At 37.3% G+C, this 72089-nt stretch overlaps 2 protein-coding genes across 2 annotated transcripts; both read right to left on the bottom strand.

Annotated features, from left to right (window-relative positions):
* Positions 1-50242: 50242 nt before the first annotated feature.
* LOC139119642 (uncharacterized) lies at positions 50243-56939 on the bottom strand. The gene is made up of 5 exons (XM_070683474.1): positions 56147-56939; positions 54853-55046; positions 52869-52979; positions 52318-52482; positions 50243-51794 (listed from the first exon to the last, which is right to left on the bottom strand). The coding sequence occupies exons 2-5, from the start codon at positions 54913-54915 to the stop codon at positions 51567-51569; spliced, it is 567 nt and encodes a 188-aa protein (XP_070539575.1). The 5' UTR covers positions 54916-55046; positions 56147-56939; the 3' UTR covers positions 50243-51566.
* Positions 56940-61596: 4657 nt separating this feature from the next.
* On the bottom strand, positions 61597-69286 carry LOC139120392 (uncharacterized). Its single transcript, XM_070684774.1, has 5 exons — positions 69139-69286; positions 67067-67423; positions 63638-63718; positions 63114-63266; positions 61597-62589 (listed from the first exon to the last, which is right to left on the bottom strand). The coding sequence occupies exons 2-5, from the start codon at positions 67163-67165 to the stop codon at positions 62410-62412; spliced, it is 513 nt and encodes a 170-aa protein (XP_070540875.1). The 5' UTR covers positions 67166-67423; positions 69139-69286; the 3' UTR covers positions 61597-62409.
* Between the last annotated feature and the right edge of the window lie 2803 nt (positions 69287-72089).

The raw sequence follows: 72089 nt of genomic DNA, 5'->3' as shown, positions 1-72089 counted from the left end.
GTCCAATAATCGTTATCATTCAAGGTAAACTATGAAATTTACCAGGTCCAAGGAACATATAGATGATGACAAATTTAAAGGCAATGGGGCCATCTTGAACCACGAAATAGTGGTGGTACCAGGTGTCCGGAATGGGTAAGCGTACCCTGCCAGCTAGCCGCACCCGTCAAGATTGACCAAAAGCGACAAATTCATTGTTATTTGGTGAATTCACCAAATTACTTTTGTGAGTCAAAATTTGGTATGCTGTCACTCATCATTTGAGAAACAGACAGGTCATATTTGGATACAACATCTCCGTATCTACCGTAGAACTTCTTAAATGATTTCACTAATCTACTTTCTGAGAATCCTTGCCTCACTAACTTTTGAGCTAATAGGCTGTGTCTAACTCGAAAGTCTTCATATGAATGGCATGCTCTACTGTATCTGAGGAGTTGTGAAATATACACACCATAAGCTGGAGATGATGGTATATTGCTCGACAAAAAGGGAAAGTTTATGATTTCAAAATTGAAATCGTCTCTTTTGTCATACAGCTTAGTATATAGAGTATTATGTCTAATTTCAAACAATACATCTAGGTATGATGCCGAGTCCACACTTTCAGTTGTTTCTTTTATTTCTAAATCATCTGGGTAGATGTGGTGTAGATAATTGGATATACCAGGATTGTTTAAACTGATGAGATCATCAATATATCTGTGGGTGTTGTTAAATCGCTTGGCAATCCTTTTACACCCAGATTTCTGAAGTGATTGCATGAACTCTGCTTCATACGAATATAAAAATAAGTCTGCAAGAAGTGGGGCGCAGTTTGTGCCCATGGGAATGCCTATGGTTTGCCTGAATGTCATGCCAGCAAACTTGATAAATATGTTGTCAATTAGGAAATATAGCATTTGAATCACCTCAACATCACTGTATTTGAGTTTGGCATCACTGTTGTTGGTGAAATAGCCTAAGTTGCGCTTGATGGCAATGTATTCATACCTACGACTACCATTCTTGTAAAAGAAGGCTTTCTTCACGAGAGATGATAGCCTGTCTTTAAGTTTGTTATGTGGGATGGTTGTGTACAACGTTGAAAAATCAAATGTGTGGATTGAATTGTACATGTTTTTGTTATTTTGTAAAATATGTAACAATTCTTTGGAGTTCTTTAATATCCACATTTGATTGACCCCACTAGTTTCATAAATTTTGTCACAATACCGTACCAAACCAGATTTAATGGTTGATAAAATGATGGTTAAAAGTTGTTACAAGCGTTTTGTTGTACACTTACTGGAATCAGCTATGAAACGTTGTTTATAGGGATTCTTATGGATCTTAGGAATCCAATATAGATTAGGTAATACCTTGTCATCTTGTGCTAACTCGATGCCAACTCACTCAAAACTGTTGAATGGTTCTGCAATATTTCCTCTTCAGATAAGGTTGAAAGAGAGTATGTTGTGCTACTCTCATCATCTGAGTTAATCTGAAGTTCGTTCTTTAAACATTGAATGTAATATTGCTTGCAGACAAAAATGATGTTGTTTGATGCTTTGTCTGCAGGCACAACAACATATTTATCGTGTAAAGCATCTAGACATTCCCGTACAGAAGGGTCATCGAAGGCAGATGTAGTGTTGATGACAGTGTGTAAAGAACGAAGACGTGAAATGCGAGATTTTACCTTGTCACGGACTGTGCGAAGCCAGTCCGAAAGACATCCAACGTCTTCGTCTTCAAGGGCAGCCCACTTCTTAGCATAAGCCTCAGCAGCATCCATGATTCACTTAAAGTTAAAGTTCCAGTTTACTTTTGGTGGCTCGCGATATTTTGGGCCAGACTGGAACAGCTGCCGAAGCTTAGGATGTGGAACTATTTTCATGTCACCTGTTATTATATGACCGTGAGGTTTGTAACAAAAGGGAGATGACATACAATCACAAGTACCATCATGAACATTGTTCCTAATATCAATTTCTTTCAAGACCCTATTGTAATTAAACAATTTCCTACCTATGGTCTTAGAATAGGTATAGGACACTATAGGAGGGTCTTGAAATGTAAAATAAGGTGGTACTTTGTCCATAACGTCCTTGTTGTGTAAGATATTACTGATGTTAATCATGTCAATCCCTTTGTTAACAAACCTCAAGGGGGAAAACAATCTCTGCTGACTGTTGATGGACTTAAAAATCATGGACTTAGTTTTGTCAACGTTAAGGATTAATCTGTTTGTATCCATCCATTTACTAACTGATATAAAATCACTGAGTAACGAGTTTTGTATTTTTTGTAAGTCATCTGCTGCATAAAACAATGCGGTGTCATCAGCATATAAAACCACTTTGCATAATTTAGTTACAGATGGCAGGTCATTTACATGAAAAGAAAAGTGGCCCTAAAATCGAGCCTTGGGGCACTCCAATTTGGACAGGTGATGCTTCTGACAGAGACCATTAATATTCGTGCGTTGTGTGCGATCTGCTAGATAGTTTTTCATCCAATCAAGTTCAAGACCGTTCACGTCAAACTTTGACAGCTTTTCCAACAACAACACATGATTGACAGTGTCGAAAGCTTTTGATAGGTCAATATAAATAGCACCTGTCAGCATTCCACTGTCCATGTTGGAGAGAATATAATCGACAACATTTAAAAGGGAAGTTTCGGTAGAATGCGATGGCCTAAAACCTGATTGGTTGTCACATATGAGGCCATTCTCATTTAAATAACTATAAAGTTGAGAATGAACAGCACGTTCCAAAATCTTTGTAGCTATAGGTAACACCGATATTGGACGATAGTTGTTCATGTCAGATTTGCTACCCTTTTTAAAAATTGGTGTAACCTTGGCTTGATACAAATGCACTTGCTTCAAATAGGGTGTTTGAAAGTTAAGATGTGTGCAACAATTAAGATATTGGAACTTCACCTAAAAGTATTATTTCACATTTCATGGTTGTCTACAGGTAACTGTTAAATATTTTTCCTGACAAAACTTGCTATATCTCTAATATGTAAGTATTATGTGTTGTTCATTGCCCTCAGTAAGCTCGATTTAGACACTTTTTGGACCAATCCTGACGGGTGTAGCATGCTAGCAGGGTACGCTTACCCATTCCGGACACCTGGTACCACCACTAACTATCAGTGGTTCAGGATGGTCCTTCTTAAATTTGTAAATTACAATTGTCCCATGGGCCTGGTAATATATTACCCTGAATGGAAATGATTATTGGACCAGTTTAATGTCATATTACAAGAAGACAAGCTCCATAGTCAAGGCAAGATATTCACGTAACAGATAATTATACTTTTATTCAGATTTACAGTTGAATGACGTCAGAGAATGAAATCATGCAGCGAATCATTTCTATTTCCCAAAATATTTTTGAACACAGAAACTGCTTTTTGACGGAACGAATACTTATGAATATTAAGTCAAACTGCCTGCCTAGATTGAATACTTTGACAAGGGTTCCAAAACATTTTCACATGGTTATATTTATCTATAAGTGAATGTTCGTCATCATCGCAGACAGTGCATATACTTAACGTTACCCTTATGGTTATTTGGTGTAAAAAGACATAGGTCGTTCATAGATTGTGGTCACTTTCCCGAAATTCATCTTCGAATCCCTGTATATCAGCAAAGCATATTAACACGGACTTTAAGCACACTTGAATCAGGAACAGGTATTTGATATAATAATATCCTTTATTCATATCTATGACAGTAAAAATTGAAACGTTACTACCAAAAGGAGAAATCTATAGGTCACGATTATCAATAGATTGAAATTATTGCAACATGACTCATACAGTTTAACACCTTCTGAAACAAAATAATCAAAATAGCTGTGTCTTTGTCATTCACAGTTCTATGACTTAAAATAATAGGCGGTTTCAATGAACCATAGGGTTCTTCTTACGCGTTGAAAATGTTGTTGTGGTTCTGAATGGCTTATTATTGTGAAAAACTGTCAGCATGGCTTAAGGTAATCTTTATATTAAGACAAGATTTATGCATCAATGCTGTGTATATTTTGTGAAGATCACTGAAAGTATATATTAGGTATACTTATATCACATTGAGTTTATATCTAACAGTAAAAGGTTACATTGTCTTCTGTGTCGCCACCTTGTATTTCTGACTGTTCGTCGATGTTTATTGAAAATCTATAAGTAATGGGAATTTAGTGCAATTGATAAATAACGAGAGAACAATAATAATAGCCATACAGTATCAGACTTTTCTACTTTCACTACTATAAAAAATGAAAATCGATAAAATTTATGACTCTGACTATTATAAAATACTGAAGGGAAGGAAATAGTGCATTATGCACAATACATTTAAATGCTGCTAAGCATTAGTTATTGTCGTGGTCACAATCTTACGAACATTGCTTCATAAAATTGTCTTATATTTTAAATTGTGAAATCTACGCTCGAAGATGAATATCATCTCCTTAGAATCGTGAAATCTGGATCAGGCATGGTCGATACAACTGTCTTTTACGTGCAGTGGACACACAGTACATCGTACTCGCGGCCGAATGATGCTAAATACCATTGCAACTGCTGCAGAATGACACAGCCTCTGATGATGTCTTCGTCATCGGAGTACGTCTCGTCATCACCAATTCCGTCACCGCTACTATCTTGCGAGTCTTCAAATGAATCCTGAGGCTCGTCCGATGGCTCATCGACATCTATCCCGACGACATCACTCAACTAGTGGAGAAAATTGATTACATTTCATATAAGCTTATGTTTTAATATTCTCTTCCGTCACTTTTTGAATTGTATAAAAGTATCCATAAATAATGACTCACATACAGAAACAACAACTAAAACGAAACAAAAAATACCATTTAAATTAAAACTACCACGATATAACGAAGTAAGACTAAACTTTGAATATGACGATTGTACTGCCCTGATTTTAGAAGAATGATGGACAGAACTTGAACAATTTGTCCATGAGGGTGTTTGCATCTTAAATTTGCTGTTTCCCAGTTCCTAAAATTGCTCTCTTTGGTAGACAATTTCGTAATACTCATTTGAAAGTTAAATATAAGAAATTTTAAAACTTAATAAAGAATCAATTGATACACACATACACACACTTTAAAATATATCAAGTTGAGATAAAGGACGGACAACAATAGAAACACTGAAAATCGTACATTATAACCAACAATTTTGGCTGATGAATACTCATCCTCGATGATAATCCATTACTTGTCGATTTGAACAACGCTCTTTAATGCACTTTGTAAAGATAAATACAATTATTTAGGAAAGTTAACGTGCATGAAAAATTAACATAATTGAAGATACTGCTCTCTTTTATAACATTTTTTCGAAGAGTTACCTTGTAAGCCAGCGTACTCGCGACAAAAGTGAATAACTCAATGCTTATCGGTTGATACAATGTGTTCTGTGTCTCGCAGATTTTTGTCAATACGACTGAGGCTAAGGCGTTATACATTGACCTCAACTTATCTTCATGTACTTACCACGGCATCGACTGACACGATCAGCTGGATGATGTCATGCCGAACATCGGCAATGTCGTTTGAGTAGCCACGGCCCTTCAGCTGCAGTTGAATATCGTTAACTCGCTGCCTGTAAATGGTAAGGTCATTGGATACGATCACCAAATAATCAAGTAGAACTTGTTCCTGCCAAAAAGAGAAGAAATGAAACATCATGTAAAAGGATTAGCGAGAGAACTAGGAAAGAAGACGCACACGACAAACAAAGCTATACTCTCGCTTAGCTTATCGGTGATAGCATGCAATTCTGACCGTCCGCGTGAAAGCTCTTGAAAAAATGTTGGCCTTGGCGATAGTTATCGAAACTGTTTAAATCTTCTATGATACTTATCGTGTTTGCCACACCACGATTGCATTTTGTATTGTTGTTACGGAAAAATTAATCGACGTCGATAACAGAAAACGAGACATTACAAAAATACCGCTTTGTCTTAACAACAGAAGGATTATCGTTTTTTATTAACAAACGCGAAAACGTCTTAGGTGAAAAGGGAGTTTCCTTCAGGAAGAATGACGTCCCCATGATGTCAACGTGACGATAATCATCATGACAAAAGCGATTTTAGTAAACTCACCCTGTTCTTCAGTGGGACACGACGCATGCTCCGTATTGCCGGTGGGGTATGTAGTGCGGGCGCTAAGAGATCGTCAAGATTACACTGCTGGAATTCAAAAGACATAGACAATAATGGTGTTACCCGGACGTTCATTTCAAAATTATGACTTTTACTTTGTGACCATAGCATACCACGCACAAACAAATGAATTTCATCATAGAGTAGGGCAACAAAATATATGTAGATCTCTAGGAGCCACTCGTTCGCTAAGCAGCTCGATCTTCAACATAAGGTGATTCGCCCTCAATGATTTTTTCTGGCAAGCGAGGCTCACCGACCCGACCGCGCAAAGAGCGGCCTCGCCGGCTCGCTGAGCCTTGCTCCACACGGCCCAACTGCTGAGGGCGCTTGCAAGATCTGAGGCGTAACCGTCGAGGCGTTATGAGAGAGTCTAAATCTTGTTTTGAATAGCAATATCCTCTGATAAACATAAACACGATTGGAACTTATTTGGAATAATTGGATAGTGAAGTAATGTCTATATAATCTACAAATGTAAGCTCATCTGCCTGTCTTTTGAAGTTATACACTTGTTTTCATGAGAAATTTGTAATACTAGCAACATTCAGCTATAGGACATCCAATATTTTTGAGAAATTTGAAGAAAATGAAGATCCAATTATCCCAAATTAGTTTCAATTTTGTTCAAAAAAATTGAAATTATATAACAAGAAAGTTTTACGTCTAAATGAAGTATATAACTATATATACTCAATCGCAAAACACAGTAGATTCAAAGGAGAAGCGTGGAAATGATGCAGGGAAAATCGTCGGAAAAATTGTCGTAGTACAGAGTCCAAATGGAGATTGAAAATAATTGCATTTACATTGTTTACATTGTAATACTAAGTCTCGGTCATGGAGATTAAATGCTGCCATTGTAGATTAATGAAGAGTCTGTGGATTGGTATACTGTCATGTGGATTCAATTAAGTGTTCAATTAAGTTCACTCAGTGAACTCATATAGAATTCAGAATTGCAATTTTTATCGAGAGACTGGAGAGACATCACCTTGGTAAGTCGAGGATAAAAGTGAGAACTCACCAACTTGTCTTTGAGCTCGCTGACCTGTAGCTGGGTGACGTAGTTCCTTCTTAGCATTCTGTCGTACAATTCTTGAGCCGACAATTGATATCCGCGTGGTGACGCTGCAGGGAAGTGCCCGTGGTGTGATCTTCCGATGGGCAAGCCGTCGGTAGTGTGATGCAGACAAGACCACACGGCCATGGCAATGCCTGAAAAGACAGAAATCAACGGTAAGTATCAATTGTAAAACTGATAAAGTTGAGACTGACGAGAAAAGAAAAGGTATTAAAATCATCTAACAACATTATCATAACAGACTAATTGAAGATTGGACATTATCGATACTTTGCCCTTGAATGGGTGATCACTCTGTATTTCTTCACCATTTTGAAGTAATTCAAATGACTCCTAAGCGTTGACTCTAAGCGGTTTCATTTTATAGGATAAACGCACAAATATTTGCAGTTCGCTAGTTTGAGCATTTCGTTGCTATAGAGATATGCGACGTTGGAGAAATTCGTATTGTGACCGAACGCGGCCATTCGCGTTATAATTACAGTGGGCGATAATCAATCTAGACCTAATAGACGCTCAATGGACGACCAAACGTGACGAACATCTCTCTAATAGAAACAACTGTATCGCCATCTGGAAACACTGACTGAAAAAATATCGAACGGAGGCGAGGAGAGCACTTACAGAGCCAAAACATTAGAGGGAGCGAACTAATAGCTTTTGTACCGGCTACAATCATACTGGGGTGATCTGTTAATGTTCAGCTTTCAAGAAGTGTTGTCGAACGTGCTATTTACTTCACAGATCGCTTCTTTTTGAAGGTTTAAATGGAGAACTGGAGAACAACCTTTTATTTGTAGAGTCTTGGGGAAACCCTTGTCAAAATGTGTTATTTTTGTAACAAGCTCCGTTTTAAAAAAATGACTAGGGAATCAAGAAAGATTCTCTGTGCGTGTGTTGATTAATTAGTGACTGGCAATCGTCTTGTTCTGATCTACCTGAGATGACTGAATTGTTTTTACCGATTACTCACCAATAAAACACTCGAACTGCTAACATGTACACAATCATACCGCCTCACGTCCATTGGCTGCTTGTCATAAGCCTGTGGATTTTTTTTTCACATTAGAGCATGCGCTGTAGAAAGGGCAATTTTTCAACGCTTTTTCCTTTCAACGTGTCTTGTCCGCTTCATTGGCATAGAAGAAAAGAACAGAGAAGGTATGCATTTTTATTTCCTTCTAATCCCATATGAGAATCTGGAATATTCTATAAGGAAGAGAAATACCGTCATAGTATTGCCTAATTTCAGTGAGCAATTTGAGATACAAAGATCGCTATCATTGATGTTATGACAGGCGCTGAAATCCGCCGAATGAGAGGCAGGTAAAACCGTTCACAGTGATCTTATGATATAAGGATATGGATCTGGCAGCCCTAGAGTTTCACCATTGTAAAATGGGGGACGGAATAATACATAGAAACCCGAAAGTTCTCGATGACGATCATTATGCTATGCGTTTCGAATGTAATCAAAATACGTTACACATTGATTGGATCTTCAAGCTGAAAAAACTGGAAATTGATCGATGCTATCAACGCAAGTGAATATTATACCACTCATACGTTCCAAATCTTGACTAGGCGGTAGGACACTGATAACTTATGACTTTCGTCAGTACACAAACTACACCATTGCAAAGGATCACAACTGTAACGTCGCGTTCTTCAAGAGTGAATATTGATGAAAAGGTTAACGATCGGTTGTGTTATTGATATGATTTTGAGTTCAAAATATTATCATTCGGGGCCGAGTGAAGATAATATATTTAGCTAGAAAATCAGAAATAATACAACTATCATATATTAGAGTTCTGTCCACTGTCACAGAAAGTAAACCGAACGACTCCCCCGACTCCTCTAAAGAAACTAACATTTGATTTAGAATATTATTCTTATTGCTCTGGAACTGCGTTTCCTTCTTTCAAATATTAATTATAAACCCAAAATTTGATACACGACGGATAAACTGAGTCTTTGGTTGGTTGCAAAGATCGCTTGGCGCTTTGACAAACGTTGAGATAAAATGCAGCCAGGCCTTCTTTGACGAATGTAGCTTACGATTTTACATCTTAGATCCGATTGGTTCAGTAACTGGCATGTCAAGTGTACAGTAAATAAACAAAAAATTGCAAAAATAACATACTGTTAAGTGTGAGACTTATTCACAATTATTTAAAATATATACAAATATGATTACTGGTAAATGAAGAGAGAGATAGCTAGACTATTAGAATGTTCTCAATTCTCGATATATTTTTACTTTCCTATACATACAACAACGTGTTAATGCGTTTTTGGTATATGTATGTATCGTGCGCTAATCATTATTCTTATTATTACCCATACTTTCCAAAAAATTTTGAAAAGCAAACTCAATCGATCATACTTCCAATATTTCCCTCAAAGTCAAGATTCGGAATTAGATGTCTACATGGCATGCGTATTTCCATCAACATTAGGGAAGTTTCCACTGAAAATAATGAGATGCCATAATGACTCAACTTCAATACACCTCAAAGCTTTCTTGTTTTTCTTCCTCTGAGCATTTCCAAAGCCCATTTAAAAAGCCCATTAAAAAGACCATTTTCCATGTGTTAAGCTCATCCGGCCTTGCATTGTGTTTGTGCCCCGTTTTCCACAGCTTAGTCGGTGACATAGAACAGTGAGGTTTCGATGCTCTCATCGGTATGGTCGATTGTTTTCGCTCATTGCCGCTTTCAAGCTCACCCGCCAAGCCGTGATCATCTCAAAACGCCGTGGAATCGAAAGCGAAAGTGTCGCTTGTTTCATGTATACTTGGGATGTAGAAATTTAAAATCAAGATTCAGATAAGAATTCAGTGTCAAATATACAACATTCGTCTTTGTGTACTTTTTAAGACAAACGTATGCCATGATGAAGTGATGAGTGCGTGACATTCATGCAAAGAAATTGTAGCTTTTCTTGTGTCGTCCCTTTGAGGATACAACATATATTCATTGCATCTATGTGCACGTATTTAAAGGGGAAGTTCATCAAGGATGATTTTTACATATGTGGTAGCTCTGTGGTCATTTACCCGGGAAAAACTATTTTCACCATTTATAACTCGCAGGATTTTTTACAAAAAAAACGATAAAAAAGTACAGGAAGTTGCCCATGTAATTTGAATCATGGGAAAAAAGCTCCAAACTTGGAGCTTGCATAATGTGATATGGAAGGGACCATCTTCGGATGGGTATGGCCCCCACATTGTCCACTCACAGTAACACAGTAGTAAAAAGCAACACAAAATCTGACAGTGGAAAGTTTATTATAAGTGATTCATTGTTTATGCAAGGATACTCAGTATAAACAAAAATTATGTAAATACGCAGAGCCTGGTTTAAGCATGGGTGAGTGGACAATGCCATACCCATGGGAAAATGGTCCCTTCCATATCACATTATGCAAGCTCCAAGCTTGGCGCTTTTCCCCATGATTCAAATTGCATGGGCAACTTCCTGTACTATTTCTATCGTTTTTTGTAAAAAATCTTGCAAGTTATAAATGGCGAAAATAGTTTTTCCGGGGTAAGTGACCACAAAGCTAGCACATTTGTAAAAATCATCCTTGGTGAACTTCCCCTTTAATGCTTTGCTGTCTCTTGAAAAAGGCAGTGTTGGTGGGCAGTGTAGGTTCAAGCACTATTGCTATTGATAAACGATGCTGTAGTTTCCACTTCGTGTTGTTCATCAGTTTATCACATATAAAGACAGAGACATACAGACAAAGACTGATAGACACTGACATTACAGGCAGGCAGGCAGTCAGGCAGACACACAGATTGACAGACGGATAGACAGCACGATAGCCAGCTAGCTTGACAGATCGATAGATAGAGAAATGTTATAGATAGATAGATAGGTAGATAGGTAGGTAGGTCAACATCGGCAGACAGACAGACAGACGGATAGATAGATAGATAGATAGATAGATAGGTAGACAGACAGACAGACAGACAGACAGATAGATAGATAGATAGATAGATAGATAGATAGATAGATAGATAGATAGGATGGTAGGTAGGTAGGTAGGTGGGTAGGTGGGTTGGTGGGTAGGTAGGTAAAGACAGACAGAGAGAGATAGATAGATAGATAGATAGATAGATAGATAGATAGATAGATAGATAGATAGATAGATAGATAGATAGATAGATAGATAGATAGGTCTAGGTAGGCAGGCAAGCAGGTAGATAAGTACTTACGTGGATGTGATATGCACGAAGGTTAACATATGTTGTTATCTCCGTTAAGACCGACTGTCATAAATTTAAAATAATTACTTAAATTAGATGTCGAGGTAAGTAAATGTAATTGTCTCATTATCATATTCTTATAATAATTTTGACTGCTTACTCAATAGGATAATTTCATGTTCACGCTCAATTTACTTCTAAATTAAAATTGGCTGATTGTTGCTTTAAAAACTGCTACAGACGTTTAAATAGATAGGGTGTTTTAATTATACTATTCCAAAAAGCATTCTTTGACAACGAAGTAGGAACAAAACGTTTTCACACCAGACCATAAGCATCTTCGTATATTTTTGCACGCCCTAGGAAATAAGAATTTTATACATTAAAATGAAGATGTTGAAAACCTATCACATTTAATAAATAAACGGTCAGAATAACATACACCAAGTAAGGCAACAAACCCACATCAGGGGACACATCTACTTTACATGTATTTTTACACAAAAGAAACTAAGAAATTCTAATTTGGATCCAAAGTGAATATAAATTTACCTAAAAACTCAATTCAAAGTGTTAGTCCATTAGCATTTGTCCAGTACTCTTCTGTAATTGCAACGATGTTTTAACTGTTACTTACTTACTTACTTACTTACTTACTTACTTACTTACTTACTTACTTACTTACTTACTTACTTACTTTCTCGCTCGCCCTCTCGCTCGCTCTCTCACGCACTCACTCACTTACTCACATACATACATACATACATACATACATACATACATACATACATACATACATACATACATACATACATACGCATGCACGCACGCTCACGCACATACAGACAGATAGATAGACAGACAGACAGACAGACATAAGTTGATATTAGGAAAATATTGCTATAACATGCTTTCAACAAGTAATTCTGTCATGTACGGAAACGAATCATCACACTTCTTACTCTATCTTTTCTATACTCCCTCTATACCTGCATGTATGTTGACGACGCATAAATATTCTTCAGGAATCCTCCTTTGGCCAGTTAATTGAGTATGGACAGCCTTACACAGGGAGACATACACATGTCCTTGCCCGGAAACTTGTACATAACATGAATGAATCCATAGCAACTGAAACATATTGATAGCCAATAATGCAGAGAAAAGATTACAAATTCTGGCAAATATAATCCGCATAATCCAGGACTGATGATATATAACTGTAGAGGACGCTGTTGATCATTCATGGATCATTCTCAGGAAAAAAGGCACTTATTTGAATAACAATTGAAACTGAAGAGAATGTAGTTTCGCTTTCACATTGAAATACAGGGGCGCTATCATTATCACAATTTCATTAAATGACTGTATACTTGTTACGCTCGTACACACATACACGCATTACACATAAATACACCCATATATCTACATCTATAAATATGTACACGATATATAAGTACACACACACACACACACACACACACACACACACACACACACACATACAAACACACACACACATATATATATATATATATATATATATATATATATATATATATATATATATATATATATATATATATATATATATATATATATATATACACGTCTTGGTCACTTTTCATTCACCACTGTATTTCATATAAAAAATTCGTATGGTGAGTCATTTCAAATTTACCCTTCTCTGGCTTTGCATCATTCATAAGATTGATCCTCATTATCAATAACTCATTCCTAAGTTGGTGACTTGTGTGCGAGGCCCTGTAGAATCCCGCGGGATCCTTAGGTTGAAAGGTTAGGTGATGAATTTAGCTGTTTACTCACCATCCACGCACAACAGAATGAAAAGCCCCATCTAAGAGTCAGTACCGCCCACATTGGACCGACTGATCCATTAGCTCAGTTGGTAGAGCATCCGTAATGTCCACGGGGGGTGTGGGATTGAGTCCCGCATGGGTCACTTTTCATTCACCACTGTGTAATATATATATATATATATATATATATATATATATATATATATATATATATATATATATATATATATATATATATATGCTCTCATAAATGCACATATATTTCAAAAAACGCCTTCATATCCTGTCTCTGAGGGATTTATTTTTCAAATTTTAAGTTTTGTCCATTTTTCACCATTCATTCTCTTTAGTAATCTTAACACATATCGTAAAGCAACAATGACTGTAATTGTTGATAATATTTTCATTTATTATTTTGTCGTAAGAAACAAGTAAATTTTATTCCTTTTCTCCCAAAAAACTATGTTGAAGGACAAATACTGTCTTCCAACCAAGATGCATTGTATACAGTACAAGAATGAATAAAACACTTGCATTCTAGTCCGCATTAGAATTCAACAGTTGCTTTTGACAACATCGACAATTGCACACTTACAAGCTGTGTGTACATATTGAGCTGCAGACCTTTCGACCACCAGAATAAGAAATTCGATTTCACAACAGAGCAAAACTGGTAGGAAATACATCACAAGTCACATGTATGGTTTACGAGGCAGTGTTTTCCAACACTCATCGGCACCACGGGGAACACCCTGATGACTCAACTTCTGTGACACAATATTCAATTGGATGGCATGAATTTCTGTGTCAGCAGAAGCGATGTCACCGTATTGCATTGGAATGTTCCTCAACCCTCCGTTTGATAGTTTTTTTGCAAGTATGACAGAATTGGCCTTGAATCATTACTTCAGACAAGTGTACCATATCACTACTGTTGAAATACTATGGATACGAGGCGCCAAAGGTATAAAAAAACAATTTACACAATCACGCTTATTTTAGAGATAGAACTGCTGAAAAATGTATACAGAGAGGAATTTTCATTGTACATTGTATGTGATATATATATATATATATATATATATATATATATATATATATATATATATATATATATATGTATAGTCAAGAGTAGTCATACAGTTTAAATTCACTCGAACGGAAATAAGTACAGCAATGGTGTATAGTAACGTCATGCAAATGCAAAGAGTTGATCATTATGTGTCCTCTAAGATGGTGTTAGATAGATGAATGATGAAGATATGACATCAGTGGGATTAGTTTATAGCAATAATCGCAATCATACCAATCCATAATCCAATGACAGTAGGTCAGAATTCGCAAGACAACGTTATAGTTGTAAACATAGACACAAAACAGCACAGAACAGACAGTAAATAGACGGTACACAAACAAAGTAATATTAATGAAAGAAAGATATATGGACCTCTGGCCAGAAGACCAAGAAGTGATGTCAGGTGTTTCGAAAATAGTAAGCGCATCATAATTATCATGTAGCAAAGAATGAACATCATCAAAAGCTCCATATGTGTTCATCTGTTATTTACCAAGGCGACTGTTTCGGGGATTTGAAAATAATAAAGTCAACTGCCTTGGCTCCCCAAACAGTACTGATCAGCTACCACCACACCTTAAAGGCATGGTTCAGGCGTCAGATTGTCTTGCTAGGAAATTTACTGACTAGATTACAATTTCAATGGAAAACAAAAGGCTATGATACCTTCATAATCCTCTTACTGACTAGAACAAACCCGATCCCTGGGATGGTATCTTTGAGGTGTTGAATTGATTTTTTCAAAATGTAGAGGATATCTTGTCATAGCTTATATATATATATATATATATATATATATATATATATTATATATATATATTATATATATATATATATAGATAGATAGATATTGACAGGATAGGTCATGCATCACCAACTCCAAGACAGTGTTCTTCACTACAAACTAAATTTTATTTTCCGACGTTTCGTGGGCTTAATCCCACTTCATCAGGGTTAAAAACTGAAATAAACGGATAACAGACTATAAAAGCATGTAAAAGAAAATAAAGGAAGCTAAAAAATTGAAACGAACTTGAAAAGCGAAACTCTAAGAAAAGTACTTTTAGTAGTAACTAGACCTCGGACTCAACACGAGGATCTATACTACACAAAGAGTTGTAGAACAACGCAAGACTGTACTCACTTGTTGACTGTCAAGATGGAAATGACACTGAACCAACCAGAGCAGAGGTTGGAATGCAGTGAGTGATTGACACCTACAAGCTGATTTGCATATATTGAATGCGATGTACATCACGTGCAAACGTGATGTACATCACGCACGTGCACGTAAATTATATATATATATATATATATATATATATATATATATATAATACACACACATTGGCAACACATAAGTATGCATACATATGCATACACATTTACATACATGCGCACACATAGTGTATTCATTCATGCATGTGTAATACATAGGTATAAATGTACATCATGACATAAACACATACATACATACATACATACATACATACATACATACATACATACATACATACATACATACATAAATTTGATGTACATAGATTTGTTGGCGAGTATATAGACTTACCGACTAACAAACGTGGAACTTGTTTGAGGCAGAGAACATGGACACAGACCTGCTTTAATCCAAGATTCATAGACAAGACTGTAAAAAGAACACAAACTAATTATAAATTCAGAGTCACGACTATAAAGGTATGGACAGACTCGATTCCGATAAACACAGGCTTGGAAATTTTACATGTTCACTCGTTTTCGATACAGATTTGCAATGTTACATACAGACTCGTTCTGAGTATAGCTGGAAAAATTTACATACAGATCGTTGATATTTGGAAATGTTACATACAGACACGTTAGGGATACACCTTGGAAATTTTACATACAGACTCGTTTTGGATACAGAAGGAAAATTTTACATACAGACTCAGCTTGAATACAGCTGGAATTGTTTTATATACAGGCTCGTTTTTGATAAAGCTGGGAACTTTACATACCGCCTGGTTATGGATACAGCTGGAAAATTTTACGTATGGACACGGTTTGGATATAGCTTGAAAATTTTACATGCAGACTCAATTTGAATACAGCTGGAATCTCTTTGATATACAGAATCGTTTTGGATAAAGCTTGGAAATTTTACATGCAGACTCGTCTTGGATACAGCTCGAAAATTTTACATACAGACACGGTTTGGATACAGCTGGAAAATGTTATATACAGATCGTTGACATAGCTGGAAAATTTTACATACAAACTCATTTTAGATACAGCTGGAAATTATTTGCATACAGAGGGATACAGCTTGGAAATTTTACATACAGATTCGTTTTGGATACAGCAGGAAAATTGTATATACAGACTCAGTTTGAATGCAGCTGGAATTTTTTGTATACAGACTCGTTTTGGATACAGCTGGAAAATTTTACACACTGAAACGGTTTGAATACAGCTGGAAATCTTTCATTAATTTAAACCTTGCTAATAGCAAAACACTGGTGATTTTCAATTTTCAAACGGACCTTGTGTAAATAGTTTACGCCTTGCTCATATTAATATTAATACATGAAGTCTTCTTCCCAAACTCGATCAATTGGAAGACTTCATCATAAAGTGAAAATTTAAAATTTTGTGTGTCACCGAAACCCACCTTGATGACACAATATCAAATAATGAATTATCGATCGAAGAATTCGTTCTTTTTCATAAGGACCGCAATCGTCATGGTGGCGGAGTTGATATTTATATCCATAAATCATTATCTGTTCTGCCCAGACCGGACTTAGACATATTTGCTTTGGAATCACTATGGATTTAAATTTCCTTGCCTCATACAAAAAAATGATCGTTTCAGTAATCTATCGGCCATCTAATAGTGGCATTGAATTTTACCAGAACCTAGAAAAAGCCCTGAGTCTTACGGTTCAAATAATTGCGAAGTTTTCATTCTAGGGGATTCTAACATAGATATGTCTGGTTCCGCCTCAACCCCAAAGACAAATAGAAAACACAGACTGGCAACGCGGCAAGGCTTTTGTTCCATGGTCGTCTCGGTAGACTATGGCCTTTTCATATTAAAATGAGCTTCATCGGTGTTAGGGTTTTTTTGAGACTTTGTTCGTGGTTGATAATTGCACGAGATTATGCAAAAATACGACGAGATGGCATCGTGCTGCCAGTCGCGTAGCAACCATACTTACTTTGTGAGCTCTCAGGGCAGAAACACTGCTTCACGCCAATCAAAACATAACACGCCCGCAGTTTCATAAACACGTCCTTCAATGACCAACTTTTAATAGACGATATGACTGACCGTAAACCATTGAGTAAAACCAGAGAGTATCGATAGAAGATTTTCAAATTCGGTTGAAACACACTCATTATATATTCATAAAAATGTGAGAGGAATTTTTAAATGGTAAAACTCACTTTCCCGAAGCTAAAAACTTTCCCGTTTTCGCCAGCACGCCGATTCCGCCCAGCACCACATAACAACAACAACACAAACTTTGCCAAATAAGCTTATACTTTAGCTTAAAAATTGGTGAAAATCCGGAAACTACCGAAGGGTATATGGTCGGCACTCTTCGGAAAAGCGAGGCGAGAGCTACCTGAGGCGAGGCGAACATGGATGGGTTACGTAACCGCTTCACGCCTTGAACAATGCCCGTTGCAAGTCTGTGTCTATTTGTCTGTGCCTAAACCAAGCAGCATAAGCCGCTCGCCACTACGAAAACATACCAATTAACGCAAATTATTACCTCCACCATGAGGTCAACGAACACGTCAACAACTTGTATTGACCACATCTATGTCTCTGGCAATCACCGGATTGGTGATTCTGGCGTTATCACAGCTGGCTTTTCTGATCATGGTGCAAATTACCAGAAGGTGTACCAAAGCACTTAAAGATACGCAAATTCAAGAATTTCTATCACAGTTCATTTATACGAGCTCTTCAAGGTGTAACATGGAATTTAGTTTGCAGTTCTGGTGATGTTGCTATAGTTATTATTGAATGTTTGTGATAGACAGGCACCGACTATTAATTGACGTGTCAGGGGTTACAATATTCCATGGATCAACGATGAAATTAGAGCAACAATGTTGGAAAGAGATCACCTAAAACAAAAGGCCAAACAAACAAATAATTCATGTACCTGGGAAAATTATAAACGTTTACGTAACAATGTCACACAGTCAATGTCTCGGGCCAAAAGTGATTATTACAATGATTTGATTTCTATAAATTTGAACAATCCGTCAATACTTTGGTCAATCATCAAAATACTTGTTAAAAGTAAAGCCTTGTCACCAATAAACACTGTAAAGTTGGTTCCACTACAATAAAACGCATTGACATTGCAAACAGTTTTAATCGTTTTTTAACCTCCATTGGAAATTTACTGCCAAAGAAATTTAGTGTTTCAGAAAATTCACACATTCCTCATTTGTCATGTTATGACAACATACAAACTAGTTTCTTATTCGGGAACATCTCCGTTGAGTTTGTTCGAAATCAGTTGTGTAACCTTTAAACAAACAAATCATCAGGCTTGAATAACATTCATACTAGATTTTTAACAGTGGCTGCCAATGTGTTAGCTGAACCACTGGCTACGTTGTTCAATTTGTCTTTGTCAACGAATAAAATACCAACTGAGTGAAAAACTGCCAAAGTTACCCTGCCCCCTCCCTTTCAAGTCCGATGATACTACTGAACCCAACAATTATAGACCAGTACTTCCAGTCCTTCGCAAAATTTTCGAAAGGGTTATTCATGACCAGTTATAAAGTTATTTACGACATAAACCGTATTTTGAATAAAAACTAGTCTGGTTTTCGCTCAAAATATAATACGTCGACCACCTTGATCGATGTTACAAATCATATCTATACCAGTATTGACAATAGGAAACTTACAGGAATTGTTTTCCTCGATCTAAAAAAGGCTTTCGATACGGTTCATCACGACCTCTTACTCAGCAAATTGAAATGCAATGGTGACAACAATAAGGCATTAGATTTGTTTCAGAACTAGCTCTCAGACCGCTCTCAACGAGTCTTATTAAATGGTCAGCTTTCTGATAAGTAAGGGGTACCCAAAGATTCAATATTAGGCCTTTTGCTTTTCATTATTTATATAAACGTTCCAGCCACCATAACAAAGAGTAAACTTGCCGTGTATGCCGACGACACTACCTTTATGGCTTGTGGTGATTCAATTAGTGAGATCAATAACATTCTCTCTTTTGAACTAGGGAAAGTTGAAAAATGGCTAGATACGAATACATTGGCACTTGAAATTAAAAAACCGCAATGGATGCTTTTTGGTTCACATCATAACATAAAAAGCTGGATCACCTATGATAAAATGTATGATGAGATAATTGAAAGGGTTGACTGTTTCAAATATTTAGGGGTCTTTTTCGACGATTTTTTAACTGGAATGTACATCTGTTATGGTTGAACAAAAAGATATCAGCACGTCTCGGTGTATTACGTCGTATAAAACGAATACCGACACTAAAACTTGCACTTCGATGTACAACTCTTCACTTCAACATTTGTTTGATTATTGTGATATTATTTGGGACGTGGCTAACAAAACTGATATCGATATGTTACAGTCACTTCATCATAGAGCAGCCCGTATAATTCTGAATGACTTTACAAGAAATGGGCATCATTTTGTTAAAAGCTGGGCCACTGCTATTGGCTTCTTTGGGATGGAATACGATTGGGTCAAGACGTCGAGGCCATGTGTGTCAGATGATGTTCAAGTGTTTAAAATCTAATCAAGGGGATATTGTTCCGCCATATTTAGAAACCATATTCGATTGTTATAAACTAACACATCATTATCAGACTAGAAATTATTATAGATTTACGCTACCCTCTTTCAGAACAACCACAGCATGTAATTCCTTTATCTATTGTGCTACTAAATATTTCAAGAGTGTACCTGCTGTTTTTCGCGGTATAACCTCTAAAGATCCTCCTAAGAGAATTTGTGTAGTTTATTGATAGTGCTGTGTTTATTGTACATGTATCGATTTTTGTTTGCCATGTGATTTTAATCGTTCTGTCTTATTATGTTTTTTGCCTTTTATTCCCTTTCACTTTTTTGAATTTTATGTGTTGTAATATATTATTTTATTCTACACCGGTCCTCCCTTGAAATCAGTACATTTTTGACTGAGGGAGGTAGCCAGTATAAATATGAATAAATAGATAAAATAAATAAAAAGCTACCGGGCCTTGGGTTCGGAAAATGTAAAAAGTGAAAGGGAACCAAAATATTTTCAAGTCCCTATCTCTTATAACAGAGCAAAACTTTCAAGTCCCTCCCCCTATAATACGCCTCAGAATTTTCGAAACCCCCGAATTCCTCAAGCCCCTATCTATTTTCTGAACGCGGCCTAACAAGGCTTGTTTGTTTGGCAAGGATGACGTCAATGGACACGAAAAGGCGCCTATGCTTTGCAAGCGTATTTTAACTTTTGTAGTTTTCTACATACAGCAAGTGTTTTCTCAGCATACACATGAAGGGCATTTGCCACTACTGCCCCAGTGACACACATTTGGTATTGCGACCTCTGAGTCTAATATATATTAGAGTTGCAGTTTGCTTTACAAAGACGGTAGCTGAGACTCTGTCAAAGCCCCTCACTGGCTGCGCACTTGTATGGCCCAGCTAAGCATAAGCCGGCTAAGTTGGTGAAGCCCCGCGCTGCCGAAGTCAGCGTGGCAGGCTCTACCAGCTCACAGAGAACAAGGCTACACCAGTCACAATGCATAGCAGGCTAGGGGCCAGGCTGTGAGCGAGTCCAAACTCTATTGCTCTGGGTAACGTATTAGCTCAACATATCACCACCGCCTCAAGTAGACTCATGGGTTGGTGCAGTGCAGATTGTATCCCCTGCCGATCTAATCCCGGCTAAGCATGAGCGAAGCATGTATGCATGTATGTATGCATGCATGTACATACGCAAGGATGCATGCGAGTATGCATGCATGTATGAATGGTATCTATTGTATGTATGTATGTATGTATGTATGTATGTATGTATGTATGTATGTATGTGTATGTATGTATGTATGTATGTATGTATGTATGTATGTATGTATATATATATATATATATATATATATATATATATATATATATATATATATATATATATATATATATATATCAAAGTTTTGTTGATCGTATGAGCAAATTTATCCTGCAGAGCTCAAATTGAAATGTGAGCATAATAGGCAACATGTTGCCAGCCTATACAACAGGATGCTGTCTCAAGGAGGAGAACACCATAAAATCATCAGACAATTTTATAAAGCTATGTCATGATATCCTCTATTTTTTGAAAAAATTCAATACAGCACCTAAAGACATCACACATCACATCGGACTCCGGAGGTAACCTGATCAGTAGTACTTTGGGGGCCAAGGCAGTTCACTATTATTTTCAAATCCCCAAAACAGTCGCCTTGGTAAATAAATGATGAACACTTATGGAGCTTTTATTGATGTTCATTCTTTGCTACATGATAATTTTTATAAACTAAGGCTTCTGATGTCATATCTTCATCGTTCATCTGACACCATCTTAGAGAACACATAATGATCCACTCTTTGCATATGCATGACGTTACCATACACCATTGCTGTACTTATTTCCGTCCGAGTGAATTTCAACTTTATAACTACTACTGCTGACTATATATATATATATATATATATATATATATATATATATATATATATATATATATATATATATATATATATATATATATATTATATATGCAATAAAAATATGTCTCTGTTTACAGTTTCCTCAAGTGCTCTCTCTAAAATAAGCGTGATTGCGTAAATTAATTATTTTACATTTGGCCTTCATACTAAGTACCTTGATTTTTTAAAGTTTTTGCCTGCTTGTTTATATATTAAATTGTTGTTTCCCTTCAAACTAATTTATGAATGAAATGCAGGTAAATAACAAATTTACCGGTATTTAGAAAGTTAAATCGGCCGCAAAGTTCTGTATTGGTGATGTAAGAAAAAATTAAATAAAAGCTATCAAAATAAATGGTGAAATCTAAAATTCTTCATTTGCAATGTAAAGTTTTCAAACCTACGCTACGCTTGCAAATAGTTTCATGGGCTAAGTATCTGTTTTGGGGAATATCTACATGCTTAAATTTGTTGAAAGTCACAATACGATCATATTTGCACAACGCTGAAATGTATAATAAAGGGCGAGTAGCTGTAACGTTTGGTGATTTTTGTCACGAATTTTCTTTTTTAATGGCAACTACAGTTTTTTTGTTCTGCCCCCAAAAGCATTGTTCAGGTACACAGTATTCGGCTTGTCAACTCAGCCTGTATATGTGTAGACGGCATCGTTGTTGTTGACGAGTGAATTTTGACTTGATGTTTACGATGAATTGTAACAAAAGAAACCACACTCTGTAAAACAATTTTCACCAGAAAAGCCTTTGGCAAAGCTGCAATCTATTTTACCTGAGTAAACAAATTTCGGATATTTTGGTCCCTTCCCAGACTTATACGTGCGCCAAAAAGTGCCTTAGACTTCCTTGACATTGCCATGATGGGTGTAAAGTATTCCCGGACCGTTTAATCTTGTTAAATTAATATTTCTTGTCTCGCTATCGTCTGAGCTTGGTTTGTGCAAGGATGGGCCACATATACAGGCTGTGTTCCAGCAATGCTCACTGCCTTGACGGATTCAGTAGGAAAGATAAGGACCTATAAGAAACTGGACCTGGTTGGGGCAAGGCGCGAGCCGTATGACAGAAGCCCAATCCCCACCAACCAAGGGCTACAATTATTGCAGCTAACCAAAGTCTGGAGTTGAGAACAAAGCGATATTATAAATATCATTCCCACGGATTGTCTTCTTATGTTCTCATAAAATTAAATATGCTCACTCAGTAAAAACAACTAGAGTTACTCTTGTTGTTTTGTCCTAATGTCGTACGACCACTGTAATTATTAACTGTAGGTTATGTGGAGACAAGGTTGCACTGTAAGATTCAATCTCGTATGGGTCTCCTCCAGCTTAGAGTTGGAGTTGGCAGAGACTGATATACACGACTGAAACTTTCAGTCCGAAGTCGAAGTGAAAACCCTTTATTGAACATGATAGGTCTTTAATATACTATGTCTGTCTGTCTGTCTGTCTGTCTGTCTGTCTGTCTGTCTGTCTGTCTGTCTGCATGCATGCATGCATGCATGCATGCATGCATGCATGTATGTATGTATGTATGTATGTATGTATGTATGTATGTATGTATGTATGTATGTATGTATGTATGTAAGTGTGTTTACACCTTCAAACTTTATACACTAAGTACCTGCGTAGACACCACTAATCGAGGTCGTCAAGAAGTTTCTCCTTAGAAGAAGATTCTGAAGTGAAATGAGAAAAGGTTGGAACTCCATTAACAGATTGATGTTGCATATATACCGCTGCACTTTCTGCAAGCAAACTTGAAGACTTTGATAACTTTTGCATGAGGAACATTAGTACAGTAGAAAATGCTTTATAAGAGACACTTTTGATATCAATAAAGACACCGTATAAAATTATCAAGGTTCTGTAGAGCCTAGAAGTTTTCAGTTATGCTCTTCCGTGTTCCCATATGGAGATTACTTCGAAGACGTCATAAACACAGTAGTGTCATCAAGTATAGTTGATTGCAGCCTATTTACTATCAATCTGAATTTAAAGACAATTGACATTCATTGACGAAATTTTAAAAAGGTACAGCACTTTGTTATTAACACGATTCAGAATCCTTTAAAAACTAGCGTTTACAGAAGGCGCCCTTGCTCGTTTCACCGCTTCATCGGAAGTCGATTTCATGGAAATAACTGAATATTTGCATATCAGTTCGAGGAAGGCGAGGTCTATTTCACTTTCACATTTATAGGAATAAACCTATGCATTCTGTGATGCTTTCCGCTTGCTATTTCTCCCAATATTGTGCCTTATTAAATATTCAAGTGATAATATTGTTTATAAAACCACGATACGAAGTTCCCGCAAATATTCTGTTCAATATGTTTAGGGCGAATAATTTTGTAATGAGGTTGCGTTTTCCCGTCAATGTCATGGGTTTTACTTTTATCGGAGGTACGAGTATACCCCAGTGACTCAAAGGGATCTCAGTGACGTCATACTATACGACATTTGCCAGACGAAGTAATTTCGCTGGTTATTGAATCCACCATATTCAAGGCAAAATTCAAATGTGATGTGATGTGTACTTCTGATGAAATGACATGCACCACAACATTTTTGGATTAGATTTTTGTAGAATTTGGCCGTACTTTTGATCCAGTAAACTTGTAGTATACAATAAAGATTTTGGATTATCATGTGAGATGTTTAGAGAAAATTGAATAACCTTAAAATTAATTTGTATAAAGTTTCGCGCTTTACTTCCCATAAATTTATGGCGTATCATTGAATAATGTATGTTTTTGTTATGAAAATAGCGTTTCATGCAACCTTTGACGTTATATTAAACATGTTTCTGCGCTAAAGTCCAGACGCCTGTATAACGTATTTGTTTGAAATGCCGTCCTCGGGCGGATCGTATTTCACGCAAAGTGATGGAAAACAAAACTTTACATAGTGTTTATAGTACAACAAATAAAAAATAGCTTTTCTCTTTTCTTTAACTCAAGAAATACTTTCAAGTAGAAAATTAGTGTATGCATTTCCATTGCGTTTCATTTGTTTTCATACCTGGCTGGAAGGTAGCCGTTTGAGGAAAATTTCAGAACGGTAAACAAGAAATTTAGAAAGAGAAAAGCATTACCTGTCAGAAAGAACTAGTTCGATTCTTGTCAAAGCGAAAGCAATAGAGATTCACTCTTCCACGAACTGGTATGCAAATAACAAACCTGTTTCCAAGAATCAACTTCCAATAACACGTGTAACAGCGCCCTCTACGATGTGGTTTAGCTGCTTCTGGATCATATGAATAGTAAAGCACCGTTTTCCCCATTTCATGAATACAATCGTATTACGTTCAAATCGATACTATGTAAACTGCAGTCAAATATTGGTCTTGCAAAAACGCACGACTTATTTAATCAATAATATCTTACTCAAAAAAATGGTTAACGAGGTCAACCACGTCATCTGACCGGGAAACGGAGGTGCATATTGAAAAGCGGAGCTATAACCTTGACCCAATTTGTCGAGTGACACTATTAATGTGTGTTTGTGGTCAGACACTTATGCAATGCACATAAAATCACACTTATTGCAGTTATTGGAAGTCGACAATTAAAGCTATGTAAAATAATATCCTTGCTAAATTGCTGGAGGGCCAACATAGTCAAGCTATATCATTTGGCTTGGGTTTCTCTGGAAAGATATGTAATAATAATGTCAGCAGATTGTAGAATAGAATTTTTAAAAAGCTATGTGTGGTTCCATGTTCAAGGTTGGGTTCCTTCATTATGCTACATCGGTATCTTATTGTGATCAAAAACACATTGGAGTACTCTCTGACTGATTAAGTCTGCTCTTCATCAACTCCGGAACTCTGTACAGAAACGTACAGTATGACCGCGTTAACCGTTCTGATCTGATAGTTCTTTATTACAATATCTATGCTCGTCATAACTGAATAATGGTGATAATGGCGTTGGGTTCAACCTGACCCTGGGCCATTTTCACGACCACTTCATGACCTTACACAGAAAGAAGCAACATTCAGGGCTGGTAATGAACAAACTGTATTTTCTTCTATTATCAAAGTTTAAGGTCTTCGCAAACTTTGCAATAATAGGAGCATTCTGATTGAAAATAACAAAAGTGAATACTATTACTACGGCAAAATACTGCATGATTAATCAAGACATGACAAAAATATTAAAAGGAGGGAACAGTGGAGGGCACCAGGCCTTCTAGCTTGGTTAAAATTTATATATATATCTTTGCAAGGAGGCGCATGAGACATCGGAAGAGAGAATTCGTACACTCCTGCCGGACAAAGGGGAGCCATTGCAAGGCATTTGAAAAATACATCAGGGTCAATATGGATGCAGTGGAGAAGGCCATCAGAGCAGTGTAGCCAAGTATTATGACGTCAGCAAGGAAAATGGTTACAATTCCATTTAGATGAATTTCAGTGGGCTGATTCTGCTGACAGATATTGTGATGCTCTACCAGACACTCACACCACTTACTGTATGACCAGGTACTACGACATTATAGATGACGTAATGTCCATTACTGCCAGTCAATCTGCTCTTTCAGATTTGCTTATTAGACTTTGTTAAACACACGGAACATTTAAAAAGGAAAATGCAGTCACTTTAAAGATTTTCGAGAATGTTCTACTGTGGACAGTCGTTTTTTCCATGTTTACCGTGTGTTCCTAGTCGTAAGTTGTTAATGTTTGTGTTGAAGAAAAAAAAAGACTTTCATGCAGTAAAAATGAATAAAGTGTATCATCTTAGTTTTGTTTTTGTACGTGTATGTAGTGAGATGCCGGGGACTGATTACTTCATTTATTTGAAAAAGCAAATAAAATAAATACATGTACAGAAAGATAGTTTAATTTTAAACCAATAGTATTTTATAAGACCATTGGCAATCAAAACGTGAACAACAGTAAGATCTAACTGACATTTAAAACTAACGATTTGTGATTATTAGTTACAATAGTAGTGTTTGCAGTAGGGTACCCGATGATTTAAACCAAGAATGATATTTAGTTTGTAAACACTAGTTGTATGCAACCAGGTTTTAATAATAGATGCACATGCAGAGGAGAGAAGGGGGTCGGGCACGAGGGGGAAATCAATGTTCTCATTGCCTCCCTTGGACAAGGGGATCTTAACATTATAGAAGCTCCTTCATTTTTAGCAGTATCATCTCATCTCCTTCTCATTCGGATCCATTCTCACCAACATCTCAACTTGCCTCTCATACTTAAGGAACCAACATTACATATTTATACATTCATCAAACAAAAAGCCTAACGAAATATAACAAGTCAGTAACTGATTTGAATTTAAGCAATTCAGAGGTCAAGGTTTTTCCATTAACTTTGTCTACCGAAGGATATTTATTACATAATAAAAAGCAATAAAAGCATAAGTAAAACAACAACAACAACAACAACAACAATAATAATAATAATAATAATAATAATAATAATAATAATAATAATAATAATAGCGATATGTAGAAACCAATCTTCATTATGTAAAATATGACAGTGTCATGAAAGGTAACATTCAAAAATATCTAAACTGCTTTATCGTACAATATGACGTAACAACTAGATAGAAAAGAAATCAATCTAGAGAGATGAAATGTGAAATAATAACAGATTTTTATTGTGTACTGCCCATTGTGGGCTAACAATAGAGAGACCAAATTGATCGACTTTCATGAAACTTACATTTCACGTTAGGAAACATATTTTGATTCTGTGATTATGATGCATAATCGTATTAATTACACCCGTACAATAGAAAATTTCTTGGTGGAATTTCCGCCATGGTAGACTCTTAAAGTATCAAAAGTACAAAAGTGTTCGCAAATGTTCTTCTTGGATTTTTGTTTTTGTCAATTAAAGATACCAGCGCACCAAGACTTAAAGACTTGTGCTATCATGGCATAGAAATTAACAAGAAACCTTGCACGTATACGGATGCTACAGTATGTGAAAAATCGATGAGCTATTACTGTACATGGTGAAACGTACAATAGGAAAAACATATCAAGTATCGAGCGAAATTTTACATGTACAAAATTGCTAACCGAATGGCAAAATTTAAGCTACGAAAAGCATGTTCTAGTTAATTTATTTTGAAAGCATGTAAATACTATTAGAATATACCCGATATCACAATTTCATTTCTTGTACCTACTTGTAGTCAATTTTTTTAAAATATAACTTTCATAGCTCTAACCTTCAAACGGGTAAACATGGTCAACATATTAACACGTCACTGTAACTTGATTACATCAATATAGATATCTATTGATCGGCAGCTTTTAAGATAACATAACCTAACGCTTGGGCTGCAGACGGTAAGTACACGATCGTTAAATTATACAAAACGGCCAGCTGTCTGTTCGTGATTAATGTCGGGTTGCTTAGGGGTGCTATATCATTGTCATGGATACGATCAAAGACATCAAAATTCTCCGTCGTTAACAATGTCTGCGGCTCTCCGAGTCTGGAAATCTGTAAATGAATGTTAATGAGACACATGTTAGCAGTATTAAGCTAAATGATATTCACTAGTGTCTTGCGACCATGACTGCAGAGGATTTTTGTTGTCATACATGTAGGTCATTTCGATGACCCCGTAATGAATCGACATCTAGTATTCTTTGCATTGCATAGCACTTAATAATTTCTATGACTACACATTTTTGGTGTCAATGAATGCCACTGTGCACGCTTGATTGAAAATCTGCCACAGTGGCAAAACAGAACGGAAAGTGAATTATAGAGTCATCATTTATCGAAATGACAGACTTTTACGAATAAAAAATGCCAGGATGATGCATGGGTCATAAAAGGTCCCGAAATGACCTATATTGGTCTTAAGGCGAAGCAAATGTTTTTTTAGTTTATTCATGATGCCTCTCTCGAAATTGTCATCTTCTGAATCATCTGGCAAAAACAGCGTTAATGAAAAGAAGAAATTACAGTAATTATTTTTTAGCGAAAACTGATCGTGACTTCAAAGTCGTCATTTTCGATTAATTGAAAACTGGAATACCTACCACCCCACTGATATCACTGACAACAGTTTCCAACAGCGTACTCAGTTGTCTGAAATCTTGAAAAAAATAACGCTCAAGGCTTGGTGTGAACAGTTCTTCTTCCTTCATCATATCAACAAAGACTTTAAAAACTTGGAAATCTTCGTAAAGTTTCACTATTATCCGCTCGTCCTGTGTGGGGGAGACATAAAAACAGAAATGTCGATACTCAACGGTCAAACTGAGTCTTTGTAGTCGACATGCAGGAAAACACGGAACATATGACAGTAAGACGTCTTATGAATTGATTGTCTAACATGACAGAATCGATTATGGACTTTTTCCGGCCACCAGATTGCAAATTAACGCGTTTTGTCTCGCTGTGCATAAAATTATCACTTCAAAAATTGTCTAATGTGATCATATGGCTCATTATGCGTGTCGATTGATTTTCAGACACCTAGCTGTAATATTAATCGTGAATGCATGCTAAATTATTCATTTCTTACCGATGTTCTCAAGAAGCTTCTCGCTAAAAGACGACTTGGAAGTGACGTCAGAACAGGAAACGACTCCACGTACAAATCGATGTCCTCATCGTTATATCGTTTCGCCTTCTGCAAGCAAAAGACACAGCATTTGATTTTTCATTCACGCTAGTATGCACTTCGATAACTTTGGATCGGGAAGATTTTCACCTGACAGATAAGGGACTTGCCATACTCGATAAGTATTCGACTATTTGTTGGATTTTTTGGCGAAACGTACTTGTTCGAATGCTCTGCTGTTTTACCATACATATTGATGTAATGAAAAGACGGCACTTAAGAGTAGGAATACATTATCAAGAAGTATAAAATATAAACGTAGCGGGCGTTGTTGATCATGTCGCCTCATCGGTGGAATTATATTTCTGAGAAACAAATGCATATTCATGAGAAACACTTTGCAATCTATGGCTGAAGGTAACAGAAACTAACATCACATTTTGATACACAACATATTTGTTGTGTATTTGTTGTTGAGCTAAAACAGCTGGTACGAAAGGACCTTAATCAAGGTATCAATGGCCCTGCCTAGTGGATGCTAACGATCCTCCACCACATAAATTTTAATTTCTGTGTAGACCGGTCGGTCAAAAGTGGGCAAGGCCTCTTGGCATGATTTGCATACCACTTCAGGGAAAGCGAAACATTTTGCCTTTCCCATTTACACAATTCGCCATGACAATATCACTTTCACAATATATTTATATCTGCGTGTTTTGTCGTATCAAAATGATGTAAATGTGAATAGATAGATACATACAAAACACGTGCACTTATGAAAACACACACGCACGTGAATATTACCCAACTATTTATATGTGTATGTTGGAGTCATGTTTTCCTGTCAGAGTCCACATAAATATTTTTTGCTATACGAATATACCCTAATGACGCAAGTCAATATCGGTGACGTCATGATAGGTTGCATTTGCCAGCAGAAGTAATTTCACGTTATTTCATAAATAATAAAGATAGCACATTCGTAGTTTTTTGCTATCATCGGTTGGTACAATCCGTGTGTGTATATTTCATTAAAAAAATATACAATTCGAAGACGTTTATGATTTTGGAAAATCTATTATTTTTTTAATGATGTGAGCCAAGAAAATTGAATTCATGAATAAAAAAAGACTCCTTGCATCGCTTTTGATTAAGGAGTTATAACTGTCAAAAAAAATCAGTAGGTATTTGTACTTCACAAGATTATTGCAATTCTCGACTCTGAGCCCTATGTTCACTTTCCGGTAAAGAATTAAACATAAAAAGGTGGGGTACCGAAAATACATTTTTCCTGCAGTAGTTCCTATTTGACCTAAAAGCCTTACGCTATTAAAGTATTTTTAAGCTTTTTCAAGTCAGGGAATCTGTCCCGATGCATATAACGTCCACAAAAAGGTCGAAATAACATCGTCTTTGTCACACTCGATTGTGCATTTTTTGTGTTTTTCAATGACAATATTGTAGTTGATTTTCCATCGGCTGAAAATAAAAAGGAGTGTTTCTAATGTAAACTAGTCTTGAATGATTAATGAAACTTATACATGTGTATACTTACAAAAGTATCGTAGATTTCCTTCACTGTGGAGTGGAGAACATAAAACCTACACTGCAAAGTGGCAAATATTTCTTGTCTTTCAGTCATCTGTGCATCACCCTGACATGGAACAGGCTGACTTCTGCCAACGCTCGCTGCTTTGACGGATTTAAAGGCAAAGACGAGGAGCACACTGAAACGTACTGCATCTGCGGAGAACGAATGATAAGGTTATTTCATGGACTCTCCATTCAATGTGTTTAAAAAATTAACATGATCGCAGATACAAGCAAAGCGCAGTTTTTTTTTTATCCCATAGCTGTATGAACAGATGTACGCAAACAAAGCTTTAATAAGGTCTTTTTTCAATCTATAACTCCAAACTGTACGCTAACGACTTGTAACTGATAGTACAGACATTGCATTGTCTATGTCCATTCTTTGAGACATATTCGACGGTATTCAATGAAAGGGAAAAGGGAAATGCCGTACATGCTATGGGAAAGAGACAGAAATGTCCAATAGATACCTACCAATACTAACAGCATGCCATCAGGAAACCCGTCATTGTGCCACCACCATTAAGAAGATCTAGACACTTTTTATTTCGAGATGATCATAGACTCACAGATGGGATTATTGGGAACATGCAAGTAGTAACAAAGTCACATATTTAGCTTATCAAAAAGGGTATTTAAGAGTGTGTAAGAAGTTTCTTTCATCTTTTATCATTAGTAGATACATGCTCTCTTCCTGAAAAGTACCCCGTCGTACAAAGCTATTATTGACAAGTTGTTTCCCCTTCACAGCATGAGCGGTATTTGATGATAACCTTTTCCCCTGTTGTGCCAGTTGTTACAATACCCAGTGATTATTGCCTTTAGGAACACCAATTTTCATATATACATTCTAGTAAAAAGCAAATGTCGGAAAGAGTGGTGCTTATGAACGCGAATGGTGTGGCCCATAGTCAAGTCCGCTTTCGGGACAACAAGGATTTTTGTCGGTGATCACGAACTTGTCTGAATGTGTGTATCTGCCACACTTGTCCAAAATACGTACTCATCATGGTCGTGAGTTAAAATCGGTGTCTTTGATCAGTTTTCAAATGCAATGTGGTCAGCTTGGTCTTATTCGATTCTATCGTAAGTGCGGCGGTATGCTGAATTCCGATCTTTACTCTCCATCTCTATTTATTACGATAAAACGAGCGTAAATACCATACATACATGAAGCAAACCTATCTCGTGTGAGTCATAGCGGGTTTACCGGTGAGAAACATGGTACAGGTGTGTCAGCGAATTTACAACAAATATTAATATTGTATACTGAAAAAACCATCAAAATGTGCGATTTTGAAATATGATAAGAATGACACATGAATATTTCAGAAAAAAAACAGATTTAACATCACTTTTATTTGACATAAATTTCAAAATACATCTTTCGACTTTGCTGAAAGAAGGCCTGACCATTATTAACGGGGATAAAGGTCACTGTTGATTTGAATATTGCTGATCATATCATGCGTGTCTATGCAGAACAGGTGTCATATGCAATGGCACGGTTGCTAGATTCAAGAGAATACGCTCGATGTAACCATTACGAAATTCCTTTCATTTCGAACGTATAATGTATCGACAACCGTTACCTTTTGTCGTGAAGCAACGATGCTATTAGGCAGATCTGTACATCAGCGGTACTCGCCACTGGGCTCTGACCATGATAGCTGGCGTCTGCGCTCTTGCTCTCTTTCGCAATATGCACCATTTATGCTGGTAATGGGAAAGAACGCACCGAATATTGAGATCATCACTCCTACGTGAGTGCCATAGGCTGCCATAGACTGTAAGTACGATTCATCAGATCTTTGAGCATCGGTTTGATTTGTTTCAATTTGAATGAAGCAAGTTTACAGTTGAAGTTTGGAAGTCAATCACCGTAAATCTATCTAGTCTATGTCTCTCATCACGGTGGTGACATTAGTTGATTATAATGAAAGTGTAAAGGCATAACACTACATTCGGATGACGGTCATTTGTAAGCAATTAATGCTGTATAGGCCTATACATCAAGTGAAATACACGGGTGCGATATTTGCCATTTCACATGTAATTTGATCAGGTCTTATTATTTAAACGTCATAATAAGTAAAGGAAATAAATTAATTAATAAGAAACACTCATTTTACATCGGCATATTTCCATTTCTATACTCGAAAGGATAGCTACAAGAGCGAATATGTCAATACCGATATTAGGTCGTTCAGAGTTTGATCATATTGTCAGGGCACGTCTGCACATAATGAATTCCCTCCCGATGGATGGGTTGCCGAGATTATACATGGGTTGGTGAACCAATACAAATTATTACATATAAGATCGTGAGGGAGCACATATGGACCTATTAACTGATTAATGCCTTCTGCTCAACTTTCCAATCGACATCGTATGCGTAAACGTGGTTTTACTGCGCGGTCTTGCTCTTATCGCGGTGCTGAGGATATTTTCCCGTGCCTTTTTTGAATGTTTTCTGATTATTTAATTTGCTTTCTATTTTCCATATGGACCTAGAGAAGACAGTGCAACAATTGAAACTTATCTTTCTGTTGGCTTATTTTTAGGCAGAGAAAGTAGAGGGATACACTAGAATCATTTCTTCTCTCTAAACTTTGTACCAAATGTCAGTTTTGAGCTTCACCGATTAAAAAAACCTCGATAAGTATAAGCAGTTACTGTTTTAGGTGTCATATAGTAACCATTCTTGTTACAGAGCAGCTATGCTTGCAATTGCGACGATAATGACAGCTGTGGACATCATGAAACAGACATTTAAAACTGTGTAGAGAGCGTTATAAGGATGCAGTTGAGACGACCATCAGATCAGAAGCCGACATAACCGGGTTACCCTTCGGGATAATTCTATTTACATGAATTTCTACAGTTACTTGCTGATCTGTGCGCTGATTGTCCTTACAGATGCTGTGATGTTTGACCAGACACACATATCGCTTCCTGTATGATCTGGTACTGTGACATTACAGATGACGAAATGTCCACTGCTGCAAATCAATCTTTTCTTTAGGATTTGCTAATTAGACTTTGTTAAACTCATGGAACGTTTTAAAAAATTGTATAGACATTTTAGTAAAATGTCTATACAATTTTTAAAACTGTATTTCGAGAACCCTCTCCCGTCTGGTTTACCATATTGACCGTCTGTTCCTATTTGTTTCTGTATGTGTTGAAGAGAAAAAATTACTTTCTATGTAATAAAAAGAAATAAAAGTGCATCGTCTGCCTGCTGGTACTGGTCATTTCAAAGAAGCAAAGATATCTTGACTTGCAGACGATACATCAGTCTTCGTTCAAGATTTGACTTCAGTTGATTCTGTTCTCAGAGTAATGGAGAAGTTTCAGGGATGTAGGGGGTTAAAGTAATATAATAAAAAGAAAACACAGGCTTTTAAACTGGGTAATTTAAGAAAATGTTACGACCTAGAGGGCGATATTAGTTGGACTGACAATCCTGTGAAAACTTTAAGAGTTTACTTTTTGGGTATGATCATGCTCTGTGTAAGAAGTTAAACTGGGATGATAAGTTGAAATCATTAGGATAAGTATTGGAAGTGTGGAGAAGGCGGCAACTTACGATTTATGGCCATATTCTCATCACCAGGTCTCTCGCTGTTTCAAAAGGTATGTATATGTCATCAGTAATTGTTATTCCCAATGATATTCTCTGTAAAGTACAACGTCTTGTTGACAGTTTTGTAAAACGTAAAAGAAGAATTTCGAACAAAGTTCTTGAAAGTGGATATGTTCTGGGAGGAGTTAAACATATTAATGTGAAATGCCAAGTGGAAGCAATGATGGCCCTTTGGGTTAAAAGATTAATAATGTGTAAAGATGAGACATGGGCTGTTTTATCCTGATATATTTTCGTTTGGATAATTCTACCAATTTATTACATCAACATACAATTTGTCAAAAAGATTCCTGTTTTTTTCATTATCTGTACTCCCAGACTTCTATATAAATGTACTGAATGTCTGGTATGCGGTGAAACACAATGCCTATCACTTAGGTAACCGTACACTTCTTAACTGGTATTCTAAATTCAGGTGTTTCTATGCACCTCACTCTGTAGGTAATGACTATGATGTCATACTTAGCGATTCTAGGGCTTCTGTCTGCATATTAACTTGCAAGTTGTTGTACGCTCATCTTATACAAAGGCATTCATTACATGCAAGTGATAAACTCTTGAAATGGTTTGCTAGTTTAAATATTTTTCCCGTAAAGTCAGAGAGTGACTGTAACAAAATTTGGGTTGAGAGTGTTCAATCTTATAAAAGAAACTAAGTTAAGAGAGTTTCAGTGGAAACTTTTACAACGATTAATACCATGTAACAAGTATTTATACTTTTGGGAACTAAAGGATTCAATGTTCTGTCAACTTTGTCATCAGATTGACTCTTTGGAACATAGATTTATTTATTGTCATATCTCTGTGAGATGTTGGATTAATCTTAAATACGTCATCTCTAGATGTTTTGATTGATATATTGAAATAACACCATCAAACATTATATTTTCAGAGGCTTGTGAGAACATCAAACCTAAAGAAAAACGTTATGTCTTTCAACTTCTAATTCTCCTTGCTAAATGGAGCATCCATAAGTATTTGGTGACCTATGAAAATACACTGATTGAAGTTGTAATTAAAAATGGGTTTACTTTAAGGTACAACATAGAGAAGTAGCTGGGTGCAAAGGCTGATGTATTAGAGAGTTTTGAGAAGATAAAGAGTTTAATGTAAATTTAACCTCTTACGACATGTCCATTTTCCTTTGTTTTAACTGCCACTCGGATACTTGCGTATCCATGTCACTGTAATATTTATATATTTGATATGAAGGTTCAAATAAAAGTTTTAAAAAAGTGCATCGTCCTAGGTTTTTTGTGCTTTGTAAGTGTGTGAGTGACTGAATGAAGATGCTGGGGGCTAATGACTTCATTTTTTAGAAGAAAACACAACAATACATTTACAGAACTTCGTTTAATTTTAAACCAATAATTGTTTACATGACCAAACAGAACGTGAACAACATGAAATATATACATCTAACTGCAATATAAAACTAACAATTTGTGATAACTTTTGCAGTAAACACGATTGGAACTAATTTGGGATAATTGGATTTTCATATTTTTCAAATTTCTCAAAAGTGTTAGGTGCCGTATAGCTGAATGTTGCAATATTACAAATTACTCATAAAAACAAGTGTGTAATGTAAAAAGAAAAGCAGATGAGATTACATTTGTAGATTAAATAGGCATTACTTCACCATCCAATTATCCCAAATTAGTTCCAATCGTGTTAGTAGGGTACGCATGATGTAAACCAACAATGATATGTGGGGTATAAACGACTACTTGTATGACTGTTCTATTCAAACAGGAGTTACACAAAAATGCAGAGGAGAGAAGGGTCAGGCACCGGAGGGTATCGATTTCCTCATTGGTGCTTGGGACGTAACCTCTACAAATGTAATAATCTCCACAAATGTAATATCAACCACAATGTACATAAAATGCACCAATAAATGTAATATCACCCATAAATGTAACAAAAATCAACCATAAATGTAATAAAAACACCAACCACAATTGTAATAAATGGTAACCATAAATGTAATAAAAAATAACCCGTAAATGTAATACTTATCAACCATAAATGTAATAAATCTATTTTGTCGTTGCAATTGAGGGATTATCCCTTAAATATTTACCTATGTAATAAGGAAAGCAACTCCACACATTATTTATATCTTAATTGTTTGCGTTTAGTGTGTTTTTGTATATTTGAAAGTGTATTTTACGTTTCACTGTTTTGTGTATAGAACTGATTGGCCACGGCGAGACACAGCTGTAATGTGAATGTCAGTGCAGTCTCTACTCCAGAGTGGGGAAGACTGTATAACACTACGATCCTTTAACGCCGTTTTTTCGAAAATTGCCGTACTTTCTTAATCAATTGCCTCAAATTCGTCTTCAGTGGATAAATTGTGTGGAATAATCGATAGATTGTCTGTATTCCTATGTTGTCCCACTTGAAGTTTGTTCCTTCACTAGGGATGCCAGGATGTCTAATTTTGTTCTACTGTGTTCAAGGTAGTGTTCGTATTGTTTTTTACTAGATTGAAATATATGTTCTCGTCACCATGTTTTGTGTCGTAAGTTTCTGTTATAAGGTTTTATATTTCTCTGTTATTTGTTCTGAGTCATCTGTCATAAACTTTGTGTGGTATCACTGGTTGACGAGTTATTTTGACGCTTCCTTATAATGTAATTATCAGTGTCTAGAACTTCTCTTTCACTTCCATTATCTAACGCTTTGATCAGTACCTCGCCGTTTCTGATAGCGTTCTCAAAGTATTCTATTTGTGCTTCGGAAAGGAAACCTAGTTTCAGGAAAGTATGCAATAACATTACACATGTCTTATTAAAGTTATTATTTACTCAGGGCATTGATAAACAAATGATCACATATGTCAGTTCAAGTTTATTAATTTATGGTTGAGTTTTATTACATTTATGGTTAATTTGATTATTACATTTGTGGTTGCGGGTTGTTACATTTATGGTTGACTATTTATTACATTTGTGGTTGATTTTATTACAATTGTGGTGATATTACATTTGTTGAGATTATTACATTTGTGGAGATTGTAACCTCCACAAATGTAATAATCTCTATAAATGTAATATGAACCATAATTGTAATAAAGTGCACCCATATATGTAATATCATCCATAAATGTAACAAAAATCAATCATAAATGTAATAAAAACACCAACCACAATTGTAATAAATGGTAACCATAAATGTAATAAAAAAATCACTCATAAAAGTAATACTTGTCGACCATAAATATAATAAATCTATTTTGTCGTTGCAATTGAGGAATTAGCCCTTAAATATTCATCTTTGAAATAAGGAAAGCAGCTCCACACATTATTCATATCTTAATTGTTTTCGTTTAGTGTGTTGTGTACATTTGAAAGTGTATTTTACGTTCCCTGTTTTGGTACAAAACTGATTGGCCATGGCGAGACACAGCTGTAATCTGAACGTCAGTGCAGTCTCTACTCCAGAGTGGAGGAGACTGTATAACACTACGATCCTTCAACGCCTTTATCGAAATTTGCCGTACTCTCTTAATCAGTCGCCTAAATTCATCTTATGTGGATAAATTGTGTGCAATCATAAATCGATAGATTTTCTGTATTCCTATGTTGTCCCACTTGATGTTTGTTCCTTCACTGGGGATGTTAGGATGTCTAATTTTGTTCTACTGTGTTCAAGGTAGTGTTCGTATTGTTTTTACTAGATTTAAACATGGATACATGTTCTCGTCAACATGTTTTGTGTCGTAAGTTTCTGTCATAAGGTTGCATATTTCTCTGTTATTTGTTCTGAGTCATCTGTCATAAACTTTGTGTGGTATCACTGGTTGACGAGTTATTTTGACGCTTCCTTATTATGTAATTATCAGTGTCTAGAACTGCTGTTCCGCTTCCATTATCTAACGCTTTGATCGGTACCTCGCCGTTTTCTGATAGTATTCTCAAAGTATTCTATTCTGTGTTTCGGAAAGAAAACCTAGTTTCAGGAAAGTATGCAATAACATTACACAAGTCTTATTAAAGTTATTATTTACTCAGGGCATTGATAAACAAATGATCACATATGTAAGTTCAAGTTTATTACATTTATGGTTGAGTTTTATTACATTTATGGTTAATTTGTTTATTACATTTGTGGTTGCAGGTTGTTACATTAATGGTTGACAGTTTTATTACATTTGTGGTTGATTTTATTACAATTGTGGTTGATATTACATTTGTGGAGATTATTACATTTGTGGAGGTTGGACAGGTTACAGGGACAAGGGGGTCTTGACATTAGAACCTCCTACAATTTTGCTTATCTCCTTCTTATCCGGATCTATAGTCCTCAATACCTCGACTTGTCGCTCTCACATACGAAGCGACATTATCCATTAATACTCTCAGGTCAGCAAATCAAATGTTAACTAAATCGTATGTCAGTAACTGATCAGAAAGTAAGCAGTTCTGTGGTAAAGGGTTTTTTGTCATTTATCTTGTTTACCAAAGGAAGTTTATTACATACTAAAAGAAAATCTTACAGCAATACAAGTATAAGTTGAACAAAAACAATAACAACAACAATAACATAGTATTAATAATCATCATCATTATCATCATCATCATCATCATCATCATCATCATCATCATCATTATCATCATCATCATCATCATCATCATCATCATCATCATCATCATCATCATCACAGACATCATCTTACAGCAATACAAGCATAATTTAAACAATAACAATAACAATAAAAACAACAACAATAATAATAACATATTAATAATAATAATAATTATTATTATTATTTTACTGTTGTTGTTGTGTTGTTATTATTGTTATTATTGTTATAGCGAGGTGTCGAAACCAACTTCTACATAAAAGATGACAGCCTCAAGGAAGAAAATGTTAAAAAAATATTTAAACTACTTCATCATATAGTATATCGAAGTCGCAACAGGAAGGAAAACAATCTGGAGAGATAGAAGGTGAAATAATAGCAAATTTTTATTGTGTTCTACCCACTGTGGGCTAACAATAGAGAGACCAAATTGATCGACTTTCATAAAACTCAAATTTCGTATGAGAAAACATTTCTTGATTCTGTGATTATGATACACAATCGTAAATATTTACACCCACACAAAGGCAAGTTTCTTTGTGAAATTTCCGCCATGATAAGTTCCTTTAAATATTAAAAGTAAAAAAGGTGTGCTAAAATTTTTTTCTTGGCTTTTTGGTCTTATGTCAATTAAAGATACTGGCACACCAAGACTTCAAAAGTGTGTCCTATCATGACAAAGAAATCAACAAGAAACCTTGACCCGTATAAGGATGCTACAGTATGTGAAATATTCATATGCTAAAGTTATTGTACATGTAAATGAGGAAACATACAGTTCGAAAAAATATCAAGTAACTAGTGAAATTTCACACGTATAAAATTGCTTATGTTACGTAAAAGTATGACAAAATTTAAGCTACGAAAAAACAAGTTCTAGCTAAATTCATTTTAAAATGGCAAATAAATATTATTATTAAAATATGCCCTACATCATAATTTTATTACTTTACCTACTTGTACTCAAATTTGATAAAATATATAGTTTTTACAGCTCTGATTTAAACATTAAGGTTCCAATATGGTTCACAAATACAACAAATTACCGTAACTTGATTATATCGATATAGATATCTATTGATAAGCAGCTTTTAAGATAACATAACCTAAGGCTTGGGCTGCAGACGGTAAGTACACGACCGTTAAGTTATACAAGACGGCCAGCTGTCTGTCCTTGATTAATGTCGGGTTGCTTAGGGGTGCTATATCATTGTCATGGATACGATCAAAGACATCAAATTTCTCCGTCGTTGACAGTGTCTGCGGTTCTCCGAGTCTGGACATCTGTAAACGAATGGAAATGAGAGACATGTTTTACTCTGAACGACTTAACAACGTCTTATGAACATGGATTCAAAGGGTCCTTGTGGTTATAGCATTGCATGATATCCCTCTATTCTTTGCGGTGCCTAGAATTATTTAAACATTTTGATGTGAATAAATGCAACTGCTTGCTTGAAAACTGCCACTGTGGCAGAGCAGAACGGAAATATTCGGTGAATTATGGAGTCATCACTTATCAGAACTGACAGACTGATACAAAAAGAGCAAGGAGAAAGAGTAATCCAAGGTTCTGAAATGACCTATATAGGTCAGAAGGCGTGGCAAATGTTTGTTTAGGTTGTTTATGATGCTTTTCTCGAAATTGTCGTTTTCAGAATCCTCTGGCAAAGTAAACAAACAACCTTGATGAAAAGAAGAAATTACAGTCAGTATTTCGGCGAAAACTGATCCCGACTTCAAAGTCGTCATTTGAGATTGATTGAAAACTGGAATACTTACCACTTCACTGATATCAGTGACAACAGTTTCCAACAGCGTACTCAGTTGTCTGAAGTCTTGAAAGAAATAACGCTCAAGGCTTGGTGTGAACATTTCTTCTTCCTTCATCATATCAACAAAGACTTTGAAAACTTGGAAATCTTCGTAAAGTTTCATTATTATCCGCTCGTCCTGTGTGGGGGAGACATAGAAAAAGAAATGTCGATAATCAACCTTCAGATGAGAAGAAATGAGAAATCACGTCTACGTAGTCTACATGCAGTACGATGTCTAAAGAACCGATTGCCTAACATCACAGAATCAGTTATGAACGTTTCATACACTGAAAATGAACGCCTTTTATTGTTTGTTTCGTTGTGCATAAACTTACCACTTCAAAAATGATTGTCGAAAATCATTATGTTAGTCTGTATATCGATTTGATTGTCAGACACCAAGTTTTATTTTATATTTAACGTTTTTTGGGTTTACTTGAAGTTTACAGAAAGGCTGCAATTGTTAACCAATTGTTACAAGAGTGTATTTTACATGTCACATGGTTTTCTTGTGGTAATGCAGGTTATAATACAGGTCTTGTACTTGACACCAAGCTGTTTATATTCTGCCATTACCTGTTGTGAATGCATGTAGTAAATTATTCATTACTTACCGATGTTCTCAAGAAGTTCCTTCTCAATAGACGGCTCGGAAGTGACGTGAGAACAGGAAACGACTCAATATACAAATCGATGTCTTCATCGTTATATCGTTGCCCTTTCTGTAAGCAAAGACAGAATACGTGAGTTTTCATTTGTACTAACCACTTCAATAACTTTTGCATGGGTAACCTTTTCACAGTGAAGGGGCTTTGATAAAGGCAATGTTTGCCACACTCGACAAGCATTCGACCGTGACTATAATGTGTGTAAACAAGTCTGACAAATTATCACTTTGTGTCAGGGATTCTTGCGAAACGTTCTTGTCTCACGTGCTCTGCTGTTTTACCTCTGACTTCTAGTCAACTAAGGCATCAAAGACCCAATTAACTAATTTGATTATCAAGTATGGAATTCTGAAGTCGATATATAGGGGTATATTTGGGTATGATAATTAAGTGCAACCGGTTTCTACCTATACACGAAGAAGTATCAAAATATAACCGTAGAGGGCGTTGCTGGCCATGTTAGCACATCATCAGAAGCATACTAGTATTTCCTAGAAAAAATACATATTCATGAGAAACACCGACGGTAGAGTTCGACCGGAATCCAACATCATATTTTGTTGATACTCATCGTATTTGTTATGTATGGATTATCTAAGGAGGCATTACAGCTAGCTGGAGAGGACCTCAAGGTGTCATTGGCTCTGGATAATGGATGCCAACGATTCTCCACCACATAAATTTTCTGTACCGTCCGTCAAAATATAGACAGTAGAAGGGGAAGATGGTCAAAAGTGGGCGAGGTCTCTTGCAGCGATTTGCATAACAGTTCGGGGAAAGCTAAACACTTTGCCTTTCCCATTTACACAATTCGCCATAACAATATCACTTTCACAATATATATGTATGTACGTGTTTTAACGTACGTACAAATGTGAATAGATAGATATGTACAAAAAACGTGTACACATGAAAACACACGCTCGTAAGTGAATATTACCCAGGCGATTTTTGTGTATATGTTGAAGACATGTTTCCTGTCAAAGTCTACATAAATATTTATTTGAAGCACGTATATACCCCGATGACGCAAGTCAATCGGTGACGTCATGATAGGTTACATTTGCCAGCAGAAGTAATTTCATGATATTTCATAAATAATAAAGATAGTACTTTCGCAGTTTTCTGCTATCATGGGTTGGTACAATCCGTGTTTGATGTATATTTTATTGAAAAAATATACACCTCGAAGACGTGTTTGATTTTGAAAATGTTTTTAATTTTTTTCTTTATAGTGTGATCCAAGAAATTTGAATTTATGAGTAAGAACAGAAGGTCTCCGTGCATAGACTGCGATTGAGGGATTTATATTTAAAACAAAATTAGTACGTATTTGTACTTCACAGGCTGTTTCAATTCTCAAGCCCTATGTTCACTTTCCGCATTAAACATAAAACGGTGGGGCTACCGAAAATTCATTTTCCCTGCAATGTAGTTCTTATTTGACCTAAAAGCCTTACGCATATCAAAGTATTTTAAGTTTTACAAGTCAGAAAATCGCTTCCGATGCATATTTTGTCCTCAAAAAATTCGAAATAATATCGTCTTTGTGACATCCGAAAGTGACATTATTTTCAGTTGATTTTCCGTCGCACGGCTGAAATAACGAGAAATGTTCCTAATATAAGCTATTCTTGAAAGATAAATGAAACTTTTAAATGTTTATACTTACAAAAGTATCGTAGATTTCCTTCACTGTGGAGTGGAGAACATAAAATCTACACTGCAAAGTGGCAAATATTTCTTGTCTTTCAGTCATCTGTGCATCACCCTGACATGGGAACGGTCCATACACAGGCTGACTTCTGCCAACGCTCGCTGCTTTGACGGATCCAATGGCAAAGACGAGGAGCACACTGAAACGTACTGCATCTGCGGAGAACGAATGATAAGGTTATTTTATGGACTTTTTACTTCATGTGTTTAAAAAGTTCATGACTGCAGATACAGATAAAGCGCAGTTTTTTTATCCCATAGCTGTACGAACAGATGTAAGCAAACAAAGCTTCAACAAGGTATTTTTTAAATCTATAACTTCAAACTTTACGCTAACAAATTCTGACTGAGTACAGACATTGCGCTGTCTATGTCGATTCTTTGAAACATATTCAACGGTATTCAATGAAAGGGAAAAGGGAAATGCCGCACATGCTACGGGAAAGAAACAGAAATGTCCAATAGATACCTACCAATACTTCTAACAGCATGCCACCAGGAAACCCGTTATTGTGCCACCACCATTAAGAAGATCTAGACACCTTTTCCTTTGAAATGATCATAGATTCAAAAATGGGATTATTGGGAACATGCAAGGAATAACAAACATATTTTACATTTCAAAAGGGTGAAATTGCAAAGTCATATTTAACAGAGTGTAAAAAGTTTCTTTCGTCTTCTATCATCAGTAGATGCATGCTCTCTTCAAAAGTACCCCTTTGCACATAATTATCATTGACATTACTTTCCCCCTCCACAGCACGCGGGGTATTTGATGATAACCTTTTCCCATGAAGTGCCAAGGTGTCATAACAACAATGACTTTTACCGTTAGGAATACCGATTTCACATATACATGCTGGTAAAAAGCACATGTCGGGGGAGAGTGGTGCTTCTTAAGGTGAATGTTATGGCGTGCCCATATAGTCAAGTCTGCTTTCGGAACAGCTTAGGGTTTTTGTCTGTTATCACGAACTTGTCTGAATGTGTGTATCTACAACACTTGTCCAAAATACGTACTCGTCATGGTCGTGAGTTAAAATCGCTGTCTTTGATCAGTTTTCAAATGGAATGTGGTCCGCTGGGTCTTATTCGAGTCTATCTGAAGCACGGCGGTATGCAGAACTGAAGTCCGATCTCGAATCACTCTATTTATTTCGTTAAAACGAGCGTAAATACCATAAATACCTGAAGCAAAACCCATGTAGCGTGAGTCACGGCGGGTTTACCGATGGGACACATGTTACAGATGTGTCAGCAAAATAATATCAAATATTGATATTATAAACTGAAAAACCATCAAAATGTGTGGTTTTGAAACACGGTAAGAATAACACATGAATATTTCGGAAAAGCAGATTTAACATCAGGTTTTTCCTACATCTATCGACTTTGCTGAAAGAAAGCCTGGCCATTATTCACGGGGACAAAGGTCACTGTTGATTTTAATATCATTGATCATATTATGCGTGTTCGTGGAGAACAGGTGTCGTTGACAATGACACGTTGGATGGATTCAAGGGTGCACGCTCGATGTAACCATTACCAGTTTCTTTTCATTTTCACCGGAAATCTAACGTATAATGTATCTACAACCGTTACCGAAAGATTCTCGTGAAGCAACTATCAGAACTATGCTATGAGGCAGATCTGTACATCAGCGGTGCTCGCCACTGGGCTCTGACCATGATAGCTGGCGTCTGCGCTCTTGCTCTCTTTCCCAATACGCGCCATTTATGCTGGTAATGAGAAAAACGCACCGAATATTGATATCATCACTCCTACGTGAGTGCCATAGGCTGCCATAGACTGTAAGTACGATTCATCAGATCTTTGAGCCTCGGTTTCATTTGTTTCAAGTTGAATGAAGCAAGTTTACAGTTGAAGTTTGGATTTCAATCACCGTAAATCTATCTAGTCTATGTCTCTCATCACGGTGGTGACATTAGTTGAATATATTGAAAGTGTAAAGGCATAACACTACATTCGGATGACGGTCATTGGTAAATAAGCAAATGCGCTTGAAAAGCGGTATGACAACACCTGAAATTAATGGGTGCGATATTTGCCATTTCACATTATAATTTGATCAGGTTTTATTATTTAAACGTCACAATAAGTAAAGTAAATAAATAAACGAATAAGCAAAATTCACTTTTCACCGGCATATTTCCATTTCTATATTCGAAAGTATAGCTGCAAGTTGTATTAATTTAGAGCAAATAAGTCAATACTGATATTAGATATTAGACGATTTTGAATGTCGCTGGGCCGTGCATCAGTATCTCGTTTGGCTATATGAACTATTATTACCGCGAAGTTTATCGACGTCACGTTGGAGTATACATTCAACAATCATTCAACGTCTTCATTATCGACAACATTCTCTATATGGTTGGAATTTCTGTCGTTATGACAGATGATTTGGAGTACAATTTGTCGTCAGCGTTATTCGAAGACCGAAAATCACGTAATTATACTGTCATACCCTTCCCAACATCTAACTCTGAAAATGTTAATCCTGTTTGTAAATGTAAATGATGCAAACTTAATGCTCAGCATGAAAGCAAGTCATCTCTCTCTCTGTCTCATTCTCTCTCTCTCTCTCTCTCTCTCTCTCTCTCTCTCTCTCTCTCTCTCTCTCTCTCTCTCTCTCTCTCTCTCTCTCTCTCTCCTCAACATAACCGTGGCAAGTAAATGATGATGTGAAACATTTTTCCACTGGAAGCCGTCACTGTGGTTCACTTTTTGAAGGTCACTGAGATCAAGGTCAAGGTCAACCAACCGACAACAAAATTTGGAGACAGATTTTTACCATCCTCCGTGTATAAACACGATCACTAGGCTTTGTTTTTGCTTTAACATTTTCGTTTATGGATAATTGAGAGTTCATTCGCAAAACGAAAGTAAAAGCAGGGATATGCGTTCAGGCAATTGCTAGGGCAACCCTTTTCGTGTGAATCATCAGTCTTTGGTGTTAGTGTGAGTTGTGACGTAGGTCATATCACTGGGTTGAAAGCAATATCATGTTTCCTGTAGTCATCTGTACTAGCTTAATATGGGGAGTTGTGATTTTGTTCGGTAAATTGCCGCATTTTTTAATGATTCATAAAATCTCTTTTCCTATCGTAACTACAACAAAAGGATAGAATATACCACATACATAGAAACATAGAACATACCACAAAGGGGTTAACCCTTCCTATTGTCTTAGCGTGGCAGAGAGAAATTAAGTTGAGGCACATACTCTAGAACCATAATTTCTTCTTAAAAGGTGTTCCAAATGTCAGATTTAATGTAAACCGATTAAACATTTTCGATAACCTTGATATGTATACGCAGTTTTAGGTATCATGTAATAACCATGTCTTGCTAAAGAACAGGCATGCTTTGCAATTATGACGATAATGACAGCTGTGTACATCATGAAACAAGAGACATTTTGAATGTCGCTGGGCCGTGCATCAGTATCTCGTTTGGATATATGAACTATTTTTACCGCGAAGTTTATCGACGTCACGTTGGACTCGTATACATTCAACAATCATTCAACGTCTTCATTATCGACAACATCTACTATGGTTGGAATTTCTGTCGTTATGACAGATGATTTGGAGTACAATTTGTCGTCAGCGTTATTCGAAGACCGAAAATCACGTAATTATACTGTCATACCCTTCCCAACATCTAACTCTGAAAATGTTAATCCTGTTTGTAAATATAAATGATACAAAATTAATGCTCAGCATGAAAACAAGTCATCTCTCTCTCTCCCTCTCTCTCTCTCTCTCTCTCTCTCTCTCTCTCTCTCTCTCTCTCTCTCTCTCTCTCTCTCTCTCTCTCTCTCTCTCAACATAACCGTGGCAAGTAAATGATGATGTGAAACATTTTTCCACTGGAAGCCGTCACGGTGGTTCACTTTTTGAAGGTCACTGAGATCAAGGTCAAGGTCAACCAACCGACCATCCTCCGTGTATAAACACGATGACTAGGCCTTGTTTTTGCTTTAACATTTTCATTTATGGATAATTGAGAGTTCATTCGCAAAACGAAAGTAAAAGCAAGGGTATGCGTTCAGGCTATTGCTAGGGCAACCCCTTTCGTGTGAATCATCAGTCCTTGGTATTAGTGTGAGTTGTGACGTAGGTCATATCAATATCATGTTTTCTGTAGTCATCTGTACTAGCTTAATATGGGAAGTTGTGATTTTGTTTGGTAAAATTGCCACATTTTTTAATGATTCATAAAATCTCTTTTCCTATCGTAACTACAGCAAAAGGATAGAACATACCACAAAGGGGTTATACGAAGGTCTAAGGAATGATACGTCATGAATCAAAAAAAGTTTTAATTTGAAAGCTTACATTATTCCCACAATGGATATAATCGTGATTCCTCTGAGTGGCACGGACACTCACCGAATACAACCAAATAGTTAATAGAAAACTAGGGGCTTGCATTCACGGCAGTGCAGAAATAATCAACGTGGCAAACAGAACGTTCATTTGCATACCTAGAGGAAGTCGGAAGACGGGGAAAATGTGTTGATAAATTCCAGAAAAAGGAAATAAACATTGATGTTTTTGGTTTCAATTCTCTTCTTGAGTAAATGCCAAAAATACCACCTCATGTAAAAATGTAAACAGAAGTTTTTAAAATGTGTATTTGGAAATCGTATATGTTTGTGACGGCCAGACGAAGTTTTAGAGTCACAGACAGCTGATACGGAATGACATTTGAACCTCTCAAGTTATATCATATCCTTTGCATTCAAGGTCGAAATCATATTTAATTACATCGTATGATTGTTATTATATAATGTGCCAGCATGTGTGATCTTCCATGATTTCTGCATGTTCCTGAGGGGGCGAAAAATCGACGCAGATTTCAAAGATGATGATGATTTTTGTTGATTTTATGTCATATTGTGACGTCGTGAGTAGACAGTATACAGGCTGTAACCTGATTTTGCTACAGTGCAGTCAAATGAAACGAGACGAGGCAGTTAGCCCATTTAATCATTCATAGCATATTGCCGACCTCTCAAAAGATATATTTGCGTGGGTATATCTCCAGCGGTAGTAAATTTTTTCAACGGCGTTAGTCCATTCGCAAACAGCGTAGAGAGGTACGGGGTTACCCCTGATAGTAACGATAGTTAACGTTGTTCATAACGTAGACGGCGACTGATAGTGCAGAAGTATGAACGCCTACACGATAAACCGCACCAAACAGTATCATTACAGTGTCAATAACAGGTATCCTGATACGGCCTGGATATTCTGTAAATCCTGATAAAATATTATGTTCTGATAAGTACCGCTCAACTTCAGTAACAATATACTCTTACCTTTGAGCATAATTTCTAGTGGTTATTTTTACTTGTGTTTTAATGGATATTTCATGTGATTAAATCTTAATTTCTGCATTTGGTGTCAGTGCAGCAGTTTTTTCCTACTTTGCATGATAGTAAAAAGCGCCGATGAATTAAATAAATCTAATTACTAAATATAAAACGAAAAATTGTGATCTCATCATGACGTTATCCGTTAATATTTTAGCCCCTGCTGTATCTATATTGAAATATAAAGTACTTCCTCAACCGGAGAGGGGACTTTTGGTTGTGTACAGGCCATGGTGTCATCGGGTCGGAGGAGCTATAAATGCGTCAGGGATACCCAAACAACATCCGGTGACTCATGTGGTTACGGAATGTGTGTATTTATGGGATCTGTCTCCGTTTCAAGTCTGTGTAGCAATTGAAAGGAAAAAGCATCTTTGCAGAATTCATCAATGACCATCGGAGAGGAGTTGAATGCAAATTTACGGTAATAAATGCGCCACCGGGACTCTCAATTTTTTTTTACAATACTCTGGTTTAGCACTTAAGTGGGTTCATTGTGAAGCTCTTTGGGTAAATAAAGTTTGGATCGTCTTATTTTCTTGAGAATTGAAATTTTCCCCTATACAGTTAATACAGGAATGGGGGGGGGGCATTTTGAATTTTAAATATCGGTGAATGTTAAGTAATTTGTTTCTCTACTACCAAACTTTTCATGTCTACCACTGATTTTTTTTTGCTTGATTTGGTGAGAGAAGGGTTGAATGTTTCCTTGCTGTAAGTTTGAGCAAAACTTTTGAGTTTCGAGGTGCGCACTACGTAAAATACAAATGCCATCGACAATAGTTTCGTTTCTGCTGACCATCATGATATGAATATACCCCATATGTCATCATCATGTCCCAGAAGTGTAACACTCTGTGTCACGAATGATTAATTGATAAACACCAGAAAGCTATTTTTAAGTTATTTTGTTTACATTCATAAAGAGTCAAGTGACCATTTCGGAAGAGCAACAATAAAACATCAGTGGTTGTAACAGTAGATGATGACGATAATGATGACGATCATCATCGTCATCGTCAGCATCTAGGTGATAGTGATAACAACAATAGAAATAAAAGTTGTTTATATTTAAAAAGCTTTTATTTTTGTATAAATATGAATTATAAATATAAGACAACTGATACTTTAAGGAAACGCTTTAAATACAACAAGGTGGCAGTAGTTATTATAATATTGTATAAAAAAAAATCTGAGAGGTACAAAAATAGCAGCCATTCGTTAAACGAAATTTGAACTAAGCACAACACTATCGTGCTCAAATTTATTCTTTGAGGATCGGACAAACATGCAAGGGCGAACTACTTTCTGGAGACTTCCTAAAATAAATATCTTCAGAGTCTGCGGAAGGAGAGATCTACTGGTAACGTCTTTGAGAAGTAAAGGCTTTAACTTTGATTTTTCATTGCGTACAACATTACATCTTAAGTACATCTTAAGTACATCTTAAGTACAATAATTGCATTTGTGTTAAAAACAACACTACAATATTTTTTGCTGCCCACTTGAATCCATTGGATTTAAGCCAAAGCAGAACTTGGACTTGTAATGAAATATCAAAACCATTGACATGCGCGCTGTAATACACATGCATAAAATAACGTCAATGTATTTCATTGTATCGATAAGACACCTAAGTATTTAGGTATATGAAAAATTTCTTTTCAGAAAAATTTAAATGTATCATTACAATAGTATAAAATTGTCTCGAACTTGATTATTATGCTTGATTATTACGTTATAATGCTATATGAAATATTTCAGTAACTTATGAGTTATCTCCTTATTCGTTAATACTGGTGCAGAGAAAGTCAAGGCACAAAACGTACAAAATAATGTTTGTACCAAACAAATCATCCGTCTTTTTGTGTGCCTGTGTAAAACATCAACACTCCAAGTAATGATTAATACTGATGTGGTGATATTGTCTCTGCATCATCGTGCTCCTTTTTGAAGTACTCGTGATTTAAGTAGAATATGCCTCGGGTAAAGGTATTCGGACTCACAAACTTTTGTAATACTTTTTAGTCAACCACTTGTGGGGGCCAATTTTGCAGTTCAGGGAGTATCTAAATTTTTCACCTGCTCATTTTTGACAAACAAAATCACAAATTCAATTGTTTGCCAATGAAGTAAATATAGACGTGGCGGCCATTTTGAATTCAAAGATCGGTAAAGTAAGGCAATTTGTCCCTTTTATTATTATTGATCCCCAGATTGATTTGGAAGAGAGTGATTGAAAGGAGGAAAGGTTGTTCAAAAGTGTAAGTCTTTCAAATTCGAGGCACATACTACCTTTGTTTGATTCATTTGTCTCGACGTCGTCGCAAAATTGTCAGTATGTCAGCATTCGAACATCTCCGTCAGGTTCTTCCTTCAAGTTGGCTTCAGAAGCGATCAAAATATGATGTCACTTCTGGTGTCTCTGAAGTTCCTGCTGCCTAAAGTGAGACGGCTGAAGTCGGAAATGGCGCCTCCAGTACACGTGCAGTACAGGTACAGTCCCTCAAGCACTTTCAAAGCTCGCAGATATCTGAGTGACCGGTTGCTGAGCACGACAAATTCGTCATTACCAGCAATGGATTTAACATTCCATGCGTCCTCGACAAATCCTTCCTGATATAGCTGCAGCAATGACAAAAATAAAGAAAGTCTTCGATAAGAGATCAGCGAAGTGTACTTTATCAATGTAATTAAGTCATTTAAAGTTATTTATATTTTATTAAAAACAAACTGGGTCGAAAAAATCAACACGGATACTAAGGATACGGCGGGCACATGAACTCTAGCCAACATGGGGAAACCCGATCCATATAAACACATGGCAGTAATGTGACCCCGGCAAGGTTATAACAGTGGTACAGACACATTTCACTGACACTACTGAATAGAAAACATGTTGCCTTAAACGAATTTAATCTTCAGTAAACATAACTAATAGCAAAGTGTTAACAAGGCCAGTGTTAGTCGTGTGGAAGAGAATGTGTATAGTGGCAAACTACTTCCCTTGGGTCATTCGCTGTATTTTTCCATCTATATGTATGTGTTGTTATGACTTTTCGCTCTCTCTCTCTCTCTCTCTCTCTCTCTCTCTCTCTCTCTCTCTCTCTCTCTCTCTCCCATAACACAGAATACGACGTTTACTCACCACTGTATCAATTTTTTCGACAACCCTTGACAGACTCAAGTTCAAGTGGTCGTACTCGTCAAGGAAAGCTGCCTCGCTGTCAATAATCTCTTCGAGATACATAACGTCAATAAATCTCTTGAAAATTAGAAAGTTGTTCCTGTGAGAAACAAGTGTCTGGTTCACCTATAAAATAGAAATAGAGTGAGGAAAATTAAGTGACTGGTAAAATCAAAACCCGATATCACAGACGAAAAGAAGACCTCATGTTACATTTTAAAAAAGAAGAAACTTGAAAGTTATTATTTTAATCCATGTCATTTCCTTGGAAGAGGTAATATAACTGCTATTTACCATAAAATCACGCACGAATCAAACAAGGATACGAAATTGTCGTTTCGAAATTATTCATCACATGAGAAACGCCCCCACTCCTCTTCGAATATTAAAGGCCACACGCAGTTACTGTGACAACATGGGATATTAATAATCAGGAATTCAAAATGAGGGACAAAGATTTGTGTGTCGACATAAAATAAAAATGAAAGCAACGTTACGTTGAGTTTATATACCTTCATTCTGATCAGTTGGTGCAGAGGCTTCATCACTGCTTGGGGAATACCAGGTATTATAAAAATATCCGCTTCATTGTCAACATCTGGGTCACCGAACTTTTCTTCTTTCTGTAATGGTGCAAGAAATCCGAGTGATGACCTAGTTTACACACGATAAAAACATCCATCCGGTGTGTTTTCACAAAAAAGTAAAATGCGGGAACATCGATCGGTTATCCGAATGACGCCGGTGATTTCCTAGTCTGTTCTGTGGTATCATTGATATGATGACGTCATACAGACGTGTACACCAAATCGATGTGAGTACGCCACTTCCCTTGTGTGAGTTAGGGCCGCAATGCAAACTAGTGGAAAACAAGGGAGCTGTTTGTTTAAATTTCTCCAGTTCATTAAATTTGCCTAAAACGCCCTATATATTTCAGAATTATTGACTTTCGTCTGTCATTATTTTAAACAAATGTTAATGCGCTAAAATATTCTGAATATCTCTGGTCAAAACAGAAGAGAACATGTAATCAAACAGCTAAGAGTGATATTTTTAAGACATGGTTAATGGATCTCTGGAAAAGACATTAAAACTATCACGAAATATGTGATTGCCATTAAGGTAGTATGCGTCTCGAAAGTGAAAGACTTAAACCCTTGCTCAAATTTCCCTTAAGAAATCTTTCAACCAATCTCTTTCAAAATCAAGGATAAAAATCGGGGGACACAGTGTATATTTTGGTACAAGAGAAACAAATAACCAAAGATTAATATTTACCGATATTCAAAATTCAAAATGGCCGCCATGCCTGTGTTAACTCTATGGAGAAAAATAAAATTTTCGAATTTCGAAAAACTAAGCCGATAAAAAGTTTTCTTACACCAAGAGCTTTAAAATGAACCCCCACAAGTGGTATATAAGAAACGAATTGTAAAAGTTTGAGAGTCGGAATATCTGTCCCCGAGGTGCGATCTACCTTAATACTTGAAACTTTTGCCCAAACTTTCCGCAAGAAAGCTTTCAACCATTCCATTTTGAAATTAGAACAAAGATCAGGGGTCATCGTGCAAAATTTGTCACAAGAGAAGATAATTACCCACCGTCTCTGAGTTAACTTTATGGGAAAAATGAATTTTTGACTTTCAAGAAAACTAAGCTCGGAAAAGTCTGTTTACTCCATTGGCTTCACAAACTGAGCCCCTATTAGAGGTAGACCAAAATGTATCGTAAAAATTTTCAGAGTGCAAGTACCTGTCCAAGAGGCGCATTCTAAGTTAAAGGAACAACAGCCTTGATTTTTGATAGCATTTTCGTTATTTTCGGGGTTTTTTTCAAAAATGGCGTCTTGAGGGGTCGCGGCCGGAAAAGTGTAACAACTGAAAGCTCGGTTATTGAACCACTCACTTTTGAGAGAAGAGATTATTTGGCCGAATGGTTTTGTCTGTGGCTTCACCGCTAGGTGACTGGATGCCCTGCGTTGAGGGTTCGAACCCGAAGAGATTATTTGGCCGAGTGGTTTTGTCTATGGCTTCACCGCTAGGTGACTGGATACCCTGCCTTTCGGTTCGAACCCGATTGAAAACATCGTAATCATTCGTCCTCTCTCTAAAGTATGTTAAGACACGAAGTATAAGCCTTGCAAACATAATATGCAGTGCCGTTAATTGCAATTGCGTTCCACTTCCAGCACTATAATTGGACATCACTTACATAAAGCTGTGGTAACAAAGAAATAATAAGCTTTTCGACATGATTTGACGAGCGGAGCAGGAAATCTTAATTTTAAACGTAAATAGTGGAAAGCACATGAAAAGTTACTTAGTTGAGGCAGTTTTAAGTGACCACGACTAAATTCATCCGAATATTAAACATGGAGCTGGTCAAAATGAGGAATAAAGAGACAAATTCATATGGGCTAGGGTAAAGCGAGTTCAAATGCATTTCGGAGACATTATCCAGCAGTCCAAACCGAGGAAACGGTACTCTTAGACTCACCAGTCTATCGAATGTTTGTTTATTGACATCGATAAGGTTCGACGTCTCGAGTAGAAGTTCCATGTACGCCGACCGTATGCCAGTGCGTCTTGTCTGCAAGCTGGGTCGCTGAGTGTTGTTGTCTATCGATGGCAAAGCGGCGCCCTCTGCAAGGAAATCTCCAGCTCCACTGAATATAGAAATGGCTATCAGACCTGCAAAAAAAATGAGAAACCCGTCTCAAAAAAAGTTGCAAGGCAAATGGACCGTGACGTTCAACAACAATATAACGAGCAAGTGAAAAACGAATAATGGGGACCGAGAATTTACAACAATTGAAAGCATCCGCAATTAAAGACTCCCATGTAGAATAGAACTGTCTTAAGATTTAGTTGACCACCAATTATGACTTGTGACTTAATGCAAGGCGTGTGTGCGAAATGCCGGGAGGATGGTGAGAAGAATCGACTTTGGTAGATCAAGAGAAAGGAATAGTGCGAAGAGAACAACTACATACATAATATTTTTGAAATGCTGGCGAATGAGATGGTCGACACGGATTGAATGAGCGGCATCTTTTTAACAGTCGTGTTTCCAAATTAACCTCTTTCAAAGATGGGCAATAAGCAGTGAAGATTTGTTTGTAACTTTCTGAATATCACACAATCGGGTCGCAGCATCTTATAGGGCTCGGCGCGGCGGAAGCCACGGGATGACGGGGAGAACGGCCGAGTGTTTATTACTGGATATTACAGAGGGGGAATTTAGTTCTTCTAAGCTTCAACATCTTACCTATGAGAGGGATGCTTAAGTCTGTAATGTCGATTTTTTACAATTAGTCACTTGCCGCTAAAGTGTGTGAAGGTTGTGACGTAACGAAAAGTAAAAGTAAGTTAGCCGTCATCACGGGCATCCCGGTCACTGATGAATCATCAAAATCCACATCAAAGGACATAGGCCTGCACACTACACATATAATGGCAGCCATTCACTCTCAAAATAGTTAATTGCTCCCTCCCCTCTTCATGAAGTCCCTTTTAGCCATCATAAAAATTTAAGGAAGACAAAACCAGCGATTCCCTGTGCCTAGCAGTTTCATGACATACGTTTGTTACCGTATATAGTAGGTGTAAACCCGACGACGTCCAACAGTCTTCGGGACATAAAAGACTGAAGGGTATTCACAAATGGGACGTTAGATGTAATTTTGGTTAGTTATGTCAGGAGTATAAACCATGGAAACGCCAGTAAATTCAGGAAAAATGGATACTAAGGCATGCTACTAAAGTTACCAAGGTAGAAATAGAAATATTACCAGCTTTCCTTGGCTGAACACCATGGGATGACGAGTGCCTCTGAGGGCATCAAGTTGGCCTAGTCAGGGAATTACGAGGGAGCGACTTGTCAGCGTGGCGTCTCATTCCCACCAATGCATCGAGGTCAACTCTTTGCTCCATGGGGAACGTCAAGATTACAACGCACTGTACATTCATGAGGAATGCGGTGGAGGGACTCAGATTTACCTCCGGCACCTCCATTCGACATTACACTTATCCAGGGGCAGATCTCACCCCTCCCGTTTGCGCTCTGCGTTAGCTTTACGATTCCATCATCAGAGCATGAAAGAAAACATTCCCGGTTTGCGGGTATACGGGGTCACTATAAGAGTGAAATCGTTCGGCGACATCTACAGTATCTTTCCGAGACTGTATCCTACAACCTTTTCCCGTAATCCTTTGGTTCACTATTCCCAGCACAACAAAGGCATACGGTTAGCCCAATCCAAACACTAGCCTTTAGTTGATCAAATATAGATGTCTTTTAACAGAATGAAATGCACGGTTTTTAAACAACGATCCTTGGCAGTGTAAGCTCCCGAGTGATTTTCCTCTTCGTGGTCGACTGAACGCCGTAGCGGGCAAAGCCTCATCATCACCTACTCCGACGCACGAATACAGCGAACAGAGAACAAAGCGCCCACATCCTTTCGGTTCTGTTTCTACAATACGGATAGCTTTCGGAGAAATTAAGGAATACAAAATTCGTGCGAATTCCACTGAATGTAATCCAAAGCCGTTTAATGCAAACGAAACTTATGAGTTCTGGGAAACGATAGCCAGCCTTAGAGTTCATTTCAGGTCAGGCTCGCTGAGGGCGCTATTCAAACTTAGCTGTTGCACGATGTTGCCAGTCTCAGGGATCGTATTCTGAAACAACATCGCATAAAAGGGTTACCCATGTAATAAAAAAAATTAACAAATATCTCAAGCATGGGAATACTAGAAGTATTTCCTTTAAAGGCTGGGTATTAACTGCTAATATGAATGACTGCGTCAAATTTGTGCTATTCTGTATCTTATTATCACAGACTATAGCAGTGCATACCATGCATAGCAAACTTAAAATTGTGGAGTTTCATTCGGAGGGACCAACGTCAAATAACACGGTTTTCCTGTGAAAGATGTGAAGACTTTGGTAAAATAAGCTAACATCTTTCTTTCAATACTGATGAAAGGATTAAAAGGACGGGGTCTTATTTTGCGGTTTTTTGGGAGGTTTTGTTTTTGGGGGTTTTTTGTGTGACATCAAGAATGCGTGAAATACTGAACAAATACTTAAGTGTACAAAATGATGACTGTACACAACTTCAACAATGTTGAATAAAGAGTTGGTGTCCTATTCTATATGCGAAAGGCACCGCCAATCAAGATTTCGTTACAAAAGCTTGCTTGATGTCTGACACAAAACTTTATGTAACATTGTAATTTTCAGCGTGCATGGCTAGAGACCAGTAAATTTGTACACTGAACTTGACTTAACGGTTGAGACCCTAATATGTTTCACTGAATGTTTAATCTTGTCTGGCTGCAAGTAGAGTTCAGGTTGTGTGCAGTTGACTGGTCTGTCAGCATATCTCAAGTTAAACAACGCAAAAAACCTTTCATTTAAGAAAAAATATTTTTAAAAGCTCAATAAAGAGCCACTTCGTCCGTCTTAAAGTACTCACAGTTGTTGGCCAAATTACATGAGAAGTCCCCCAGACAAGGACACTTCAACCGGACTACTGAAGTATTTCATTGAAAAGTTTCACAATAAACTATCCAGTAACATCATTATCAACTTTCAATTTCAAAGTCAGAAACACACAGATCCTCATGGTGTATAGCAATGACCCGGATGTTGAATGACTGGAAGTCACCAGGACTCCCGAGAATGAATTTTCCAATATCTTAACAGGATCTTCTAAGTGAAGTTACGATGACATAAAAAAACGACGGAAACATCCTGTTCCGTGAAAACTAGGGCGGATGGGTGACAAATGACTGGCTGGGACAGGGGAAAATAATTATGGCAATTGGAGGGGAGAAAACACACACATACGAGAGAAAATTGCCTGAATAGTAATCAAAACAGCTGAATTCTACCCTAGGTACATGGAAACAGACCATTGGATTAATTGTTCATGACGGAAGTTACGATGTCCTTGCTTCAAAGAGGAAAACCAAAATTTAAAGCAAAACGCTGTCCCAAAAATAGATTGACCAGAAATGGCATAAAGTTAAAGTCAAATTGGCTAAAAGTAGACTGAAAAACTTACTCGTCATGGTACCGTCAACTACAAAATTCACAGCAAAAATAATGAGCAATATGGTGAATGGTGGAAGATATTTCAAATAAACCTTTTTTAAGTTACCAGAAAGCATGGCCAAAAAAATTAAATTTAAGTTCCTGGGTAATGTCATTTTTGTGGCCAGGATGAAAGTATAGAACACGCTTTATGTTGTTGCGGCTATGTTTTAGAATTTTGACAAAAATTTGTTTTTTTACTTTTGTTAGAAAACACAAAATTTTTTTATTAAAAAAACGTATGCATAAATTGACAATAACAATCATTAAATTGCAACGCATGAGACTGTCATTTATGGTATCACTTCCTTTGTAAAATGTACAGTAAGGAATAAAAGTATTCAACATTTGTTCTATTATGAGGTCATGACCCTTAAATCCTGATCAAGCCATTGTGAAATGCTATTTGTCTGCATGGATGACGTTGTAATTTATTTATGAGGTGCAGAATCAGATTGATAATAGCTCGGTAAGCCCTGAAGATGAAGCATGCGCCTTCATTTTCTTAAGCACTACTGTCTGTTTTCAGACCATTCCTTGGTACTCTCACCATTTACTTTTGTAGAGTGGACATCACTCTCTATATTAACGCAGGACATATCTGCTGTCAAAGTTTCATGCCGAAATTTTAACTTTTCAAAGAAAAGGTTGCTTCGAGAAGAGATAAGCGTCTGGCCCGATGTATCTTGGGAGACAAAACGGGATGCATTTCCTACTGTTTTATCATATCAAGCGGGAATTTGGACTGTCGGACCGTGAAATATTTCTTCCCCGGGAAAACTTGAGAGTCAACTCCGGATTTGAGTTTGTGAATATTACATGCACAAAGGGACCCTTAGTTAGTATGTTAGTGAGAAAACTTCCCGTATCGTTACCGGGAATCCAGCGCGCTCATGGACACACTGTATTCATTTCTGTAATACTACCGAACTGGGTGCAAAATTGTATGCTCTAAGTCTGTGGGTATATAAATATCAAAACACAATACATTCAGCAGACTGTCCCCTTAGTGGAAGGCCGTTGCGTAGATCATGGGGTGAACGCGATGGCCTACAGCCAGTAACTGTTGCCGAGAACTAAGTTATTGAAGATTTCAATAGAATTGTGTTTACACACTAGGTAGAAAAAAAAGACATTGATCTCGGAAGAAAGGAAAACTTTCGCACTTTTAAACGAGATCTCGTTGGTTTGAAAGCCTCTGAATGACGAAAGGTAACTGCTGTCGAGAAAAGCCAAGCGACTGGGGCCAGTCTAGATCATGTGTTACCTATGCTTCAGATGGCCACAAGCCAGACATAAATTTGGATATTTTCCCAAGTCATCCACAAATAAAACTATGCCATGTATTAGACGATATCATGATGATGTATGCTGAACTATACTGACTTGCTTTCATTTTAACTAAGGAAGTTTCCCAGGAATTTCAAGACGAAGTGATTCTCCGAGGTCACAGATGAATTTCGTTTACACAACCCTTGTCACAGCAGACATGTGTAAGACTGGATGCCCTGTCATTGACTGTTTGCTTGTTTATCTAAAGAAAGTTTCAAGACTTAGTCTATCTCTTGTAGGGGCTTATTTTGAAACTCTTAACGTACATTAAAACTTTAAGAGTCTTACTTTTGTGAAACACAAAATTTATGGGTTTTTCGCCATAAAGTAAATACAGGGATGGCAGCTATATCAAACTTCGAAAATCCGTAAATTTTATTGTAATTTGTACTTCTAGACCCCTGATTGTTATTCTTAATTTTGAAAGGGGTGGTTGAAAGTTTATTTTTGGTGAAATTTTAAACAAAAGTTTAAGTCTTTCACTTTCGAGGTGCGTGTATGTGAATACTGTCGGCGGATAACGTTAAAGTACACATTAGGAAGAACCACCCTCTTACTGATGACATTATCCCCACCTACAAAAGCGACAGTTGTCAAATGTGTTTGTGACTGAAGTTGAAAATATCTGTCTGTACGCTCTTCCGCACAAAAACAATCGGGTTTAACACGTTGATTTGTAAAATTTGTATTTGATATTTGAAACCTAATTTCTGTTAATAGTAATCACATTTGTATCAGTTGGTCATCTTAAAGTTTGCAATTTGTGCATATTAGAGGAGATTACGGGTATCTAAAGATTGAAAAATTCAATATAACATTTCACGTCGAAGAATAACATTAAAGCCCCGCTAGCTGTATCTTTGAGCATCATTTGATGATTTTACTTTCAAGGTAAAAGTTTGTGAGAATGTACTGATTTAGATGTGTGTACACTTATTATTAACTAGCCGCTGGGACTGTATATGCAATTTTGAACAAGATAAAGATAACACTGTGATTAAATGTTTGCCCATGATTAAATCGGAGCTCCATGTGGAAAAGTAAAAACCATTGATACTTTGCATATCTGCACTGCAATCTTCACACAAACTGCACAGAGTAGTCAATGTAATGCCTAGGGGTCAATGTCTTCAACTGTGATATTGTATGTTTTGTTTCCCTTGTAATGTTACCAATCATTTGAAAATGGCGGGAAATCAAAATGAACATTTAATTTCAAGTTGAATTTACTTGTCAAATGTTTCACAAAGGAATCATGGCAATGGTTTTCATAATGCCTTAAAGCCTCATATCCCTTCAGAGGGTAGAATTCAGAGAAAAGCAGTAGAGAATAGGAAGGTGTTTTGAGGTCAACAAATTCCAAGAGTTGCAGCTAGTGGGGCTTTAATATATCTAATCGATTTCTGATGAAACTAACATACCTGGAACACTAGTGGAAAATAGTAAAAACTCTACTGCTTGAGATCTGGTAAACAGTACATTGTAGATGGCATGTCTTCGGGATTTCAAAATTTAACGCTCAAGCTATTTAAGAATTGGAATATTTATGTCACAAATAGTTTTGGTGTTTGCTCCGCAAATTGTCATCTTAAACCACTCTGCACTTCTGCACTTTCCTTCTCTGAGGAACATTGTAATTCGTCTATGTCACTATGTCCTCTTTACATGTGTGTGTGTGTGTGTGTGTGTGTGTGTGTGTGTGTGTGTGTGTGTGTGTAAGAGAGAGAGAGAGAGAAACTGCCATGAGTTCTAAAGGTTTTGGGTGGGAATTATTGAGCATGCGAGTTGAAATAAAGATCATTACACTTTAATCTTTTAAAAAGGGTATTTAACTTTATTTCTTGTTTCTTCTATCATGAAAATCAGAGTTTTAAAGTCTGACTATATGAACGTTCCGTGGGCATAAACCTTATGGAAGCGCCTGGTCCTTCTGAGTATATGTATACACTAATATAGACTATAACAATGCTGATCTCTGTAATTAAATACTAAACTCGCTCAGTCCCTGATTCACAAAGTTGCCTCTACTAATCACTATTCAATGCTGACTTGGCCCAAAATTGTCTGGCTAAGCCAGCCCCACGCAAACGCGAGTCAAAATTAACCGGCTGGCTTAGGCTGGGCTGGCTTATTACGAACTTTCCGCGAGGGCACGAGCTACGTAGCCAACGAAAGGCTGTGGGTGAGTCTAGCGAAATTCTTAAAATACTTTGTGAATTCAAACATGAACAATACTGAAACGGGAAGTTAGAAGAAGACGGATGATTGGCAGTGATACTTTTGTGAGATCTCAATTTTATCAAGTTGAAATTATACATGAAACACGATTGGAACTAATTTGGGATAATTGGAGGGTGAAGTAATGTCTGTTTAATCTGCAAATGTAACCTCATCTACTTTTCCTTTCACATTATACGCTTGTTTTATGAGTAATTTGCGATATTGCAACATTCAGCTATAGGGCACCTAACATTTTGGAGAAATTTGCACAATATCAAAATCCAATTATCCCAAATTAGTTCCAATCGTGTTATGAGAGAAATGCGACTTTTAGGAAATTGATATCGGCCGGCAATAAACCATTCTGTGAAACACTAATGGGCAACTTCCTGTTCTTCTCTAACTTTCTGATTTTTTCTTATGACTTTTGTAATAGTACTCTACATTCAAGAAGCAAGAGCGTTGGTAATCCATGAACGTTTGCAGGATCCCATTGGTGTTGTTGTTGTTTATCTCCTCCGGGATTGACTGTGAGTCGACCTCTTCACCGTCTGTGCTTGACTGGGATAAATGCGAGAGCTGTGAAAACACACGAGTAATGAGTTACAACTTCGTTTTGCAAAGAATTTGCTTTTTTTATGTAGACTTTGCTTTTTGTCACTATTTCAGTCGACGACAAAAGCAATGCCCGCCCTCGTCATGAAAAAAACACACACTCAAATGATTGCCTGACCTCACCACAATCCATCAGTATGGAGGCCCTCTTCCGAAATACGGAACCTTTCTTTAAAATACCCAAATGTATTGAAGGACTTTAATGGGTATTAGCAACTACGAGGATACGAAACCTTGAAGCCGACTAATACGACTTTGTTAACAACTTTGAAATAAAGAGTGATTGAGAATAGGTCAACGGGTATTGTGACAAAACCTTCGACGATTTTACTGACACATACAAAAGTGTCAGTTTCTTCATATCCTGAGTGGTGACGGGCTCGTGTACTGAAAGCGAAGCTGGTGAAAGTTGAAATGCGTCAGCTAAGATGGCGTAACCAAGTTCAGGAAGTTTTAAATCGTAGTTAACAGGTAGTTACTAGACTCACCACAACGGTCATTTTCGTTATCACACGATCCGTATGATGTGCCAGACTTGCGAATTGCTCCTCATAGTCGGTCGGTCCACTGGTCTGCAACCTCTGCATGCATAATTTGTACACCTGGAGATGGGATTTGTGGAGTTGAAGTACTTCCGCTTCCTGTGCAGGAAAGAATCAAAATAGTGGTCTGAATAGACTGCCCACAGACCCCTCTTGCCTTCTTTGTTTAAAATATAAATGAAGCCTTTGTCGTAAGTGCAGTAGAACAGGTGCGAACAATGTGAGTGCACCCGAAAACGAGGGCCGAAGGTTCGAGGGCGAGTATCGAAGGCACGAGGCACGTATGCATGTATCCAGCGAAACGTTCGAGCTGCACCGACTTCTCACTGCTACACAGGCGAAGTAAAAGCAAAAACTAAAAGGACAGCGAAGCCAATGAAGGCTGAACAGAAAACGTAATTAAGCGGTGAAACATTGTATCTTACATGGTAACGAATTTCAGGTTTTGCGTAACACCTGGAAGTACTCACCTTCATCTTTCTACGAACAACATGAACAGGAGTCAAAGGCACAGGCAACTTTGGTGGCGCTGTATACCTGGTTGAACCACCCTGTAGGAGAAAGACACAAGGTGAAGTTGGATTTGGCCCGCTCTTTAGGACTGTATCATTTGTAGGAGATCCTAATTTACTTTAGGTTTGCAAATAGTGAGCGTGGACTACGATTTATTGGGATTAATTGCAGTACCATCGAAATCGTGCCTATGCATCCAAATTTTTGGGGCAAACATGAAAACTCAAGACGACCCGAGTCGAGCGGGGGACATCAAGACCTCCCAAGTATCAGTCCAATTTTGACACACGCGCCGCACCGCCCCTCTCATGGCGTGGCAATTAAGACTGATCACATTGGCAGCAAAATGTCTGAAAACTTTTACAATATTTCGGGAAATGCTAACGTTTCTTTTGATTGTATTCAGAGTTCCTGATTTACACGTCTGCACCATGAAAAATACCTTTCTTGACGTAATTTGCGTAGTGTGGAAACGATCAAGCTCGCCCGTGAGGCGACAATTTTACTTTTATTTGCCGTCCTTGGATTTTTGAAAAATCTACCTGCCAGCGAGGGAAAAAAACGCAGACAAAAAATACAAGTGTCTTAACATAAGCTCAGTTTTTAGTTGGTTTCTTTTGGGAAAATATTTTTATTTGCAATTGTGTTAACATTGTGTTTGTTTTCTTAATTTTCTCTGAAAACCTACCAGCAGGCGGACGGTAAACAAAGAATTTTATTTAAAGCGCCTTACTAAATTTGGAGATTTTTCCTGTAAGCTCTTGGAGGTACAGTTACATTAATATTCTTGCGAAAGAAGAATAAAGTAATACAGTTTCTGTCGATCAACATTTTGGCTTTGCGTTGCCCAGTGGCGTATGCGTTCACCACCACAACAAAAATCTAGATAGTTATGTCAGAGTCTTGTTCCATCCTGAGAGTTTGACCGCAGTCTTTCAGGGTTGATAAAAATATCGATAGGAAGGAAGTCGTAACTTTTGATAAGGACGATTTGAACAATCACTTCGACTTTCAAAGGATTGATACGTATTGCATATTGATACAATGTTGGTGCAAGTTAAACTCCTTTCATTTCCAGCAAGAGTGTCAGACTATGAGGGCGCACGCAAAGAGCCATTTTCCAATCATCGGCGTAAAGGGTCTCGGTGCCCCTAGGCTCGACTCGGGTGTCTCAGGTTTGTTTGCAAAATTTTTGTGAAGTCCTGAACTCAGAACGTGATATCTGGGCCAATTCGTATGCTTATACAGCGTCAAGCGAATCACTAAGGCATGCACAATTCATGGCTGCGCCTTATTAAATCTCGATATTAGTCCCCACTTCAAGTAGACTTTAATTTAATGAAGCTTTGAAACTGTGCCGGTTGAGGAATATCTCCGATAAAACCCCTTGGTCGCCAAGGTAGCCGACTTGGTTCAAAGTTGAAAGGGAAAGTAGGGCTCTTTATGTTTCGTTTGCTGGTTGATCCATGGAGCTCCGTTTCTAGCTCCATGGTTGATCGTCAGCGCTCCGGCCACCGGGTAACAGTCAAGTGGATTGCACTGGTGCATTTCGCAAATGTAAAATTGTTGTTCCCTTGCATACAATGCTGATCCTTTTCTTTGCTTTAAATCAGGAAGCTCAAAGCGATTTATCTATTCCACTCCCAGGGCAACAACAGATTATACGCATGAACGAATCAAATTAGATATTTTATATCTAATATTCCTAAGTGGGACTCGGAAGGTGATATGACCGCCATATATTTCGCAATGTATGAAACGTGAGTTTAAGTGATGACTAAATTTAAATGGATCTCAACATTTCAAGATAATGAAGCACGTCACGAGTTCAAGATATCTGATAAATTTAAATATGACAGCCATGATGAAGTTCCAGCATGAGTTATTATTAGTATATCTCATTACACTGTATGCATGCAAGAAATTATTCATCGTAATTGTGAACGGCCCGTCGATGATTGCAGTCGTGACTATAGTTGATAGGAGACGAAATTGACGGCAAGAAGACTGGCTGTAGTAATACACATGTATTAGAGACTGCGCCAAGTGATTTTTTTTGTCTGGTGTGTGCAACACGATCGCCCAATACTATGCAGGGATATCGCGACATGTTGCAACTGTTATGTGCCTGATATATCCATTATCATGGAAAATGGTTCTCAGGTTCAGAAAAAAAAACAATTGAAAGACATCATGCGATCCTCGCTTGCGGATCATCATGAGAGTCGCTAACCGAATGAATGTCGTTCGCAATAATAATGGCAAATCCATCTTTACGTAATATACGCTGAAGTTAAGGACGACAGGACTCGCTATCAAAATGGCCATGATGGTGGTGCGTGCTAACAATCAACTTGATAAGAAACTGCTGAATTTCAATCAGTTAGAAGGGGCATCGCTAATGGAATATCTGGAGTGCGTAGTTGCCATTGCAGTTGACGTCTTGTTTGTGAAACCCATAGAACAACTTTCACTTTTCTTGATGTGAAATAGTAGGCCAGTTTTCAAATCTGACGGAATCGACGCAGTGTTTGACGGTTTTCCCTCTCTCATAAGAACACAAGCATAACGACTATATCTGAAAGTGTACTGGATTATTCAAGTACACAGTTTAAGTTTCAGAATTATACAACCAAATGTATGTCACTGAAGCAACGGGTCAAGACCATTATTATACTCATGCAAATACGAATTAATCTATTACATAATGAATGCCCTTGCCTTAGTGTCAGTTGCCATTAACAAGTGTCATTTCTTCTTAAGAAATCAAACGACGTTTAAACTCATTTTTGCCGCCAAGCTCTAAGAATGTGGCTTATATTAGGCCTAGGACTACAAATATTTCGGAAACTCCTTCAGGATTGTTCAGCGATTCGCAAGGAATACAACTACTTCACTCAGTCAACTCGCAGTGGAGGTGAATAAATTTGAGACTTTATAGGTACAAATTTGAGACTTGCCTTTTATGATTTTCGTCCACACGTTAAAGGCTAAATTACAGGGAATGGCATTCCAAATGACATATAGTCGTAAAATATTACGGACGCACCGCCAAAGACATTCGAAAAATTCAGCTTAAGTGTGTGTGTGTGAAACCTGCAGAATTCCACTACTTCGTCTACACAAGGGCGAAATAACACTTATAAGCACAACACTTGGCTCAGTTTTTTATGAACTCAATACTTTTGTTAAAAACAGAAAGCGTGTCTAGGCTTTCCGGCGCGGTGGCATTATAAATGCGACATACCAACACGATTCACTAGCCGATCGATTACACCAGACTGCATTGCGCAACGGCTTATACTAGCTTCAACAAGAGTAATGCCGATGAATGGCGTGTATCGGTGGTCGATCTCAGATGTGGAAATCGTTTTAACGATACTTACAAAATTCGCATCCAGGAATCTTTCTAGCTCGCTATTCAGTGTTTGGCACTCATCTCTCAAAAGCTGATACTTTCGGGAAAGGCTCCCAGAAGACTGCATGACTGTGAGCGGACTGTTCGCCTCACGGTGGCCAGTTCGACTTTGGTGCTTGCCTGGCGACGGCCTCTCTGTGCGCGGCTGTTGTCACTCACGATTGGTCCGATTGGTCAGTGGCCTCCTTGGAGTGCAGTAGATTTTGATATGTCCGAAGTTTGTGTCTGAGTCGCAGTTTGCTTTATATAACAAGGTCTGTGATTACGTGAGGAGCTTGGTACACGGCTCAACATACAATAATATTTGTTTTCGAACACTATCAGCCTGGAAAACGGAAAGATACAGAAGATGAGCATGTTTAATAGATAGGAGAGCGGCAACAACAGCAGGGAGGCCCCTAGACTTGGTTCAAGTTGATGAATTTTTAACAAATAAAATCATTTACAACAGTTTTTTTGTTTCTCTTCCATTTCATACAAACCTATATAAAATTTGACAGGCCAAGCCAGACTTTCCGACCGATCGAACACGGTATATTGGAGTCTGCGCAGTAGTGAGTTAGTTTCTGCCGGATGTGATTCCGGGTGAAACTCTCCTGTATCGCACACACCCCACTCATTGAGTTTAAAACCACTCACACTCTTCATATGAAAACGGAACACAAATCATCACGTTCACCCGGGGCGTATTTTCCGGCTTAAAGTCATTTCGCTACAAGGACTCAAGACATTTCAAAACTGCCGTTTCCGATGTTTCAGTGTGTTGTTTCATTCAATTATTCAACACACTTCATATTCTTGTCGAACCTGTATAGTGTTTTATTAAACTCTTTCAACCGCGGCGGTCAAAATCGTATGCAGCTCCGTATCTACTGCCGTGATAACTGATGATCATCTTCAAAAAGTCATGTGACACACGATGGCTATCCGCCTTGTGAATGAAGAAAATTTGTTAAATCGTCGTAGGGACGTGTGTTGGTTTCTTGGCAAAGTAATGTAAAGTAACGATGGACTAATTGGGACGATCATCGGGAAATAGAGTAGTGCCGAAAAGTCTTTGGTCAAGGGAGCCGAATCGACTTGGGCCGCAACGGTTCAGTGCCGAAACGTCAAAAAACCAACAACAGTACGCTGAAGAGTACTGGTGAACGATGTCAGACATGTGTACAGAAAAATTCCCATGGCCAGTGTAGCATATAACTCTCTTGACGTCGCACGGCTGCCATTAATCGCTCTTGGAATAGAATTTATCGAGTTGTTTACTCCAGCCTTTTACCTCTTGAATAAGAAGAAAGGATAGAATTCGACGTAGGCTGTTATAGGTCATACAGTACATAGGATTAACACTATAGGGTAGGCGCTAAACAGAGGAGCTAGTATAATCCTCTTTGATTTGGGTTAGTGACGGAAGAAAAGTCCCTCCTAGACTTGGTTCAAGTCGGTGAATTTCCAAAACAACCTTTTGTAATAGTTTCTCTTGTGTCTCTCCTATTTCATACACACCTATTTGGAATTTAGCAGCCCAGGCCTCAGGTCAGGTTTTTTCTTGCGATTAATTCGAACGTGTTACCTTTGAGTCTGCGCAGTAGTGAGTTAGATTCTGTCGGATTCAGGGGGAAACTCCCCTGCATAGCGTTCACCCCACTCATCGCGCTCACCCTACTCACACGTTTCACATGAAAAGAGAACATAAAACATCGCGTTCACCCCACTCAAACATTCACAAGTCACAGACTTGAACCAAGTCTACATCCCTCCCTGCTAGCTGATATTCTGGCCTAGAATCTGTACGTAGGATACTGAGAATGCCGTACAAATAAAACGACGGTGCGGTGAGGTTCTAGGCAATTGAAGCTTTGAAACCGCTCCTCTGTGTTACACGCTTTCGGTCGCGATAGAGCGGCTTGCGATCTATCGGTAACGATTTGAAGCCCAGGAGCTAACAGATGTAGCATTCCTAGCCGCAATACTACTCACCAGGGCTTTCACATGCGCAACTTGAAAGAAATCTAATATGTAGAAGTGATATGAGCTACTTACCTTCTTCTCGAACTCCTCGTTCGTTATGACGATGATGCAGTGTTCAGCTGATATTTATGACAGACGTACCGAATCTGCCCTTGGCATTTGAACGAGTTTACCCCCTTGGATTTGGTTTACCCTCGTTTCAGAGATGCAGGTGACGTCACGCGAGTTGGCATGATGTCATGGAGATTTTCCCAGTCTAACGGCGCATGCGCGAAACCAGAATTTAATGTCCTCATTTTCTCGGCTCAGCGGAAGCACATCACTTGGAAAGTAACACTAGTGAAATCGTCATATTGTTTCCTTTGCAGGCTTTGCAGGGCTCCCGCTACCCGATCGCCAATTAGCCAAATGCGAAAGAAAGTTAAAAATGGCTACAAAAATTCCAGTTTGGCGAACATAGTGGCTAATGAATTTTTCCTGCCCAGGTGCCACCTCAACAAAAAACTACCGCTATAAAAAAGTTGTAAGATTTTGAAACAGTTTACTCTCCTTCCTACAAAGTTGCAATGTATTGAAACAGTTTACTCTCCTTTCTACAAAGTTACAAATTCCCTGGTACGTGGAGCAGACATTGTTGCTGTTCCGTCTGCGGTACACAGAGGCTTTGTTTTGCCTCCGTACCGTGAGCCCCGTTCCTCCTTCAGTCTATCTGGAAGTTTTACCTACTTTGCTAGAATCAAAATTTGGCCTGCAAATACTCAGTTTGATAGTAAAAACCGTATTTTAAAAGGGAAATTTCACAAACGGAGCAATAATACAAAGGAAGAGGAGAAAAACTGTGGTTTTCTGAAAGGTCAAGTCTAGGTCATCTCATCATGTGATGTCATGCATGAAGACCCTTTAAGTGTACAATTATGATTCAAAAGAGCCACCTAGGGTGGTCCAATAGGTAAAAGGTAATTTTGGTGTCTTCCAATTTAAATTGCATTCAGCTTGACTGTCAGTTTTAAATTAAATTTATTAAGAGTCATTGCAAAGGGATATTGTCAACAGTAATTGCAGATTATTCAATACAAATTGAACAAATATTTCTTTAATGTAAAAACTATCAGGAATATCATACAAAACATCTTGATTTGTAAAATTAGGAACTCCTGAATGCCAAGAAAGCTGTAATTGCCACGCTTAATCGAGATCATAAACTGGCTAAAAGTTGCTCAAAGTGGCTACAAGATTTTTGATTTGGCTAATCAGTTGGCTAATCATTTTGGTGACTTAGGGGGAGCCCTGCTTTGTCATAAAGGTTACCACTAACCATGGGTCTGCTCTATTCATTTGAACTTGATCTAGCCCTCACGGCACCATACCAAGGCCAAGCCACAGTCACTACACAAAATGATCGTGAAGTTGACACAGAGCTTCACATCCTAGGATGTGGAGAGATAAATGATTAGATGACATCATCCAAACAGAAATGCCAGATATTTTACCGGTGTCGTCTTCAGAGAAAAGCGTAACATTAGACGGACACGGAACATCAGAGCGGAAGCTTGGCATTCTACAAACCGGTACTTGATCAAACGGTTCTTTTCAGAGTGACCGACCTTACAAATAAGCCTTGTAAACGGTCTTCTTAAAAAGCCTTGAGGCTTTACAGATGGCATTTGCACGATTAAAGATATTCTTGTCATTTCTTGGAAATTGACGGAGAGCGACATCAGGGCATTGGCCCCACTCCTAGACGATATAGTACTTGCAAGTCAACGGATGTCGAAGACAAATTCTGCTAATCTTCATTTTATCAATGCTGTTTTTAAAGAATGGCGGAAAGGCGGAATCTACTGAATTATCTACTGATATGTCCACTCTGTGCAAATTTGAATGATGAATATTTACCTCCTAAGATTTGTATCGATCCGCAGTGTCACAAATTGAAGTCTTTTTGGTTCATCAAATACATTTGTATTAGAAATACCACTAGCACAAACCTGTACACATTTGATCACAAAGCGATGACATCGAGGGACTCAACACATGTAAATCTTTGCAATAGAAGGGGGTTTTCTGATTCAATTTGTGACTCTGTACGATTCAGAATCCAGGAGAACTTTGTATACATATGTAAATGGTTCTTCACTTGCATGGGCCGATGCTGCCCTTTAAACGCAATACAATATTCCGTACACTTTGATATTGAGTAGGCTGCGGAAGACCAGTCACTCAAGGCAAGGCTGTACACTTCCACTCTTGTCTGCATGGCTAGGAATGGTCGTGTTGGGCTGCATTCTCAAATACTGGTGAGGGGGGCTGGAGGAAATCAAGGGGATTTGAAATTCTGGGGTAGAAGAGGGAGACTTGAAAGTTTTGCTCTGCATATATAAAGGGGGAGGCGAACCTTAAAATATTTTGGTTCCTTATGATTTTTTACATTTTCAGATTTCATAGTTAGGTAGATAATTCAATGGAAAATTGATAACATTTTATGTCATTCAATGGTTCTGATATTAGTAATAATTAAATCTAAAGGTATTTCGTCGCATTTCATGATTTATATTTCGAAACAATCTAAAAGTGTATAAATGCCATTGCACTTTTATAATAAAAAAAACAAGTAGGCCTTGTAACAAGGCAGAAGCTGCAACTGTTGATAATGTTGGGTTTTTTTTCAATTTTTCTATCAATGTATCAAATACAGTTTCTGAATCTTGGTCATATGACGCTCACGACAGTAAAACGTACCTGTACACAATATCAGACCGGGAAGCAACACACACAAGACAAGCTGTCTTGACGGTTATCAATAAACAAGACCGGGATTATAGGTGTTTCACTGTTTACAAAAAAATGTTAACGTTGACTATGGTACACAAAAACAGTGCATCTCCTTGAACGAAATGGTACAGTTTAATTACTTTCCTATGGCAATATGCAGCAGTCTTATGGCATATTGATATTTCGATGTGTACATGAAATGTAACTGACAGCAATATAAGTGTACACAACAAATAGATAGATGTGTTGAT

The sequence above is a fragment of the Ptychodera flava genome, chromosome 20 (assembly GCF_041260155.1).
Source record: "Ptychodera flava strain L36383 chromosome 20, AS_Pfla_20210202, whole genome shotgun sequence".
NCBI lineage: Eukaryota > Metazoa > Hemichordata > Enteropneusta > Ptychoderidae > Ptychodera > Ptychodera flava.
The sequence above is the reverse complement of the archived record's forward strand: the minus strand, read 5'-3'. Positions and strand labels throughout refer to the sequence as shown.

Bases quoted from the DNA above. Each gene is read 5' to 3' on its own strand.
- LOC139119642 (XM_070683474.1), bottom strand. From the start codon at position 54,915: ATGGAACTTCTACTCGAGACGTCGAACCTTATCGATGTCAATAAACAA. The intron at 52,483-52,868 runs GTATATAAACTC...TCTATTTTATAG, and splicing joins ACCAACTGATCAGAATGAAG to GTGAACCAGACACTTGTTTC. The intron at 51,795-52,317 runs GTGAGTAAACGT...TCATTGCTGCAG, and splicing joins TCGAAAAAATTGATACAGTG to CTATATCAGGAAGGATTTGT.
- LOC139120392 (XM_070684774.1), bottom strand. From the start codon at position 67,165: ATGCAGTCTTCTGGGAGCCTTTCCCGAAAGTATCAGCTTTTGAGAGAT. The intron at 63,719-67,066 runs GTAAGTATCGTT...TTTCTCCTACAG, and splicing joins GATTCCTGGATGCGAATTTT to GGTGGTTCAACCAGGTATAC. The intron at 63,267-63,637 runs GTGAGTACTTCC...TTTCCTGCACAG, and splicing joins TTGTTCGTAGAAAGATGAAG to GAAGCGGAAGTACTTCAACT.